Source organism: Electrophorus electricus, unplaced genomic scaffold (assembly GCF_041902795.1).
Source record: "Electrophorus electricus isolate QZ-2024a unplaced genomic scaffold, ASM4190279v1 Scaffold190, whole genome shotgun sequence".
Classification (NCBI taxonomy): Eukaryota; Metazoa; Chordata; class Actinopteri; order Gymnotiformes; family Gymnotidae; genus Electrophorus; species Electrophorus electricus.
Window position 1 is genome coordinate 1 of NW_027658471.1, and position 70,918 is coordinate 70,918.

General features: G+C 45.6%; 3 protein-coding genes across 8 annotated transcripts; all 3 read right to left on the reverse strand.

Moving 5' to 3' along the window:
- Positions 1 to 11,507: 11,507 nt before the first annotated feature.
- LOC145655157 (histone acetyltransferase KAT2A-like) lies at positions 11,508 to 19,318 on the reverse strand. Of its 2 annotated transcripts, XM_081708915.1 has the most exons (14): positions 18,968 to 19,317; positions 17,859 to 17,982; positions 17,406 to 17,551; positions 16,351 to 16,440; positions 16,052 to 16,233; positions 15,678 to 15,869; positions 15,466 to 15,572; positions 15,207 to 15,287; positions 14,919 to 15,055; positions 14,258 to 14,466; positions 13,912 to 14,038; positions 13,394 to 13,504; positions 12,763 to 12,906; positions 11,510 to 12,577 (listed from the first exon to the last, which is right to left on the reverse strand). In XM_081708915.1, exons 1-14 carry the CDS (start codon positions 19,148 to 19,150, stop codon positions 12,353 to 12,355), a joined length of 2,058 nt encoding a protein of 685 aa, XP_081565041.1. In that variant the 5' UTR covers positions 19,151 to 19,317; the 3' UTR covers positions 11,510 to 12,352. The 2 variants fall into 2 exon arrangements, with proteins under 2 accessions (XP_081565042.1, XP_081565041.1); XM_081708916.1 differs by lacking the exon at positions 16,351 to 16,440 and having other exon boundaries at positions 11,508 to 12,577; positions 18,968 to 19,318.
- A 181-nt stretch (positions 19,319 to 19,499) lies between these two features.
- LOC113591521 (RAB5C, member RAS oncogene family) lies at positions 19,500 to 30,950 on the reverse strand. Its single transcript, XM_027032035.3, has 6 exons — positions 30,834 to 30,950; positions 25,838 to 26,174; positions 23,437 to 23,588; positions 22,419 to 22,541; positions 22,239 to 22,332; positions 19,500 to 21,088 (listed from the first exon to the last, which is right to left on the reverse strand). Exons 2-6 carry the CDS (start codon positions 26,004 to 26,006, stop codon positions 20,961 to 20,963), a joined length of 666 nt encoding a protein of 221 aa, XP_026887836.1. The 5' UTR covers positions 26,007 to 26,174; positions 30,834 to 30,950; the 3' UTR covers positions 19,500 to 20,960.
- Positions 30,951 to 35,715: 4,765 nt separating this feature from the next.
- LOC113591519 (potassium voltage-gated channel, subfamily H (eag-related), member 4a) lies at positions 35,716 to 66,778 on the reverse strand. Of its 5 annotated transcripts, none has more exons than XM_027032033.3 (16): positions 65,161 to 66,778; positions 51,427 to 51,660; positions 50,784 to 50,915; positions 50,536 to 50,660; positions 49,861 to 50,122; positions 48,594 to 48,751; positions 45,894 to 46,101; positions 44,950 to 45,144; positions 42,474 to 42,673; positions 40,860 to 41,109; positions 40,509 to 40,708; positions 40,338 to 40,367; positions 38,559 to 38,920; positions 38,237 to 38,322; positions 37,930 to 38,006; positions 35,716 to 37,718 (listed from the first exon to the last, which is right to left on the reverse strand). In XM_027032033.3, the coding sequence occupies exons 1-16, from the start codon at positions 65,234 to 65,236 to the stop codon at positions 36,870 to 36,872; spliced, it is 3,444 nt and encodes a 1,147-aa protein (XP_026887834.2). In that variant the 5' UTR covers positions 65,237 to 66,778; the 3' UTR covers positions 35,716 to 36,869. The 5 variants fall into 5 exon arrangements, with proteins under 5 accessions (XP_026887834.2, XP_081565044.1, XP_081565046.1 ...); XM_081708918.1 differs by lacking the exon at positions 65,161 to 66,778 and adding an exon at positions 52,607 to 53,554 and having other exon boundaries at positions 50,536 to 50,657; XM_081708920.1 differs by lacking the exon at positions 65,161 to 66,778 and adding an exon at positions 52,607 to 53,554 and having other exon boundaries at positions 35,717 to 37,718; positions 48,594 to 48,664.
- Positions 66,779 to 70,918: the final 4,140 nt, after the last annotated feature.

Below are 70,918 nucleotides of genomic sequence, written 5' to 3' on the forward strand. Positions count from 1 at the left end.
CAGGGGGGATCCCCCCCCCCCCCCCCAGAGGCAACGATCACACACACACACACACACACACAGGGATCACACACACACACACACACACACAGAGCACGATCACACACCCACACACACACACACACACACACACAGAGAGCACGATCACACACACACACACAACACACACACAGAGAGCACGATCACACACACACACACACACACACAGAGAGCACGATCACACACACACACAACACACACAGAGAGCACGATCACACACAACACACACACACAGAGAGCACGATCACACACACACACACACACACACAGAGAGCACGATCACACACACACACACACACACAGAGAGCACGATCACACACACCACACACACACACACAGAGAGCACGATCACACACACACACACACACACAGAGAGCACGATCACACACACACACAACACACACAGAGAGCACGATCACACACACACACACACACACAGAGAGCACGATCACACACACACACACACACACACACACAGAGACACACACACACACAGCACGACACACACAACACACACACACACACAGAGAGCACGATCACACACACCACACAAGAGCACGATCACACACACACACACAGAGCACGATCACACACACACACACACACACAGAGAGCACGATCACACACACACACACACACACACAGAGAGCACGATCACACACACACACCACACAGAGAGCACGATCACACACACACACACACACACACACACAGAGAGCACGATCACACACACACACACAGAGCACGCACACACACACAGAGAGCACACACACACACACACACACAGAGAGCACGATCACACACACACACACACACACACAGAGAGCACGATCACACACACAGAGACACCACACACACCACACACACAGAGAGCACGATCACACACACACACACACACACACACAGAGAGCACGATCACACACACACACACACACACACAGAGAGCACGATCACACACACACACACACACACACAGAGAGCACGATCACACACACACACACACACACAGAGAGCACGATCACACACACACACACACACACACACACAGAGAGCACGATCACACACACACACACACACACACACACACACACAGAGAGCACGATCACACACACACACAGAGAGCACGATCACACACAGAGAGCACGATCACACACACACACACAGAGAGCACGATCACACACACACACACACACAGAGAGCACGATCACACACACCACACACACACAGAGAGCACGATCACACACACACACACACACAGAGAGCACGATCACACACACACACACACACACACAGAGAGCACGATCACACACACACACACACACACAGAGAGCACGATCACACACACACACACACACACACACAGAGAGCACGATCACACACACACAACACACACACACAGAGCACGATCACACACACACACACACACACACACAGAGAGCACGATCACACACACACACACACACACACACAGAGAGCACGATCACACACACACACACACACAGAGAGCACGATCACACACACACACACACACACACACAGAGAGCACGATCACACACACACACACACACACACAGAGAGCACGATCACACACACACACACACACACACAGAGAGCACGATCACACACACACACACACACAGAGAGCACGATCACACACACACACACAGAGAGCACGATCACACACACACACACACACACAGAGAGCACGATCACACACACACACACACACACACACACACACAGAGAGCACGATCACACACACACACACACACACACACAGAGCACGATCACACACACACACACACACACACAGAGAGCACGATCACACACACACACAGAGAGCACGATCACACACACACACACACACACACAGAGAGCACGATCACACACACACACACACACACACAGAGAGCACGATCACACACACACACACACACACACAGAGAGCACGATCACACACACACACACACAGAGAGCACGATCACACACACAGAGAGCACGATCACACACACACACACACACACAGAGAGCACGATCACACACACACACAGAGAGCACGATCACACACACACACACACACACACACACAGAGAGCACGATCACACACACACACAGAGAGCACGATCACACACACACAGAGAGCACGATCACACACACACACACACAGAGAGCACGATCACACACACACACACACAGAGAGCACGATCACACACACACAGAGAGCACGATCACACACACACACACACAGAGAGCACGATCACACACACACACACACACACACACACACACAGAGAGCACGATCACACACACACACACACACACACACGATCACACACACACACACACACACACACAGAGCACGATCACACACACACAGAGAGCACGATCACACACACACACACACACAGAGAGCACGATCACACACACACACACACACACAGAGAGCACGATCACACACACACACAGAGCACGATCACACACACACACACACACACAGAGCACGATCACACACACACACACACACACACACACACACACACACACACACAGAGAGCACGATCACACACACACATACACACACACACACAGAGAGCACGATCACACACACACACACACAGAGCACGATCACACACACACACACACACAGAGAGCACGATCACACACACACACACAGAGAGCACGATCACACACACACACACACACACACAGAGAGCACGATCACACACACACACACACACACACACAGAGAGCATGATCACACACACACACACACACAGAGAGCATGATCACACACACACACAGAGAGCACGATCACACACACACACAGAGAGCACGATCACACACACACACACACACAGAGAGCACGATCACACACACACACACACACACAGAGAGCACGATCACACACACACACACACAGAGATCACACACACACACACACACACACACACACACACAGAGAGCACGATCACACACACACACACACACACACACACACACAGAGCACGATCACACACACACAGAGAGCACGATCACACACACACACACACACAGAGAGCACGATCACACACACACACACACACAGAGAGCACGATCACACACACACACACACACACACACACAGAGAGCACGATCACACACACACACAGAGCACGATCACACACACACACACACACACAGAGCACGATCACACACACACACACACACACACACACAGAGAGCACGATCACACACACACACACACACACACACACACACACAGAGAGCACGATCACACACACACACACACAGAGCACGATCACACACACACACACACACAGAGAGCACGATCACACACACACACACAGAGAGCACGATCACACACACACACACACACACACAGAGAGCACGATCACACACAGAGAGCACGATCACACACACACACACAGAGCACGATCACACACACACACACACACACACAGAGAGCACGATCACACACACACACACACACACAGAGAGCACGATCACACACACACACACACACAGAGAGCACGATCACACACACACACACACACACACACAGAGAGCACGATCACACACACACACACACACACACACAGAGAGCACGATCACACACACACACACACACACACAGAGAGCACGATCACACACACACACACACAGAGAGCACGATCACACACACACACACACACACACACACACACACAGAGAGCACGATCACACACACACACACACACACACAGAGAGCACGATCACACACACACACACACACACACAGAGAGCACGATCACACACACAGAGAGCACGATCACACACACACACACACACAGAGAGCACGATCTCACACACACACACACACAGAGAGCACGATCACACACACACACACACACACACAGAGAGCACGATCACACACACACACACAGAGAGCACGATCACACACACACACACAGAGAGCACGATCACACACACACACACAGAGAGCACGATCACACACACACACACACAGAGAGCACGATCACACACACACACACAGAGAGCACGATCACACACACACACACAGAGAGCACGATCACACACACACACACACACACACACAGAGAGCACGATCACACACACACACACACACACACACAGAGAGCACGATCACACACACACACACACACACACACACAGAGAGCACGATCACACACACACACACACACACACACAGAGCACGATCACACACACACACACACACACACACAGAGCACGATCACACACACACACACACACACACACACAGAGCACGATCACACACACACACACACACACACACAGAGAGCACGATCACACACACACACAGAGAGCACGATCACACACACACACAGAGAGCACGATCACACACACACACACACACACACAGAGAGCACGATCACACACACACACACACACACAGAGAGCACGATCACACACACACACACACACACACACACAGAGAGCACGATCACACACACACACACACACACACACACACACACAGAGAGCACGATCACACACACACACACACACACACAGAGAGCACGATCACACACACACACACACACACACAGAGAGCACGATCACACACACACACACACACACACAGAGAGCACGATCACACACACACACACACACACAGAGAGCACGATCACACACACACACACACACACACACAGAGAGCACGATCACACACACACACACACAGAGCACGATCACACACACACACACAGAGAGCACGATCACACACACACACACAGAGAGCACGATCACACACACACACACACAGAGAGCACGATCACACACACACACACAGAGAGCACGATCACACACACACACACACACACACACACAGAGAGCACGATCACACACACACACACACACACACACAGAGAGCACGATCACACACACACACACACACACACAGAGCACGATCACACACACACACACACACACACACAGAGCACGATCACACACACACACACACACACACACAGAGCACGATCACACACACACACACACACACACACACAGAGCACGATCACACACACACACACACACACACACAGAGAGCACGATCACACACACACACAGAGAGCACGATCACACACACACACAGAGAGCACGATCACACACACACACACACACACACACAGAGAGCACGATCACACACACACACACACACACACACACACAGAGAGCACGATCACACACACACACACACAGAGAGCACGATCACACACACACACACACAGAGAGCACGATCACACACACAGAGAGCACGATCACACACACACACACACACACAGAGAGCACGATCACACACACACACACACAGAGAGCACGATCACACACACACACACACACACACAGAGAGCACGATCACACACACACACAGAGAGCACGATCACACACACACAGAGAGCACGATCACACACACACACACAGAGAGCACGATCACACACACACACACACACAGAGAGCACGATCACACACACACACACACAGAGAGCACGATCACACACACAGAGAGCACGATCACACACACAGAGAGCACGATCACACACACACACAGCACGATCACACACACACACACACACACACACACACACACACAGAGAGCACGATCACACACACACACACACACACACACACACAGAGCACGATCACACACACACAGAGAGCACGATCACACACACACAGAGAGCACGATCACACACACACACACACACAGAGAGCACGATCACACACACACACACACACACACACACAGAGAGCACGATCACACACACACACACAGAGAGCACGATCACACACACACACACACACACACACACACACACAGAGAGCACGATCACACACACACACACACACAGAGAGCACGATCACACACACAGAGAGCACGATCACACACACACACACACAGAGAGCACGATCACACACACACACACACACAGAGAGCACGATCACACACACACACACACACAGAGAGCACGATCACACACACACACACACAGAGAGCACGATCACACACACACACACAGAGAGCACGATCACACACACACACACAGAGAGCACGATCACACACACAGAGAGCACGATCACACACACACACACAGAGAGCACGATCACACACACACACACACACACAGAGAGCACGATCACACACACACACACACACACACACACACAGAGAGCACGATCACACACACACACACACACACACACACACACACACACAGAGCACGATCACACACACACAGAGAGCACGATCACACACACACACACACAGAGAGCACGATCACACACACACACACACACAGAGAGCACGATCACACACACACACACACAGAGAGCACGATCACACACACACACACACACACACACACAGAGAGCACGATCACACACACACACACACACACACACACAGAGAGCACGATCACACACACACACAGAGCACGATCACACACACACACACACACACAGAGCACGATCACACACACACACACACACACACACACAGAGAGCACGATCACACACACACACACACACACACACACAGAGAGCACGATCACACACACACACACACAGAGCACGATCACACACACACACACACACACACAGAGAGCACGATCACACACACACACACAGAGAGCACGATCACACACACACACACACACACACAGAGAGCACGATCACACACACACACACACACACACACACACAGAGAGCACGATCACACACACACACAGAGAGCACGATCACACACACACACAGAGAGCACGATCACACACACACACACACACACAGAGAGCACGATCACACACACACACACACACACAGAGAGCACGATCACACACACACACACACACACACACAGAGAGCACGATCACACACACACACACACACACACACACACAGAGAGCACGATCTCACACACACACACACACACACACACACACACAGAGAGCACGATCACACACACACACAGAGAGCACGATCACACACAGAGAGCACGATCACACACACACACACAGAGAGCACGATCACACACACACACACACACAGAGAGCACGATCACACACACACACACACACACAGAGAGCACGATCACACACACACACACACACACAGAGAGCACGATCACACACACACACACACACACAGAGAGCACGATCACACACACACACACACACAGAGAGCACGATCACACACACACACACACACACACAGAGAGCACGATCACACACACACACACACACACACAGAGAGCACGATCACACACACACACACACACACACACACAGAGAGCACGATCACACACACACACACACACACACACACAGAGCACGATCACACACACACACACACACACACACAGAGAGCACGATCACACACACACACACACACACACACAGAGAGCACGATCACACACACACACACACACACACACAGAGAGCACGATCACACACACACACACACACACACACACACAGAGCACGATCACACACACACACACACACACACACAGAGAGCACGATCACACACACACACACACACACACACAGAGAGCACGATCACACACACACACACACACAGAGAGCACGATCACACACACACACACACACACACACAGAGAGCACAATCACACACACACACACACACACACAGAGAGCACGATCACACACACACACACACACAGAGAGCACGATCACACACACACACACACAGAGAGCACGATCACACACACACACACACACACAGAGAGCACGATCACACACACACACACACACACACACACAGAGAGCACGATCACACACACACACACACACACACACAGAGCACGATCACACACACACACACACACACACAGAGAGCACGATCACACACACACACAGAGAGCACGATCACACACACACACACACACACACACACAGAGAGCACGATCACACACACACACACACACACACAGAGAGCACGATCACACACACACACACACAGAGAGCACGATCACACACACAGAGAGCACGATCACACACACACACACACACAGAGAGCACGATCACACACACACACACACAGAGAGCACGATCACACACACACACACACACACACACAGAGAGCACGATCACACACACACACACACAGAGAGCACGATCACACACACACACACACACACACACAGAGAGCACGATCACACACACACACAGAGAGCACGATCACACACACACAGAGAGCACGATCACACACACACACACAGAGAGCACGATCACACACACACACACACAGAGAGCACGATCACACACACAGAGAGCACGATCACACACACACACACAGAGAGCACGATCACACACACACACACACACACACACACACACAGAGAGCACGATCACACACACACACACACACACACACACACACACACACACACACAGAGCACGATCACACACACACAGAGAGCACGATCACACACACACACACACACAGAGAGCACGATCACACACACACACACACACACAGAGAGCACGATCACACACACACACACACACACACACACACAGAGAGCACGATCACACACACACACAGAGCACGATCACACACACACACACAGAGCACGATCACACACACACACACACACACACACACACAGAGAGCACGATCACACACACACACACACACACACACACACACACACACACACAGAGAGCACGATCACACACACACACACACAGAGCACGATCACACACACACACACACACAGAGAGCACGATCACACACACACACACAGAGAGCACGATCACACACACACACACACACACACAGAGAGCACGATCACACACACACACACACACACACAGAGAGCATGATCACACACACACACAGAGAGCACGATCACACACACACACAGAGAGCACGATCACACACACACACACACACAGAGAGCACGATCACACACACACACACACACACAGAGAGCACGATCACACACACACACACACACACACAGAGAGCACGATCACACACACACACACACACACAGAGAGCACGATCACACACACACACACACACACAGAGAGCACGATCACACACACACACACACACAGAGAGCACGATCACACACACACACACACACAGAGAGCACGATCACACACACACACACACACAGAGAGCACGATCACACACACACACACACACACACAGAGAGCACGATCACACACACACACACACACACACAGAGAGCACGATCACACACACACACACACAGAGAGCACGATCACACACACACACACACACACACACAGAGCACGATCACACACACACACACACACACACACACAGAGAGCACGATCACACACACACACACACACACACACACACACACACAGAGAGCACGATCACACACACACACACACACAGAGAGCACGATCACACACACACACACACAGAGAGCACGATCACACACACACACACACACACAGAGAGCACGATCACACACACACACACACACAGAGAGCACGATCACACACACACACACACACACACAGAGAGCACGATCACACACACACACACACACACAGAGAGCACGATCACACACACACACACACACACAGAGAGCACGATCACACACACACACACACACACAGAGAGCACGATCACACACACACACACACACACAGAGAGCACGATCACACACACACACACACACACAGAGAGCACGATCACACACACACACACACACACAGAGAGCACGATCTCACACACACACACACACACACAGAGAGCACGATCACACACACACACACACACACACACACACAGAGAGCACGATCACACACACACACACACACAGAGAGCACGATCACACACACACACACACACACACACACACACACAGAGAGCACGATCACACACACACACACACACAGAGAGCACGATCACACACACACACACACACACACACACACACACACAGAGAGCACGATCACACACACACACACACACACACAGAGAGCACGATCACACACACACACAGAGAGCACGATCACACACACACACACACACACACACACACACACACACACACACACACACACACAGAGCACGATCACACACACACACACAGAGCACGATCACACACACACACACACACACACACACAGAGAGCACGATCACACACACACACACACACACACAGAGAGCACGATCACACACACACACACACACACACACACAGAGAGCACGATCACACACACACACAGAGAGCACGATCACACACACACACACACAGAGAGCACGATCACACACACACACACACAGAGAGCACGATCACACACACACACACAGAGAGCACGATCACACACACACACACAGAGAGCACGATCACACACACACACACACACACACACAGAGAGCACGATCACACACACACACACACACACAGAGAGCACGATCACACACACACACAGAGAGCACGATCACACACACACACAGAGAGCACGATCACACACACACACAGAGAGCACGATCACACACACACACAGAGAGCACGATCACACACACACACAGAGAGCACGATCACACACACACACACAGAGAGCACGATCACACACACACACACACACAGAGAGCACGATCACACACACACACACACACACACACACAGAGAGCACGATCACACACACACACAGAGAGCACGATCACACACACACACAGAGAGCACGATCACACACACACACAGAGAGCACGATCACACACACACACACACACACACACACACACACAGAGAGCACGATCACACACACACACACACACAGAGAGCACGATCACACACACACACACACACAGAGAGCACGATCACACACACACACACACACAGAGAGCACGATCACACACACACACACACACACACACAGAGAGCACGATCACACACACACACACACACACACAGAGAGCACGATCACACACACACACACACACAGAGAGCACGATCACACACACACACAGAGAGCACGATCACACACACACACACACACACACAGAGAGCACGATCACACACACACACACACAGAGCACACACACACACACAGAGCACGATCACACACACACACACACACACACACAGAGAGCACGATCACACACACACACACACAGAGAGCACGATCACACACACACACACACACACACACAGAGAGCACGATCACACACACACAGAGAGCACGATCACACACACACAGAGAGCACGATCACACACACACAGAGAGCACGATCACACACACACAGAGAGCACGATCACACACACACAGAGAGCACGATCACACACACACAGAGAGCACGATCACACACACACAGAGCACGATCACACACACACACACACACAGAGAGCATGATCACACACACACACACACACACACAGAGAGCATGATCACACACACACACACACACACACACACACACACACAGAGAGCACGATCACACACACACACAAACACACACACACACACACACAGAGCACTATCACACACACACAGAGCACGATCACACACACACAGAGCACGATCACACACACACAGAGCACGATCACACACACACAGAGCACGATCACACACACACAGAGCACGATCACACACACACAGAGCACGATCACACACACACAGAGCACGATCACACACACACAGAGCACGATCACACACACACACACACACACACACACACACAGAGCACGATCACACACACACACACACACAGAGCACGATCACACACACACACACACACAGAGCACGATCACACACACACACACACACAGAGCACGATCACACACACACACACACACAGAGCACGATCACACACACACACACACACACAGAGCACGATCACACACACACACACACACAGAGCACGATCACACACACACACACACAGAGCACGATCACACACACACACACACAGAGCACGATCACACACACACACACACAGAGCACGATCACACACACACACACACAGAGCATGATCACGATAACAAACACGCGCTTAGAACACAGTAACACACGTGCACACGTACATACACGCACACACTCACTTAGAGCACAATAACATGCACACATGCTAAGAGCATGATAACACAGGCACACACAAACACTCACACGTACATACACAGACACTTCGAGCACAACACACATGCTTAGAGCATGATAATACTAACACACGCGCTAAGAGCACGATAACACGCACGCAGTCACACACGCTTAGAGCACGGTAACACACGCAGTCACACACGCTGAGAGCACGGTAACACACGCAGTCACACACGCTGAGAGCACGATAACAGACACACACACGCTAAGAGCACGATAACAGACACACTCACACGTAGATACAAGCACTCACACACATGTACACACACACTCTTACTAATGCCAGGAATGCTCTCCACAGGTATCTGTCGGACTCCTTCTTTGAAGCAGGTTAGCCCAGGGTACACCTTCCTGATCTGACTCTGCTTACGCTCAATGAGCTTCTTAATGATCTGCAACACACACACACACACACACACGCCACTGACTCTCCACTCATGTGATTAGCCTTTGCAGTAAGGCATGCTGACAGACACACACCCACCACGTATGACAGAAACGCTACAAGTACTGAAAGCTACAGTGTTATAACCAGATTAGTTTAGTACTTTTACTTTGATGCAGACAGGTGTCTTACCTCCTTCTGTCTCTTGATGATGTGTGACAGCTCTGTGTAGGGGATTCTGGGATTGAGCTCACACTCCATCAGTGTGGCCCCTTCGTAGTCCTTAATGTAGCCAAGATAGCGAGTCTTCGGCACTTTGATGTCTTTGGTGAAGCCCTGAACATCAGGGAAAGCAGGACGGTACCAAACTAACCCAGGGGCTCAGTTAAGGGTAAAGGCAAGTGTGAGCAGTGGTGCTCAGTGGTTCAGGTAATTGACTTGTAATCAGAAGGTCACCAGTTCAAGTCCCACCACTGCCAGGTTGCCACTGTTGCGCCCCTGAGCAAGACCCTTAACCCTCAATTACTCAAGTTGTGTACAGTCATGATTGTAAGTTGCTTTGGATAAAAGCATCTGATAAATGCTGTAAATGTAAAATGTCGTAAATGTGAACTACAGCAGGGCCCCTCCCAACCCCTCCCCTAAAGTGTGTATGTACATCCAACCCAAACACAAGCCACCTAATTACACAACTATGAAGACATCAATTATCTGAGGGACAGTGAACCATGTGTCTGGAACCTCAAACTCTACAGGAGAAGAACTCAAACATGTGCTGTAAGGAGAGAAGAGCGAGGGAGACAGAAAGACCGAAAAGGAGCACCTGTTTCTTGAAGTAGCCAATGGCATATTCATCAGCGTAGGTGAGGAAGTAGAGAATGTTGTGTTTGATGTGATACTCCTTCAGGTGGTTCATCAGATGTGTGCCATATCCCTGACACACACACACACACACACACAGGCGACGTTATTGATTCACAACACCTGAACCTGTCCGATAGTAAACGTACTGGTGGATCTTTTCTCCGACAGCGTTTGGTCATTAAAAATATTACACACATACACATTTAACTAATGGACAAATATTTCAAAGGCAGGATGCCTTATGCCACAAAAATGGCATAAGAAACCCAAGCGCAGGCGTTAGAGAGGAGGAGCTCAGCCTGGCAGGCCTGGTGGGTTTGGTAGGCCTTCCACGAGTCAGAAGAAGAACTGAAGTAATCAGGCCGACCGCATTTATGGAAATGGCAGTTTTCAGCCTACAACTGGTCTCACGGCTGGGTTCAGTCAGTCTCCTTAAGAGTGCTTTAAGTCCTTAGGAGTGGTTTAAGGTCTCTGTACCTTGACCTGTTCGTTCGACGTTACGGCACAGAAGACGATCTCGGTGAAGCCCTGAGTTGGGAACATACGGAAGCAGATTCCCCCAATCACACGGCCGTCTTTGATCAGAGCCAGTGTCTTGTGCTTCCTGGACAGACAAACGCACAAACACACACACGCACGCACGATCAAAAAATGTCCATTACTCTTTAAAACTGGGATTGGATAGGAGACCAATTTAGTCTTCATGTCCACCAAAAACACAGGACATCTATTTGTCTATTTGATGACATGATGTTATTACACAGCATGTGACACGAGCTGTGTCATGGGCAGTATACGAAGGTCAAGGGTCAGCGGCACTCACGGGTCGAACACCAGGCGTGTGATGTACTCCTTGGGCATGCGGGGTAGCTGGTGAGAGAAGACGTTCTGAAGACCCACGAGCCACATTAGGATTTTCTGGTTGGACTTCTGGGAGAGGGAGTTCCCGATGACGTGGAACTCGATGATGCCTCGTCTCTCCTCCAGACGCGCCGTCTCATCCCGCGCTGCGTTGGCCGACAGGAGACTCGTCTGGGGAGAGGAAAGTCAAAACCATCACTACCACCGTCATCACTTTCACACCTTCATCACTACCACCATCATCATCACTAATGTGTTCTGTCTGCTCTCCAGCTCCTCCTTAGGTTACAGAAGGAGAAAGTCAACCGTGTAACACACACTGCATAACACAGTGTCAGGAGTGGACTGTGTAACTAACACACACACACACACACACACACAAACACAGTGTCAGATGTGTGCATCACGTCAGGGGTTCAAAACTACAGCGCACGTCACTGTGGACATGGAACTTGAGGGACAGGCGGCGCTGTGCGGGGCTCTAGAGGGAGGGGCAGGGCTATGGGTGGGGCAGGGCTCTGGGCAGGTCTCTAGAAGAACTGTTCTGGGCGGGGCTCTAGAGGGAGGGGCAGGGCTCTGGGCGGGGCTCTAGAAGGAGGAGCAGGGCTCTGGGCGGTGGATACCTCTGGGCCCAGCATGGCTGCAGGGTCCGTGATGGTCATCATGACCTCGTTAACCAGCTCCATGGGGATGTCTCCCATCACCCTGATGCGTTTGGCATCCTCCAACGTCAGAGCCTCCGGAAGCTTCCGCTTCTCTCCTGAGACGCACAGCGAGAAACAAACAAGAAACAGGAGAAAGAGGAGAAAGACAGATCATCATTAAATGTGCTTCAGAATGTGTCTGTGTCCTCAATAAAAATATCTGCTGATGTCCTTCAGAGAATAACAAGGAAGTGTGTGTGTGTGTACCTGCGATGGGCTCAGAGGTGGCTGGGTCCACAGAAGGACCCTTCCGGAGAGGAGATCCTGACACTGTAACGGGGCTCAGCACTGCAGAGATGAGACACACACACAGACACACAAAGTCAGTGAGAACATACTCACCCAAGGGAGCACGCTCACATACATGTGCGCACAAACACACGTGCACGCTCACATACATGTGCGCACAAACACACGTGCACGCTCACATACATGTGCACACAAACACGTGCACGCTCACACAGACCTGACTGTGGTCCTAACTGTCCTCCTTCAGAAGCTGGCATGGTGAAGTCTGCATCCCATATAGGGGAGTTCTCTCCATAGATCTCCTCTTCCAGCATGGAAAGAAACCTAACACGCACGCAGTGGGGCAAGGCAAAAAAATATTTCAGATCTGTTCATAAGCATCAGTATTTTGAAATTGTCACTGTGTGATTGTGTGTGTGTGTGTCGTACTTGGGGAAGTGTGTGAGAATAAGTGTGCGTTTCTCTGGAGGGAGCTTGTCCTTCTCCACTCTGAACTTCTCCAGCAGTTGTCTCCGTGTCACAGTGAAGATGGACTTGAGGAGGCTGCGGCCGAACACCTGACACGTCTCATAGCGCGGCAAACTGTCGTTACTCTGAGGGACGTGACAGTAACACAGCCACCTGACACACACACACACACACACACACACAGCTGGTGTAGTCCACTTTGTAGATAGAGCCTTACACACACACACCTGGTGTAGTCCACTTTGTTTGCGGAGCCTTACACACACACATACACACCTGGTGTAGTCCGCTTTGTTTGCGGAGCCTTACACACACGCGCACACACACACACACACCTGGTGTAGTCCACTTTGTAGGCGGAGCCATCCTCTTTCTGGGCGCGCTGGCGGAACTGGGAGGGCGTCTCCAGCTTCCAGTAGTTCAGACACAGCAGGAACATCTTGCTTAGCTCATACATGGTCTGTCTCTCCTTGGGAGCCAAGTGGCTGAACTTATACTGCACAAAGTTTAGCACCCCCTGGCAGCAGCCAGCAGTCACGCAACAGGAAAAAAAAACGGCGTTTAATAAAGTCTCATCAGACAAACATCTGTCTTCACACAAAGTACACACACACACACACACACACACACACACCTGTTCTATATTGGGTTTCTCAAAGGGTGGGCTGCCTAGAGGCCCCTCCACTACAGGCCTCCCCATCTGCAGAATACACTTCCTCAGGAGCTACGAAAACAGACATACTGGTCATACTGGTCAGTACACTACCACACAATAAGAAAGCACCGTCACACTGGTCAAAGTGGTCATTAAACCATCATCAAATACACTATTGTCATTATTACTTAAATTTGAGTACTGGAGTCTATTTGACAGACAAACTATGAGGAAGTTTTCAGAGACTCATCTTGGTAACAGAAAGACAAATGCAGGAGTTTAGATGTGTAGCTGTTTGTTTCAGCCCCTTTAATCAGAGTCGTCCTGTTTTCTCAGCATACTGCACAAATATTTAACCTGTGGTGTTGTTGAGACTCCAAGTCCACTCAGTAATCAATACGTAGCCAAATGAATCATTAAAATTTAGATACAGTGGACACCAAGGAGTTGTCTGTCCCCAATGCAAATGAGTAGAGTACCTGTAGACTATATTTATGTCTGGACACTTACGTACTGTCACTATTCTGAGTAACTTGCAATCTGTTTGCTTTCTCCACAGTAAAGACCAGGAAAAAGATCCTACACACAATATAACCTGTAATGAATATTTCATTAACAACTTCAGTGTAACGTGTGGTGCTTTGTACCTTAACCTCAGATTATTGCAGACATTAGTGTCAAAATAATGTATTTCTGAATTATTTACCTTAAACAGCTAGTAGTATCATTTCTGGATTATGTTATTTCTGTATTATTTACCTTAAAACAGGTAGTAGTATTATTTCTGGATTATTTACCTTAAACAGGTAGTAGTATTATTTCTGGATTATTTACCTTAAACAGGTAGTAGTATTATTTCTGGATTATTTACCTTAAACAGGTAGTAGTATTATTTCTGGATTATTTACCTTAAACAGGTAGTAGTATTATTTCTGGATTATTTACCTTAAACAGGTAGTAGTATTATTTCTGGATTATTTACCTTAAACAGGTAGTAGTATTATTTCTGGATTATGTATTTCTGGATTATTTACCTTAAACAGGTAAAAGTAGACCTGCTTTGTGTCAGTGTCTTCCTCTTTATGTACAGACATGAACAGGTTCTCCACGTCAACCACCATCCCCAGCAACCTGTTAATCTCATCCTCTGACACATTCTCTAGGTGAGACACATGCTCAGCTACACACACACACACACACACACACACACACACACACACACACACACCATGTATTAAAGTGTCACCACAGCATATGAACAAGCATCAAAACACCTCATGACCTGCTCAGGACAGAAAGCAGCAGTAACCTGCGTCTTAGTGTACTATCTGCTCTGTTTTGTTCTGTTATTGTCATATTATCTACACAAAATCTCAGGAAACGGACATTACACACAGCTGTACGTTATATGTGAAACGTAAGAAAGAAATCGTAAAGAGCAGTTTGTCCTGCCGCTGTGCGTGAACGGGATGGTGACACAAGCGTACCCAGCGCGTGGCCACAGCTGCGGCACGCCTCGCTCAGACTGGCCGTCTGCTGCTGCAGCTCCATCCGCGTGGCGGTGGGTGGGTGAGGGTTTTTCCATCCGTTACACTTACACGCATCGTTAGCCTGGGAAGGGCGGCATCGCTACAGTTCACACACACTACAAACCACAGCCAGAACACTGATGGTGACATCACATGTCATTTATACGGTTATGAACATCAAACACCCTCCTCAGGACAGTCGCGCCCCCTCCGCCACTTCAGCGCATACAGACAGTCTGGTAACATAATTATGTAAGCATCAGTTAACACTAGAAACATGACAAACGGGCACTGAAACAAATTCCCACAGAAAAATGGATCTTTTAAGGTTTTCCAAGCCTAGTTATCTATGCTAGCTAGAGCCATAGTGATATAGGGTTTGTGTTATGGCTATATGGACATAGGGTTAGGGTTATAGGGATATTGGGTTATAGTTATAAAGTCATAATGTTAGGCTTTTGGGTTACCAATGACTTTATTAACTAGCGTCGTATTAGTCGTTTGGTAACCGAGCTACATGCTTAAATCCCGGGACACGGCGGCGTATTTCTGCGGTGTTAAAGGCAGCTAGGTCCATAAAAGACAAACTCACCACGGAGCGTTATCTCGGGGTTAACTCAACACTCATCGCGGAGCGTTATATCGGGTTAACTCAACACTCATCGCGGAGCGTTATATCGGGTTAACTCAACACTCACCACGGAGCGTTATCTCGGATTAACTCAACACTCATCGCGGAGCGTTATATCGGGTTAACTCAACACTCATCGCGGAGCGTTATATCGGGTTAACTCAACACTCACCACGGAGCGTTATCTCGGATTAACTCAACACTCATCGCGGAGCGTTATATCGGGTTAACTCAACACTCACCACGGAGCGTTATCTCGGATTAACTCAACACTCATCGCGGAGCGTTATATCGGGTTAACTCAACACTCATCACGGAGCGTTATCTCGGGTTATTCCAGCCTGGGCGCGCGGTCAACACTGTCCACAATACAACGGGCTCGCTACGTTAGCGCGCGGGCTAGTCAGCTCGAGGAGGGCTCGCGCGGATATCATACCTTACAAGCCGAAAACACTCCGAGTTTCTCCAGCTTCTTCGCGCGAGGGAAAGCACGGACTTGCGCCTTTTTCTGGCTCGCCCACTGCTGCTGGCTCAGGCCGGGCCGGGCCGGGTCGCTGCTCCCGGAGCCCGACCCTGCCGCTCCCGGCGGGCCCTGCTGAAGTCGCGGCTGTTCCGCCATATTTGCGCCGTCGGTCCCGGGGTCGCGAGTAGCGCGCGTTCCTTCCGCAAACTACGCGCTTTTGGACAAATAAAGTTTTTGTTTTGTTTTGTTTTGATGATTTTCAGGCCGCGCTAGTTCCTGCCTCCACGAGTCAGGTCGCTACACACTGCGCGTGCGCAGTGCCGGCCATCTATGGGTCATGTAGTTTACTTGTCAAGCTGTAGTTTTAGACGCAGTATGTAGATCCTCCACGGGGAGGCACTATATCCTTTCATGTATGGCTTCTGAGATTTCTGTTTATTTCAAAAGTCTATGATTTTAAATAACTATTAATTTAAATATTTAAATGAATATTTAAACACACAGCAAAAGTATCCTCCCTTGTTTATTGGTAAAATCAGAAGTACAAGAGTTTTTGACCATTTTCTTCTGTGTGTCCACCCACTGTAGACCACAGCACGTTTGTCCAAACCCTGCGAAGGTGGGGATGGAAAGCCGTTATGACTTGTTGTACTAATTCACAAGAGACAGAGAAAATACGTGTTTAAAAAATGGAAAACAGAAAAACTGAACCAATCTTGGAGAGGGAGAAAAAAAAACAAAACAAAAACGACAGGATGAGAAAACCAGTGCACTCAACAAGCTTCATTACAAACCAAACATCATACAGACAAAAGCAGAATTACTCATGTTTTGGTAAGGTACTGTATTAGTTAAGGGTTAATGATTCGGTATACTTTCACAGAAAAATGGGACCCCCAGAGTACAAACATAGCAACAGTTATTTTCATACATAAACTGTGATTTTGGTCAGAGGAAAATCTCATGTTGCATTATCCATGTGTTTTTTAATGCAAGGTTTGTCATATGAATAGTTCAAAAGAAAAAACAAACAAACAACAACAAAAAAAACAACAACAAACAAGCCATCCTCATTAAATTAATGCCAAGAGACACAGGTGTTACTATGTCTGTTACTGTGTCTCACGCGCAGACGAGAGGGGGGCTAGCATATCAAATCATGACCATTATTCATTAGTTCAGGAGTAGTGGTAGTCGTCATAATAATTACAATAATAATAACCAAGAACAAGACACAGTCTAGACAACTGCTGCTTATGAAGGGAAAATAGAAGTCTCTCATCCCTCCTCATCTTTCTAGTCTCTTCCTCTCTTTTTCTATTCTCTTCTTCCCCTTATCAAACAGTGACGCAAAAAGAAAGGGACAAGCAAGAAATCAGAACAGCAGGAAAGAGATGAAGAAAGAGTCAACACTCCTGATGGGCAGAGACTTCCGTGCAGAGGGAGACCGGAGGTTGGCGAGAGAGAGTGAGTGCGAGGAAACACAGTGGAAGGAATGTGTCTAGCAGCAGTGTTGATCTTGTTATGAACACAGACTAGAAGAGAACGGGTGCTTACAGCTCCTTTTACGAGATACACCACCCACCATCCTCCCTTCTTCCCTAATTATTGGCTTTTGTTTTTTGTTTATGGTGAGTGAACTGAAAGTGATTCTTAAAGAGCTATTTTGGAGGAGCTGCAGTTTGACTATCAGCTAAAGGGACAATTGGTCAAAATATTTACAAGTGGCTAGGAATACCCCAACCCTTAATCCTAACCCCTAAAACCTAAACCCTAGGAATACCCATGGGCCCTTTGGTCAGCTCAAAACTAGAATCAGGTGGGCTGCAGAATACATCACAGTCTAACAGATCAGACCTTCCAGTTGGGCTGTGAACAGACATAATTGTCAGACGATGAATTGGTACTGTGTTGGTAATGTGCCTGTTGATTCTCGGCCATGTTTGCCAGCTGATTGGTTGAAGGATTAGTTCCCGCCTCCACAGCACTGGCCGGATCTACCCTGAGGTGCCGGCTCCTGAAGGTCGACTCCACCCCTGGCCCGCCCACCAGGTGCTGTCACACCCTGGGTGTCATTCTTGGGAAGCTTCTTGGCTACAAAGACAACTTTGTTTCAGTGTTACAAGGCAGAGAATACCAGTATGAATGTCACATTAAGCTTGAGAGTGGTACATTGTACATTATATCGCCAAAAGTATGTGGACACCCCTGTTAATTACAGAACTCAGGTCTTAAAACCTCAACTTTTGTTAACAGGTGTATAAAATTCGAGCACACGACCACATGATCTCCATCAACAAACACCGTAGGAGGAGTCGTACTGAGGAGCTCCATGACTTTAAACATGCCACTGTCGCTGGATGAAAAAAGTGTGGCATCAAGGAGCAACCACACCTCAGCCATAAAAAGCAGGGTGTAAAAATCACCCTTCCTATTTCACTCTCCACCTCTGGAAGCATCATCAGCCCAAGAACTGTGTCAGGAGCTTCACGACTTCGGCGTCCAGGGCTGAGCCACTGCACACAAGCCACAGCAGGGTGACACACACACACACACACACACACACTCTTGGTCAGGAGTGTGTGTTCTGGCTGGTGAATAGGCTTGTGTCTATACACAAATGTATCATCAAGGGAATTACCTTGACTTTTATTCACACTTTATGAAAAAAAAACTAAGAAGAAAACTCATTTTAGTAAATAAAAACCATTTTACAAGCTTCCTCACTGTATTTGTAGTGGCACAGGGGTTTTGATTAGTTTTTCAAAATCCAGGCTTTTCAGCTGCTTGAATGGCCATCTCTCACAAAGTATGCTTTCATTATAGTACATCTGTAATATCTTGACGTATCGTGTTATCGTACATCGGCACATGCCCACCGGTGTGGAGTGTGGGCAGTGTGACGGAGATTACCTCACTCTCAGTCAGGAGGAAAAGTGTGTTCTGGTTGCTCTGTCTGGTGGTAGGCGCACACATTTACCACCTGGACACCATGGGTTCAAAGCCAGGAATGGGCACGAGCTCCATCTTTGTTACCAGCATACAAAGACATTTCAGAATATCCGTCTTCACCACCGTGTCCCTGTGCACACAAACCTGTGCTTTTGGGACGGGATGTCAGACCGTCATATACAGGGGTGACAGTCAGGTGTCTATCTACTTTTGGCCATGTAATGTATTGTGTCACACTAGCCAGGCCGATCCAGTCGGCCGCAGCGCCGAGCAGGTGATGGCCGCAGCTCACCGATGGCCATGAAGATCTCATTGACGTTCATGGCCGTCTTGGCAGACGTCTCCATGAACAGGAGACTGTTGTCATCCACGTATGCCTGGGCCTCCTGTCAAGACACATTTAGGCCTGACTGAGCATGTGCACTGCCTGAGACATACACCTGTCTCTTCAGAAGCTGCACACTGCACGCACCTGGAGGTCGACGGCTCTTTTGCTAGCCAGGTCGGCCTTGTTCCCCGCCAGGGCGATGACGATGTTGGGGCTGGCCTGTCTCTGCAGCTCCTTCACCCAGTTCTTTGCTCGAGTGAAAGTGTCCTGGAATAAAACACTAATGAACACAACAGCCCGAATTCGCTTAAAACATTAACCAACTACACAAAGACAACGTAAAATATCGGTCAGGGAGGACACACACAGATACAGACAAAGCACTGTTATTTCTGAGTCTGCTATGACATTTTCAGAGCCCTTCATTAGATATACACATTCCCACTGGTCTGTGGTCGTGTCCATCAGTCGTCCTGCAGGCCTGTACGGAGGTCAGGGTCTGAGTACAGGGCGCTGTCGGATAATTTAAAGGGACGGACCGCTCTCAACTCAACAGGGCCACTGATTTATAAGTGTGCAGTCATAGGCTGTAGGGTTGGGGTTAGACAGGTGTAGGGTTAGATGGCAGGATCCCGTGGCTCTAACGAAGTTCTCCATGCCCATGGTGAATGTTTTCCCACACTACACACACTCTGGGATCTACGGTACAAACCCAGCACTGATGGAGTGAGTGTGACACACACAGAACATCCACGGTGCAGAGGCATGACAGACGTGACTCCGGAGAGAAGAATGACATTCACAGCACAATTGAACATCCAAATGTTCCCATTTTTCCCGTAAAAAGCACTGATCCGGAGCCAGGATTTCTTGCGATCAGTTAGAATGAGTTACGATGTAGTGTGACTGTCATGCTTTCCTGTGTCAACACACAGCAGAGATAAAACACAACCTTTCACTTCTAACACAGGCTACAGACAAGGGTGAGGAGCTGCTCAGAAGTGCAGAGTCACTGCAGTCCACACACACACACCTCCACAAAGCTGCAGTCTGTGTGCCATCTCATGTACAGTGTGCAGTCAGCACGCAGTGTGCATTTTTGCGGTACGGAGTGTGTGCTCTGCATGTGTGATATGGCTGTGCTCATGGGGCATGGTCTTACTGTGTTGGTGATGTCGTACACCACTATGGCAGCCTGGGCTCCTCTGTAGTACATGGGAGCCAGACTGTGGTAGCGCTCCTGACCGGCTGTGTCCCAAATCTCAAACTTTACCGTGGTATCATCCAAACAGACTGTCTGTGTGAGGAAAGCAGCTGGAGAGAGAGAGAGAGAGAGAGAGAGAGAGAGAGAGAGAGATGTCAATATGTGCTCAATTTCCATATGAAACAAGTTTGGCCTCACAGGGCAACAACAAAGACAAAAAGTTACAGGCAGGAAGCCAAAAATAACAATACATACCATCCGCCCAATTTGCCAATTAAAGCTCCACAATCCCACCAGTGTAAACCTCTACCATCTGCCCAATCTGCCAAATAAAGCTCCTAATGCTGCACTGAAGTCTATTCATCAGGGAACTATTATACATTTGAGTATGTGTGTGTGTAAGCAGGGGTATGACTCTGTTCTGAATATCTTGCATGACTCGAGGTAGTGCTGGTGTGAACGACGTCAACACCTGAGCTGTTCCTGTATTACACTGGTATTCAGATCCCACTTCACTATTAAATATTCTGCATGCAAAAGAACATGTCGCCTGCAAGCATGCTTTTATTATGAAATATTAGAGGCACAAATGATACCATATGCTGCAATTATGGGATAAAATATCAATAACACAAAGTATCTTATTACAACACATTAGCAACACAGTAAACAACACAACTGATGCTTTTTTTCAATATTTAGTTTCTGTGCAGCAGGTGGACACTGACAACCACCAGGTCTAAAGCACTCACACACACCCGGTCTAACACATGCGTTAGATACACACACACGCACGCACACACACACACACACACACACTCACACACACACACACTCACACACACACACACACACTCACACACACACACACTCACACACACACACACTCACACACACACACACTCACACACACACACACTCACACACACACACACTCACACACACACACACACACACATACACTCACACACACATACACTCACACACACATACACTCACACACACATACACTCACACACACATACACTCACACACACATACACTCACACACACATACACTCACACACACATACACTCACACACACACACTCACACACACATACACTCACACACATACACTCACACACACATACACACACACACACATACACACACACACACTCACACACACATACACTCACACACACATACATACACTCACACACACTCACACACACATACACTCACACACACATACATACACTCACACACACTCACACACACACACACACACTCACGCGCCCGCGCATGCACGCACAGACGCACGCACACATGTGTACACGCACGTACAGACGCACGCATGCACCAGGTCTAAAACACGTGCCATGTTATTCTTGCCCATAGATGCCTTATTTTACTGTTTTATAGTCCGGCCTCAACTCCACCAGCCGAGAAGAGAGGAGAACAGCTGACTAGAAGAGTAGGAGAACAGAACTCACTGACACAGCAGATCTGCTCACATGACCCCAGCAGGTCACATGACCCATTTTTCCAGGGCCCTGAACTCAGCCCCAGTCCTAACCATTGGCCAATTAATGCAAAGAAGAGGGAAAACATCGGTGTAAGTGAAAAAGTGCTGAGCCTTGCTGCACTTCCCATACTCGCCAGCTGACGAACATTTGACATGAACATCCTGTCTGAGGCAGTCCTCACTCCTCACACTGTCAGCTGACCAATGAAAAAGAAGCTCTGGCTTCAGACAAATTCCTACCGGTAACCAGCCTCTTTAATCTGCCCTGGTCTGGAACATCTCTTACAACAAATTTAATTTAACATTAAAGAAAGGCAAGATATTTGAAATAAGTCACAGAAGTTCCCAAAAAGAAATCTGATAGTGTCCCTTTCCACACACACGCATGCAGGCAGGAAGTCCAAGGCCAGGCTGCGTCCTGTCCTCTCAGTGGAGGCTGCGCAATGTCTTCCTTTCCAGCTCACCCTCTGCTGACGTCACAACAGGGAACAGCAGGGTGTCCAAGCACTTACTCAAAAAGACAAACACGAGAAAGGGAAGGCAAGATACGCATGAAGCCCTGGGCATTCAGTCGCGTTCTCACAGTGCACACCTTTCCCACGCAGGGCAAAATGTATGATTTATTCAAACAAACAAAAACAAACAAACAATAGGGAAAACAGACCATGAAAAAAAAACAGGAAAATTCACCCAGACAAAAGGTTTTATGCCTTTAAAAAAAAAAAAAGTCTACCCCTACCGGACCCTAACCCACCCTCACCCCACCCTAATCCAACCTCACCCGACCCATAACCCCACTTCACCCAACCCCCTAACCCCACCTCACCCCTTCAGGTAAGGTGCGCTCACCTCCGATGGTGCTCTCCTGGTACTCGTGGAACTGGCCCTTGACGAAGCGCAGTACCAGACTGGACTTGCCCACGGCCGACTCGCCCAGTAGCACCAGTTTGAACTGGCAGATTTTGCTGCCGGCGGCGGCAGTGCCATTTGTCCGCGCCGGTCCTCCTCGCCCGGCCATGCCAACAGGACAACCACGAGAGGAGAGGGTTGGCTGGTGTGTGAGCTGTACTGGGGTGGGTCACGGGCCTGGCAGCACTGGGTCAGCACTGGGTCAGCACGGCAAGATGGGCAGAGAGTATCAGGGACAGGTTCAGGAGTAGAGCAGAAGATGGAGGGATCACTGGCACTGTTTAACGACAGAAAAAGAAAAAACTTTAACATTTTCTTAGAATGCAAGAATATTTAGTTCAAAGGCTACAACATCTAACACTAAACAAAGAGTCTTGTGTCATTTGTCTGTCTGTCTACTCGCCCCCCCCCCACACAGTTACTGGCACCCTGGCAGGGTGAGAGGACAGAGTGGAGGGGTTCACATCCGAACAAGGAATTTATCCTTCATGCCAGACAGTCCATACCGAGCTGTAACAAACTAGACCAAAACAAATTATTGAGGTAGGCAACCAGAAATGAATTCAGCCTTTCTTCTTTTTAAATCAAATCTCACGCTTTTAAATTACACTCCAGACCATGGAGACAGTAGGTCAGAATGACCTCACTGGTGATTAGCAGGCTGAGTCATTATTTCAGTGTTAATGACTAATAATAGCCAGAAACAAGCTGGTGATGAGAGTTGTTTCAGTTCCAGTAGCACCAGTAATGGGATCTGACAGAAATGAAGACTAGTAAACAGAAATGGGGGCTAATCATCAGAGGCTGTATGCACTGAGCGGACATGCGGAGCAGGAAAAGGTCAGACTACACTGCATGCTTCACAAAGCTCCAATGGCTAGTGTACAAAACAAACCTGATGTGCACATGAAGGAGGAAAAATCATTAAGAAACAAACAGAGGGCAAGGGGGGAGGTCAGAGGTTACCACAGGCACCCACTGGTTGACTAATCCCCAACTGTTAGTCCTTCACAGTTCCCACCAAGGCCAAGAACTGACTACAGGTCAGTAGGGTGCGTATGAGCAGCACAGTGGAGCTAGTATGAATTTGTGGTTAACAGATTAACTGGGCTCACAGCTAAGAAGGAGGAAGAAGTCCACAAATGGAGAACTAAACGTGTGTTAGGGGTGGAGAGCATTTCAGGAGAGAGACAAAGGAGGCAAAACACTAAATTTGAGGGATTACAAGAAGGGTGCTAAAAAGAGACCTATAAAAACAGGACAGGCGGTTAGGGCAGAGGGGCTAGACATTAGCTAGAGTACACAGGGTTAGGACAGAGGGGCTAGACATTAGCTAGAGTACACAGGGTTAGGGCAGAGGGGCTAGACATTAGCTAGAGTACACAGGGTTAGGGCAGAGGGGCTAGACATTACACAGGTTAAAAATTAAAAATAAATATACCTTTTGCAAAGTTTTTACATAGAATTATGAAAAAGACACGAAGATTTACCTCTCTCTCTTCTAAAAACCCTGTATCCATATAACACACACACCAAGTACACTAGGATGTCTCCTTACACAAACAGACCCCCATCTTGTCTTCACACCTGTAACACTACTTTTCCCTTCCACCTGTCCCTGTCTGCACTAAACTGCACAGATGTTCCATTTGCAGCATAGAAAATGCTGCTATTCAGAAAAGTACCCTGATGTAGAGCCAACACAAGTCCTCATCCTCAGAACCATTAAACCTCACCGAATGGGACCAGGACAGTGAACTAGACTGCTGTATGGACTACTACACAAGTGACCCCAGCCAGCACGGACATAAAGTGGTTCTTTAGGAAGTCTGTACTGAACATGTACACAAATGCACTGTGTGGTGACCAGCTATTGAAAAGTTTTTAAAAATTATTCTATATCTGACACAAAGAAAACAAAATGCACAATTTGCTTTAATTTCATAGAAACCATTATTTCACAATACAAAACAGCTCTAAAAAACATCTCCTCACAATTTTCCATGAAGTGTTAAAGACAGAAGTACACAGACAGTTGGGGTTCAGCACGATGTTATATGTTGTGGTTAACATGATTGCTGCAAGGAAGTTAATCAACTTTCTTCAACAAAGCAAACCTCTACAGGCGTTATATAGGCATAACGGTAAATTAGGAAACAGTATTCAAAAAGCAGGAAAAAAACACGACTCTATTCAATATTTAACAATTGTACAGTAAACTTAAAGATGCAGAACTCAATGTTAATTTGTCCAAACATGAAGCATGTAGTGGTACAAGCAGGTTATAAAATGTCATTAACATGCTCACTGCGACTTAACCCAAGAGTGAGAAGATATATGATAATCCTAGTGAGACCACCCTCCAGTGATAGACAGGAACAGTACATCATTAATCACATACAGGAAATCCTTGCCTGAAACATGACCTGGTTTCCTGCATGAAAAACTTCCATTGTTTTTTTTGTGTGTGTGTGCATGTTCATAAGAAAGTTTGATAGAGAAGACCGTTAACTTATCTAACGTTTACAGTGCATCGACCAGATAATTACTAATGATTACTCTCTCACTCACTCACACACACAGTGCTAGGAGAAATGAAACCACAGTTCTTCTATATTCTTTAGTCACTTTAAAGCTGGATGCTGTCTGAAACTTTATTATAAAAACATCTCCAGTGCGTGACAGAGGCAGTCACTCAGTGCATGTGTGTTCTGGCCGCCACACATGATCAGAGCACATATTTACCCACTGAAGCCCTGAGTGTGATGTGGGTGTGGTCACTGATGTGTGCCTTTGCAACAGCATCAATAATAGTAAAGAGTTACTGCAACAGAACACTACCATGCAACATTACTACATCATACTATGAGAAGAGAAAACACTAGTGCCTGTTAAATTCAAATACAGTCACAGCAGGAGTTTATTCCACTAAAACTACACGGCTTGTCCTAAAGTGACTAAGAGAACAGAGAATGATGCTCACTTTCTACAAGCACATTAAACCGTTTCTGCTGTGCATGACAATGAGACGTGGCTCATAAAGGTTAATCAGTAGTTAGTCATGGTTTTGAACTTGTGATCTTACAATAGCAACATATCGTGAACTGCTCTACACAAAATGGTATTCTACTTGCACAATAAACTGAGTATCAGAAACATGACAGGATAGTAGAGCTGCTAGCAAATACAATATTATAATACAAACTTGAAGAGCTCGGTTTATACATAGCACCTCCGAAAAAAAGAAAACTACAAGCCCCATCAAGAAGCGTTTGTGTTTAAAGGTGTTACTGAGGAAGTGAAAAGTTTAAAGGAGGCAAATGATCATACTCCAGTCATAGGCCAGGGTTAACCCTAACCCCAACCACAGATGGCCACACAAGCTGTGTAATGGGGGGTTCAACAGACATTTTCAAAGCACAACTTTGCTTGTTTGTTAAACTATGGTAAAGTAAGACTGGATTTCTGAATCTAAAACTGTATGTTTCTGTATCATCTTTCACTGAGTGCTAGTAGAAGAGGACAAAGCCCCCCCCCCCTTCTGTAACAGGGTACTTGTGATATGTAACATCACATTTAAAATCCACTTGGTATCAAAAGGTTAAGAATCAGCAGTCTAAAATCAACTCTTTCCTAAGGAACCAACAGGGAACAAAGAGGGAAGTTAATACACTGACTCAGTCCTAACGCCTTTACGAACCATCACAGTGAATGCATATCAACTGTTTAAATTCGGATACGATGCTTAAACCAGACCAGCGCAAACCATACCACTCTCACTGGTCTATGGCTGCAACAACTTGGTGAAGTCATTAGTGACTCAGCTGGTCTGGTTAAACACAGGTGTCATGATGTGACTTTACATTCCTACTCAAACACACAGGTGCATCCTACGTCACACTGCACTCTGAGCCCACAACTGGGATGAAAACACTAATGTGTACATTCAAATATAATTATTTTCAAAATAACAGATCAAAACGATTCTCTTAAGTCTCTCTGATACTACCACGGGGTATTTTGCTGTGACGTGTAAACACTTCCTACATGGACCTTTTCGTGGTGTGTGCCACCCCGGTTAGTAAGCTATTTAGCTACCCCTCCCGTTTGTACTCAGGAAGCCTGAGATCTTAGCATAACATTCTTGGAAAGTGTACCTATGTTTCCCAGTAATAGAATAACGTTTTAGTAAACAAACATTATAATCTAGCTATAGCTGGTCTGCACTACACAGAACTGTCAGCTTGGCTTCACTGTGCTCATTACAGTAAGTAATGAGCTAACCGGCTAGAGATTTACACACTAAACGCTCCGTGTGTTTACAGCACGGGACGAGGACATGTGAGCGTGACACCTCAGTAAACAGTCGCGCATCAGTTTAACTCGCTAACGAACCTACGACAAATGACGGAGCCCTCCCTCCCGGCTAACCAGGGTTAGGGGTGACTAACCAACGCTAGTTTTCTTTATACCCTCTGCTTGGCTGGGTTAGGGTTAGGAGTGACTAACCAACCCTAGCTTTCTTTACACCCTGTGCTTGGCTGTTTTTGTCCGCATACTAAGTGAGGCTAGCTACCCAAATCAAGCAACATTGCCAGCTAGCTAACCTAGCAAGGCTAGCTACTTTAAAGCCCATAAATATGACTGATGTTTAACAGGCCAATTATTCTGCCATCCACAACAGATGACAGTTACAAGTAAAGAGTCGAATAACAGCCTGTTGAGAAGGAAAGTTCCTATATGACTGAGGTTCCGGACATTTCTGGCTGCTAAGATAAGTTGGCTAACTAGCTTATCTTAGCTAGCTAACGGCATCTGACATTAGATGACACGACTAACTTCGCGCAAGAGCCTAATTAGTTTAGTGAGCGACTTAGTCGTTGCCATCGATTATAATATGTTTACACATCAATAACAGCAAGAGAGCCATACTTACGGGAGCTTTATCGCTTTCGCAAAATTTAGCTTGAACAAAAACTCCCCTTCTCGCACCCCAACCGTCTCCAGTCCACGGTCCCGGCCTTCACTTCCGCTTTAGGGAACTGACTTCCGCGATCCTCCTACAATCCCAACATTTTAAAAATACATTCTTGTTTTCAATTTACAAAAACATTACCAGGGGAACAGCATAATCAGGACACAAGCGACAAAAAGAAAAACAAGAATCCACATATAAGAAGGCACATTGCTTAAACGCATTTATATGATTTTTCAATGATTTATTTCAGGATATTTATTCCTTTGGCTTCTTTCGTACAATGTACATGTTGAATAGAGGAGATAAATTACAACTTATTCAAAATGTATTTTATGATAGTTGTCAGAATACAATATTTACACCCCCCCCAAAAAAAAACCAACAACAAAAAAAAAACACGTCTTTGTCGCAATCTGTGTCATAAAATAATGTTTCCTATTCTTAAAGTGGTGTTAAATTGTATTTCAACAACGTTCTGTACATCATTCCAAAATTCCTAGAACAGACAATTATTTATATGAGTTCAACAAATTCATAATTATTACCACAAAAATCATATGTGCTCCAGTTGTGAATATTTTGAAACAGTGCTGTTGCAGGGATAGTATTTATGAATGATTTTGTATGAGATTTCTTTAACCTTGTTATTTAGTACATACTTATTATGTACTTACTGGGTGGGTCCGAAACAGGTACCATTCAATAACAACTCTAGAAGCCCAGTTATGTAGCACTGCAGGTGTAACAATTCATTGTTCTGTTTTAAAGCATCCATAGTTCCCACATCCTCTGCAAATCCCTGCTCACACTGGGATTGCTTGTTAGTAGCATTCCCACAGTCCTCTGTTCTCCACTCACATCTTATATTTGTTCCAGTTGTCCACATTTCATCAGACTGTCCTGGTCCCCCAACATCTGACATGGACCTTGTTGACCCAGGGTACATCTGAGCCAGTGTGAATCTTATTTTCATCTCTCATTGTTAATGAGGCAGGCAGTGTTATGGACCTCACCTAAGGCTCCACACTGAACACGCCCTGGTCGGGATTCAAACCCCCGATATCCTGTACCAAAGTGAGGGGGTGTAACTGTGGAGAAACTGGTCACCAAACCGCCTTGAATCCCCATTAACAATATTAAGAATTTTAATATGGATTTTTGAAAAACTGGTACAGTAAAATCTGTCCAAACTTACATTGGGGATAGCAAGGTGTACCACTGTTGTGTGGCACTGGAATTGTTTTGGCATTATGGGAAATCTTTGAGAAACAGATTCAGCCTATTTATGCAAATTAATATTTCATAGATAGTATGAATTTAATTTGGATTTATGAACAAATGGTACAGTGAAATCTGTCCAAACTGGAATTGTTTTAGCATTATGGAAAAATGCACAGGAATAGTTAACCATTTAAACACCATTATAGATACAAGGACTTCAATATAGATTTATTAAAACTGGTGCAGTAGAATCTTTGACAAATCCTCTGACAGTGGAGTGTTTCAGCGCTGGAGCCCGCTGGCCTGCACGTGTCACTGCACCAGTGAATCCTGCTTTAGCTGCAGTGACCCTATTAATAAACGTCTGACAAACGCTATATAGGAGAACCATTTTGCAGAACGCTCATCAGGCTATTTAATTACATTACTAATTGTGTTTTTATTCGTGTACTGTTGTGCTTATAAATGTAGTAAAAGTGCGGTTCTACATCAAAGCTCTTCAAAGAATACGAAGGTCTGTTTCTATCCGGTTAGGGAGCGTTAGGTTGCGCTTAGCTGTCAAATGCCGTAATATCGCGCATATAGGAGCATTCCGATTTAAAGCGCCATGACCTGATCGTGAATCGCTAAAGCGAGACTGACGTTTACATTTACGGAGTTTAGCAGACTTACAAAAGTGCTTTGTCATTTCCTCATAGAATACATCCTTGGTACAGTACAGTAGGTTAGAGTCCAAAATACCAATGAATTGATAATACTGTAGAAATACAGGGATCTAGACTAGAAGTACAAAACGCGTACAAGCTCAGACAACGATTCTGATAACAAACAATATCAAACTAAATGTGCTAGCGTTTCAGTTACCCAACAGGTGCGGAATCAATCATCATTTAAATGTTCCACAAACATGAATCTTCAGTATGCGCTTGACCGCTTCACCGCTTGAGTCAATAAATAGACGTTTAAGAAGAAGAGCAGCATTATTTAAATATTATATGTGACAATTTTGCTCAGCCTGTCACACTCCAAGCACAAAACATTGTATACATAGACCAATAAGATTGAATGTAAGAGAGCTAGCCGTTGTGGAGGCCCCGCTCGTCTGACCGTTGTGGAGTTGTGGAGGCCCTGCTTGTCTGACCGTTGTGGAGGCCCCGATCGTCTGACTGTTGTGGAGTTGTGGAGGCTTCGCTCGTCTGACCGTTGTGGAGTTGTGGAGGCTTCGCTCGTCTGACCGTTGTGGAGGCCCCGATCGTCTGACCGTTTTGGAGTTGTGGAGGCCCCGCTCGTCTGACCGTTGTGGAGCTGTGGAGGCCCCGCTCGTCTGACCGTTGTGGAGTTGTGGAGGCTTCACTCGTCTGACCGTTGTGGAGGCTCCGCTCGTCTGACCGTTGTGGAGGCTCCGCTCGTCTGACCGTTGTGGAGGTAGGTCCCACTTGGCCTGGTGGTGTTCCAGCCGGCACTAATACTCTCCTCCTATGAGACCTTTACTTTTGATGGACTAGTGCAAGATCCAGGAAATTACTGTCAAACTTATCTGTCCACTGTTTAGAAGTCAAGGACCCACTGATCATGTCGAACACTGGCATTGAAGGCCTGTTTTCTAATGAACTCAGCCTCCACACAGCCACCAGTGACTTACATCAGTCACCCTTACAGCTGAGCAGTAGCTAAAACTCTCACCAACTGTGCTACATTTTACATTACATTTATGGCATTTAGCTGATGCCTTGGATAAAAGCAACTTACAATTATTTGAGGGTTAAGGGCCTTACGCAGGAGCCCAACAGTGGCAATTTGGCAGTGGTGGGACCTGAACCAGCCACCTTCCAATTACAAATCAGGTACCTTAACCACTGAGCCACCTCTGGCTATTGTTCCACACACTCACCACACACTCGCTCTCTGTGCTATGAGATGAGTAGACACCAATTTATTAGTACTAGTCCATGATCTAAAGGAATCGCTATGACTGAACAAGTAAACCCCTCTTATATCTAATTCATTTAAAAGACCGACAACCCGGCATCATATGAGGTCGTGCAATTACCTCAATTTACCACAAGATGGTGCTGTAGACATGGAAATGTCATATGTGTCGTCCCTCTTTTTTCCACTCGATATCATCCTCTCTCAAACGTAACTTGTTAATAAACCAAAGCCTGAATTTGTTCTGTGAGGTAGGTTTCTCACAAAGACATTCTTCATCTGTAAAGTTTTCCACATAACATCGGTGAGGCTATAAAAACAATCAAGCACTTTTTTAACGCTGAATAAAGAGGTTGTTCTCCACCCACACATTCATAAGCAATTAAATCTGATATTTTCACTTTCTAGATAACACAGTCCCTGCTAATTGCTGATCGTCAGTGTGGGTCCATGGAGTTGAGTATCATTAAAATGAGAGAGGCTGGGTCTTATGCACTGGCCAACTTTTGTCTAATGACTGCTTTATGTGGGTAATAAGTGCTTGTCCCTCAGCTGAAGAGTCCACTTACAGATCTTCTGTGCACACCACACTCATCTACCCACTCGTTTCAGAGTCAGGCATTAATGTGAGTAAAATTAACATATTACACAGAATCAAAATCAGGAAAGTACACTTGCACTAATCATGTCAAGTCAAACCTGAGAAAATTGCATTTAAAATGAATCTCAGATTGCAAAGGAACATATTTAACAATGCAGTAAAGATGTTAAATAACTTGTTTTTTCTCTCCCTTTTAAATTTGTCCCTGAGCTGCTGTTGTGAATTCAAAAGCCTTATAAAGATGATCTGTGACTGTGTGCTGCGTCTTCAGAAAGCACAGCACTGCCCATGAGGAATGCAGCTTTGTTAGTGGATACCTGCTGCACCGCCTACGCGCCCACAATGACTCTCCGTGTGCACCACACTCTATTTTTACTGCAGGCCTTCTTTTGCTTCATGGCTCATGGCCTCATTATAAACTACACGAGTGCACAAATGCACAGTTCTCATCTGGTCACATCTATTCTCATCCTGTTGCTCACACTTTTCTCCAACACTGATTAAACTATGTGTTAGTCATGTGATCTCCACACAGCACTAAAGGTAGATACCATGGAATTGAAGAGTGAGGTCAAAATCTTGTAGAATATTTCAGGTGCCTCTAAGATTTTGGGGTTTGAGTGATGAGTTGTGAACAAGTGTGTGCCATGTTTCTTTTCTGTATGCTGTTTCCGTGTATGGTGCTGACCAGAGTCACTGGGAAAGTCGGGGGTGGAACAGAGGAGACTGGACTGGGCTCCTCTACTCAGGCATGAGCACAATGGAAGCTCTGATGTCTCTCCATGATTAGAAGGTTCACGCCAACAGTACAGACAGACCCAGATCTGCACAGCCTGTTAGAGACTATGGTCAGCCAGGCTGCGTGCGTGGGAAGAACCCTGCACTTAATGGTGGGGTTTGCTTGAAACATGTCATTTTCATTTCATTAACTGGCAGATATGAGATAGTTCATTAACTCTGGGAGATATGAGAAATCATTCATTAACTCTGGGAGATATGAGTGATAGTTTATTAACTCTGGGAGATATGAGTGATAGTTTATTAACTCTGGGAGATATGAGAAATAATTAATTAACTGGCAAATATGAGAGTTCATTAACTGGAAGATATGAGAAATAGTTCATTAACTCTGTGGAGCAATTTTCAAATGTTCATGCTATCTCTTTTTTATTAATTATTAATGTATCCAAACAGTAAGCTTTTTATTGTACAAAAATAAATCAAACCAACAAAAATAAGTTTAAATATGCCATGAAATTAAACGCAGAGGACACAAAAGTCTAACAAACACATGGAATTATTTGACCGTTCACAAATTCTATATAATGGGGTAATATGCTTTTCAAAGTCAAAGTCCATTAAGAGCGCATAACAAACCTGTTGGTAGCTTTCCAGGGCAGCCATGACAGGACAGCAATCATTACAAGATAGCTGGAACTACAGAGCCAAAGACATTCACGTTGGAAGGTATGGAGTAAATCAGTATTGGTAATGCTGCATTTAAGCCTTGGTACCTCATTCTGTTTTGTGCAGACCTGACAGAAAGGCTGAACTTCCTGTCCGACTCTGTGCTGTGTCTGCATTCCCATCTACAGCACTGAAGCCAAAGAGACATTAACGTACGTACGTACGACACAGACGACGTGCTGCAGGGCGTTTGCCTTATGGAGGAAGGCCTCTGACCTACATCGTGTAGTCCCTGCCGTACACTAATGAGAAGACTAATTTTGATGAAGAGGAGTTGATTTGAGCTCAGGGCTCTCAGAGGGCTTCCTCACATCTGCATTCTTCATCTTGGCCAAGAACAATCAGTACTTTTAGTATCCATGGAGAGCTGCAGTCTGTGACATCCTGCCGTATGGCCTCTATACACCTGTAGTTTAGTCGCCATGGAGACCTGCAGTCTGTGACATCCTGCCGTATGGCCTCTATACACCTGTAGTTTAGTTTCCATGGAGAACTGCAGTCTGTGACATCCTGCCGTATGGCCTCTACACACCTGTGGTTTTTAACACACTTTGTACAGATGCAGCTGCCCTCCACCTTTATGTAGGCCAGTATACACACACACACCCGACTGCTCTTCTTCTTTGGTGAACATACCTCGTACGGAGAGGGTTAAGTCCCTAGGACAAAGTGAATGAAATGGAACCTCTTTTGATTTAGGTGCTACTCCTGATCAGCGGGGAGGGAGAGACCCCCTGTCGTAGTTGTGTGACCGGGCTAGGATTGGGACGGTCTGGTCAGAGCCCTGCTGGCGCTGAGCTCGCAGCGTCCGTCGTCTCCCCAGTGGGGATCCAGATGGGGTCCTGCAGGTGAACCTGGCTTGACCCCACCAGGTCATTCTGCCTGGGTCCTGTGGGGACGTGTGCTGAACTGTGACTATAAATCCCAGCATGCAGCACTGAACTCGCAGCAGTGAGGGGTTGTGACTGATCAGTTGCCGTAAGAGATGTGTGGACAGACGTGGTCGTCATCGAATGCTGTCGAGTGAGATCAGGGGTCCCATGGGTGTTCAGAGACTGGCGGGACAGACTAAGGTTGCCATGGGAACAGATGCTACATGCTTTGCCGGAAGTGTTTATGGAACCAATGGTCCTGACCTGAGTCGCCACTCCACTGGGACCAGAGAGGCACGGGAAGCCGGAACCCAAGCTGTGGAGAGTGAGCCCTCCTTGGGGGGCTCGGTGATCCGGGTAGGCACTCGGCTGGCTGTCCAGCCCCAGAGCTGCAACCCTTCCCTGGTCTGGGCAGCACGTGGAGTGGGGACAGGCACTGTGGGGACCCACAGGCTGGGGGAGATGCTCCCAGACCCCCTCCTGCCCCAGCACAGAGCCCCGCTCATGGGCAGAAACACACCCTGCTCGCAGTCCTGCCGAGTCTCTAGCACAGAGCGCCACCTGCTGGCAGGGCAGCTGTGGGGACCACTCTGAGGACGACATGGGCAGGGTTGTGCTGCCATGGCAACTGAAAGCCGAGCATGGAGGGAGGAGGGTGGGGAAGTGAGGCCCGGTGATGTGGGTGTGCAGGAAGTGCATCATCTCATGTAGCTCCTTGGCCAGGCTGGACATTTCCTCATTTAAACGGTTCATCTGGAACATGGACACAAAAACAATAACAATGTTAATCTGAAGATGGAATTATACAAACAATGACAACATAAATCAGAGGATTTAATTATAATTATAACTGATGAAAAAGTGCAAAGGGTAATTGATCTGTTAAGTGAGATGCGTGTGTGTGTGTGTGTGTATGTGTGTGTGTGTGTGTGTGTGTGTGTGTGTGAGAGTGTTTATTAAACACCTCTGTATTGAGCTGAGACACACTTTGTCTGACTTCTTCAGTCTCAAGTAGAAGGTTGGCATTCACCTGAAAGGGATCTAAAATACACAAAGCATTTAACAGCAGTGCTACATTTAACAGCGAGTTTGAAAATACTGCAGTACAAATACTGAAGTCTTAAGTGGCAAAATAGTATAAGTTCATGATCGTTGTAATATTTTCAAAATCATCTTTGTTGCCATTTAGATCTTTAAATTCTGCATGTCTAAAATGTTTAACATGAAGTTGAAATGCTGGCCAATCTGTGTTAAGCAGGTGTGGCCCTCACCTTTGAACTGTGGACTGAGGGCGACCCCACTGGATTCCACATTGAAATGAAACACTGGTTCATTATCCTCAATCCCATCAACAACCCTGCAGTAAAGCAGCACTTTTAGAGATGTGACCATGCTGGCATTATCCTGACATCCAGACATTAAACAATCCCACCTGTCTGAATCTTTAGGGCCCTGTTTACGAGATGCGCTCATTAACACAAGCTGATATTTCAGCAAATGATATTAATGCATTTGATCCCACAGTCAGGTAAATCCACTAAAGTGATGTACCATTTAACATACTAAAGTCAAAAATGCTTTGGCCTTCGGTACCTGGGGCTCAGATCCAGTGGACTGATGCAGCTGAGGGAGGAGGGAATTAGCAGTTTAGCTGGCCGGTGGGCGGAACCTGTGTCAACTACTGTGCCATATGACTCCTGATTGGCTGGCGTCTGAGGGGAGGGGGAGGGGCTCTGTGCCTGGTAGCCTTGGGTTGGAGTGCGGCAGAGGCGGAGCATACTGAAATGGCATAACTCCTCCCCCAGCATGGCGCTGAGAGTGGACTGTGGAGAACACCCTCCTGTGCTGGAGAGTAATGGTTGCCTGACCACTGCCTGTCCTGAACTGTCCTCTTCCTCAGCCTCCAAAATGAAGGGCAAGTTTGGGTCTAGGGGACGGCTGGAGTGAGAACAATCCTGAAAAGATGAAGAGAGAGAGAACATGACGAGGATAAGGAGAAAGAGAAGGAGAGATTAGGATCAATGAAATCATTCCAGTGCTATTACCATAACGCAATGATGTCCAGCAGTATTAACTCTACATGTGTCCTCTCAAATGATGTCCAGCAGTATTAACTCTACATGTGTCCTCTCAAATGTCCAGCAGTATTAACTCTACATGTGTCCTCTCAAATGATGTCCAGCAGTATTAACTCTACATGTGTCCTCTCAAATGATGTCCAGCAGTATTAACTCTACATGTGTCCTCTCAAATGATGTCCAGCAGTATTAACTCTACATGTGTCCTCTCAAATGATGTCCAGCAGTATTAACTCTACATGTGTCCTCTCAAATGTCCAGCAGTATTAACTCTACATGTGTCCTCTCAAATGATGTCCAGCAGTATTAACTCTACATGTGTCCTCTCAAATGTCCAGCAGTATTAACTCTACATGTGTCCTCTCAAATGATGTCCAGCAGTATTAACTCTACATGTGTCCTCTCAAATGTCCAGCAGTATTAACTCTACATGTGTCCTCTCAAATGATGTCCAGCAGTATTAACTCTACATGTGTCCTCTCAAATGATGTCCAGCAGTATTAACTCTACATGTGTCCTCTCAAATGATGTCCAGCAGTATTAACTCTACATGTGTCCTCTCAAATGATGTCCAGCAGTATTAACTCTACATGTGTCCTCTCAAATGTCCAGCAGTATTAACTCTACATGTGTCCTCTCAAATGATGTCCAGCAGTATTAACTCTACATGTGTCCTCTCAAATGTCCAGCAGTATTAACTCTACATGTGTCCTCTCAAATGATGTCCAGCAGTATTAACTCTACATGTGTCCTCTCAAATGATGTCCAGCAGTATTAACTCTACATGTGTCCTCTCAAATGTCCAGCAGTATTAACTCTACATGTGTCCTCTCAAATGATGTCCAGCAGTATTAACTCTACATGTGTCCTCTCAAATGATGTCCAGCAGTATTAACTCTACATGTGTCCTCTCAAATGATGTCCAGCAGTATTAACTCTACATGTGTCCTCTCAAATGATGTCCAGCAGTATTAACTATACATGTGTCCTCTGAAATGATGTCCAATAGTATTAACTCTACATGTGTCCTCTCAAATGATGTCCAATTACTTCCACCTTGTGTAACACTGCTTGTTTACAGACGTTTTGCTGCATATAAATTAAATCTGTGTCGGGGGGGAGGGGTGCGCACATGTGTCTGTGCATGTGTTTGTGTATTCATTATTTTTTTGTGTATGTGTGCACGTGTGTCTGTACACATTTGTGTGTGTGCATATGTGTGTGTGTGCATGCGTGCGTATACATGTCTGTGCATGTGTGTGTGCGCGTGTGTGTCTGGGCCTGTGCATGTTACCTGTGAGGCTCTTGGAGTGCGAGTCTGGCCCTGAGAGATACAGACAGGAAATGTAATCTAGTGCTCAGTACCGTAACAGTTACTGTGGAAACCGATCACTACATGAGACAAAATTAGGGAATGTGATGATGAAAACCCAGAGTGTGAGCTGTGTTCCTGCAGGGATGTGACCTCTCTGAGATTGTAGGTGAGGTTGTGGTGGATGTCCTCGGAGAAGCGTGCGCTGTATTCAGGGTAGAGCGCTAACACCTCCCTCAGGGCCCTGACGCTCACGTACTGCAGGTCACAGTAGGTCAGAGCCTTCACATCAGCACTGGCCTTGATCACATGATCCTCTCCAGGCAGGTCTGCACCAATCAAATCTCCCTTACCTGGAAACACCCGCCTCACATTAAATAACTGATTTGATCTTTGATCTTTGCAGCATAGTTCTTTGCAATAGACCTAACCGTAACCCCTAACCCCTAACCCTCTAACCCTAACTCCAACATCCCCAGTACATCATGGACAGGTGTGACATACCCAGTATAGCGAGCACCATGCCATCTTTGAGCACCTCCAAGGACCCGGAGCAAACAAAGTGATTGGCGTGTAGGGCGTCGCCCTGCCGGATGAGGTACTCGCCAGGGGCGCAGAAAGAAGTCTTGATATGCAGAGAGAGGGAGCGCAGGCACCCCCTACTGGCAGATGAAAAGAGCGACAACTGCAGGATGTCCTTGTTGAGATGCATGGCGATGTCTGCACGCAGCTCGTCTGGGAAGTCGTGCAGGAGCTTTAAAAGATGTAGCAACACACAGGCTGAGGCATTTTATTTATTTACAGCATTTAGCTGACGCTTTTCTCCAAAGGGACTTACAATTATGACTGAGTACAGCTTTGAGCAATTGAGGGTTAAGGGTCTTGCTCAGGGGCCCAACAGTATCAACTTGTAATTTAAGTGTCATCTTAAATGTGCCACATTCAGCCCAAATTTAAAAGCAAAAAGAAAAGGAAGGAAAGAACGGAAAGGCCAAACACAAACTGCCATTCTGAGCAGCTTTTTTAAAAGGAGAAGGTAGTAGAGGCTGAAACCAGTGTGACTGTGATCAGTTACTTTATCATGTGATCAGTTATACTTTCATGTGATCACTTTATCATGTGATCAATTATACTTTATCATGTGATCACTTTATCATGTGATCAATTATACTTTATCATGTGATCAGTTATACTTTATCATGTGATCAGTTATACTTTCATGTGATCACTTTATCATGTGATCAATTATACTTTATCATGTGATCAGTTACACTATCATGTAATCAATTATACTTTCATGTGATCACTTTATCATGTGATCAATTATACTTTATCATGTGATCAGTTACACCATCATGTGATCAATTATACTTTATCATTTGATCTCTGACCAGGCTGCAGGCTCTGAGGTGACAGCCTAGCAACAGTTGTTCCTGTGAAACTGCTTTAAGTGTTTCTGCTGTTTTTCTTAATCACTGAATAAATTAGTATGTCGACAAAGTGTAAATGATCTACTTCTTTATTGTTATTTTATTTCAACCTTCTACATCTCTGTGCATCCAATCAGTTCTGCCTTCTTCCCTTCAGAGCATCTCACCACGCTCCACTCACCAAAGACACCGACTAGTAATTATCTCTGTGAAACCAGGTGTGACTGAGTGTGAGATATTTCTGATACTGAACATGCCACTAAGACACATATTCTGTGAGTGTGTGCACCACTGCCAGATACCTACATACTTACACATGATTAAAAATATAAATATACACATGTTATCAGTGAACATGTACACATAATTAACAACAGTGAGATTGTACTTAAACAGTTCAGGGACCAACTAAGTTGCCCTCTGTGTCAGTGTCTGAGGTGGATGTTTCAGGTAAAGCTCCGCCTCTTTTGAGTGTCTGAGGTGGACAGCTCAGGTGAAGCACTGCCTCCTTTGCTAATTAGCCCAAGCAATCCAGTATAATTAATGAGCCAAAACAACAAGGTGGCAGAAAATCACGGCTGGATGGTTATTTTGTGGAACCTGATGTAGTTCACGTCGAGGTGCTCTCTGTGACCTGAGTGAAGTGAGTGAAAGGCAGCGAACACTCTGCCAGGACAGTCTGCCACACCTCGTTGGCGTTGATGCCATTGTTGACGGACCAGGTGGTCTGGAAGTACTCGAGCATGCGCTGTTTGAGCTGGCGTGGGAGACGGTGCACACGCGTGAACTCCTTCAGCTCCTTCATGCGTGTGTGGTAGAGCGAGCGGCGCGCGTACATGCGCTGGATGATGGCCGTCACGTTACCAAACACCACGGCGTGCATGAGGGCTGGGGGGGAGAACAGAGTGGACAGCAGAGGACAGCCCAGCAGCACAAGTTGATTAACAAAGCGGTTTGGAGTCAGTCTGAGCACAGCATGATCCAGACATGAGAGAGAAACCCCAGACAAGCAGGCACGTCACTACACACAGCCTCACTCTGTGCTTAACACTACACACAGCCTCACTCTGTGCTTAACACTACACACAGCCTCACCCTGTGCTTAACACTACACACAGCCTCACTCTGTGCTTAACACTACACACAGCCTCACTCTGTGCTTAACACTACACACAGCCTCACCCTGTGCTTAACACTACACACAGCCTCACTCTGTGCTTAACACTACACACAGCCTCACTCTGTGCTTAACACTACACACAGCGTCACTCTGTGCTTAACACTACACACAGCCTCACTCTGTGCTTAACACTACACACAGCCTCACTCTGTGCTTAACACTACACACAGCCTCACTCTGTGCTTAACACTACACACAGCCTCACTCTGTGCTTAACACTACACACATCACTACACACAGCCTCACTCTGTGCTTAACACTACACACAGCCTCACTCTGTGCTTAACACTACACACAGCCTCACTCTGTGCTTAACACTACACACAGCCTCACTGTGCTTAACACTACACACAGCCTCACTGTGCTTAACACTACACACAGCCTCACTCTGTGCTTAACACTACACACAGCCTCACTCTGTGCTTAACACTACACACATCACTACACACAGCCTCACTCTGTGCTTAACACTACACACAGCCTCACTCTGTGCTTAACACTACACACAGCCTCACTCTGTGCTTAACACTACACACAGCCTCACTGTGCTTAACACTACACACAGCCTCACTGTGCTTAACACTACACACAGCCTCACTCTGTGCTTAACACTACACACAGCCTCACTCTGTGCTTAACACTACACACGTCACTACACACAGCCTCACTCTGTGCTTAACACTCTGTGCTTAACACTACACACGTCACTACACACAGCCTCACTCTGTGCTTAACACTACACACAGCCTCACTCTGTGCTTAACACTACACACAGCCTCACTCTGTGCTTAACACTACACACATCACTACACACAGCCTCACTGTGCTTAACACTACACACAGCCTCACTCTGTGCTTAACACTACACACAGCCTCACTGTGCTTAACACTACACACAGCCTCACTCTGTGCTTAACACTACACACAGCCTCACTCTGTGCTTAACACTACACACAGCCTCACCCTGTGCTTAACACTACACACAGCCTCACTCTGTGCTTAACACTACACACAGCCTCACTCTGTGCTTAACACTACACACGTCACTACACACAGCCTCACTCTGTGCTTAACACTACACACAGCCTCACTCTGTGCTTAACACTACACACGTCACTACACACAGCCTCACTCTGTGCTTAACACTACACACAGCCTCACCCTGTGCTTAACACTACACACAGCCTCACTCTGTGCTTAACACTACACACAGCCTCACTCTGTGCTTAACACTACACACAGCCTCACTCTGTGCTTAACACTACACACATCACTACACACAGCCTCACTCTGTGCTTAACACTACACACAGCCTCACTCTGTGCTTAACACTACACACATCACTACACACAGCCTCACTGTGCTTAACACTACACACAGCCTCACTCTGTGCTTAACACTACACACAGCCTCACTCTGTGCTTAACACTACACACAGCCTCACTCTGTGCTTAACACTACACACAGCCTCACTCTGTGCTTAACACTACACACGTCACTACACACAGCCTCACTCTGTGCTTAACACTACACACAGCGTCACTCTGTGCTTAACACTACACACGTCACTACACACAGCCTCACTCTGTGCTTAACACTACACACAGCCTCACTCTGTGCTTAACACTACACACGTCACTACACACAGCCTCACTCTGTGCTTAACACTACACACAGCCTCACTCTGTGCTTAACACTACACACGTCACTACACACAGCCTCACTCTGTGCTTAACACTACACACAGCCTCACTCTGTGCTTAACACTACACACAGCCTCACTCTGTGCTTAACACTACACACAGCCTCACTCTGTGCTTAACACTACACACATCACTACACACAGCCTCTCTGTGCTTAACACTACACACAGCCTCACTCTGTCTTTAACATTACACGTCACTACACACAGCCTGTTGTGTGTGTCTGATGTGTGTGTGACGTGTGTGTGTGTGTGTGTGTGTGTGTGTGTGTGTGTGCGTACCCCCAATCAGCATGGTGCAAACAGAGAAGACCTTCTCAGCATCTGTGTTGGCGCAGACGTTGCCAAAGCCGACACTAGTCAGACTGCTGAGGGTGAAGTAGAGGGAGGCTATGTAGGCGCTGTGCACGGATGGACCGCCAGACGTGCCGTTAATGTACGGTGTCTCCAAACGCTTTGCCAGCTCCTGCAGCCAGCCTGAGAGAGAGAGAGAGAGAGAGAGGGGGGGGGACAGTCTTCATAGTAACACTTCACATTAGAGACACAAACACTAGAAACCTGTACAGACTACAATTACTTTGGATTAACAATGAGTTCAACTAGAAATTTCAATCCAGCAGTCAAAAAACTCACGTCAAGTTTACATTCAAATACCATCTCAAATATTTCATCCTATCATAGCAGCAGTTGTTCTGTGTGTGATGAGGTGTTGGAGCTACTCTCAAACAACCAGCTCAAGTGATGCACTCTGATGCATTCTGTAAAAATCTCCTGAACATGCAGCGGAAAAAAACAGATCCAGACCGGCCAATAGAAGACATCATGTCAGCAGTGTAATGACGACACCACAGACACACAGCTGTACTTCCTCAGTCAGTGTGAAACATTCAGCCAAATATGGCAAATGTACTTCACAACATTTGAGTCGATCCAGCCCAACACTGACAAACCACCCATAATACTGGGAGAAAAGGCCTCTATACACCTGTAGTTTAGTTGCCATGGAGACCTGCAGTCTGTGACATCCTGCTGTATGGCCTCTATACACCTGTAGTTTAGTTTCCATGGAGAACTGCAGTCTGTGACATCCTGCCGTATGGCCTCTATACCTGTAGTTTTTAACACACTTTGGACAGATGCAGGTGCCCTCCACCTTTATGTAGGCCAGTATACACACACACACACACACACACACACACACACACACACACACACACACCCAGTACCGATGTCCCAGGTGCGCAGGTCATGGCTGATGAGCTCCTGCCGGCCGATGACATACCAGATGCAGGCGAGCCAGTGTGCGAGCAGAGCAAAGGCGCACATGAGCAGGGTGAGAACCACGGCACTGTATTGAGAGTAGCGATCCAACTTCTGCAGGAGACGCAGCAGACGAAGCAGACGCACCGTCTTCAGCAGGTGCACCAGAGATGTCTACGGGACCAGATGGCACGGGATGCGTGAGCCAGAACCGCATGTGCACAATGAGGAGAGAGAAACGGGAGGAAACAACACACACCACCAGTGAGACTGACACTTCAGGAGGGTGTAAACAACACTGTGTACTGCTGCCACAGGAGGGTGTAAACAACACTGTGTACTGGTGCCACGGGAGGGTGTAAACAACACTGTGTACTGGTGCCACGGGAGGGTGTAAACAACACTGTGTACTGGTGCCACAGGAGGGTGTAAACAACACTGTGTACTGGTGCTACAGGAGGGTGTAAACAACACCGTGTACTGGTGCTACAGGAGGGTGTAAACAACACCGTGTACTGGTGCTACAGAAGGGTGTAAACAACACTGTACTGGTGCTACAGGAGAGTGTAAACAACACCGTGTACTGGTGCCACAGGAGGGTGTAAACAACACTGTGTACTGCTGCCACAGGAGGGTGTAAACAACACTGTGTACTGGTGCCACAGGAGGGTGTAAACAACACTGTGTACTGGTGCCACAGGAGGGTGTAAACAACACTGTGTACTGGTGCTACAGGAGGGTGTAAACAACACCGTGTACTGGTGCCACAGGAGGGTGTAAACAACACTGTGTACTGGTGCTACAGGAGGGTGTAAACAACACCGTGTACTGGTGCTACAGGAGGGTGTAAACAACACCGTGTACTGGTGCTACAGAAGGGTGTAAACAACACTGTACTGGTGCTACAGGAGAGTGTAAACAACACTGTGTACTGGTACTACAGAAGGGTGTAAACAACACTGTACTGGTGCTACAGGAGAGTGTAAACAACACTGTGTACTGGTGCTACAGAAGGGTGTAAACAACACTGTGTACTGGTACTACAGAAGGGTGTAAACAACACTGTACTGGTACTACAGAAGGGTGTATACAACACTGTGTACTGGTACTACAGAAGGGTGTAAACAACACTGTACTGGTGCTACAGGAGAGTGTAAACAACACTGTGTACTGGTGCTACAGAAGGGTGTAAACAACACTGTGTACTGGTGCTACAGAAGGGTGTAAACAACACTGTACTGGTACTACAGTGCCAGATTCTGCACTGAGAATCAGATCTCATGAATGAATGTAAACCCCCATTCCTCTGTCCACTCTGATGACTATCATCAGATATCTTTATCTGTACTTCTGTTAAGGTTAGGGGAGTGATAGGTTAAGGTTGGGGAAGTGATATGCTGGGTTAGAGGAGTGATAGGTTAGGGTTAGGGGAGTGATAGGTTAAGGTTGGGGAAGTGATATGCTGGGTTAGAGGAGTGATAGGTTAGGGTTAGGGGAGTGATAGGTTAAGGTTGTGGAAGTGATATGCTGGGTTAGAGGAGTGATAGGTTAAGGTTAGGGGAGTGATAGGTTAGAGTTGGGGAAGTGATATGCTGGGTTAGAGGAGTGATAGGTTAAGGTTGGGGAAGTGATATGCTGGGTTAGGGGAGTGATAGGTTAAGGTTAGGGAAGTGATATGCCTGGTTAGGGGAGTGATAGGTTAATGTTAGGGGAGTGATATGCTGGGTTAGAGGAGTGATAGGTTAGGGTTAGGGGAGTGATATGCTGGGTTAGAGGAGTGATAGGTTAGGGTTAGGGGAGTGATAGGGTAAGGTTGGGGAAGTGATATGCTGGGTTAGGGGAGTGATAGGTTAAGGTTAGGGGAGTGATAGGTTAAGGTTAGGGGAGTGATATGCTGGCTTAGAGGAGCGATAGGTTAGGGTTAGGGGAGTGATAGGTTAGGGTTAGGGAAGTGATATGCTGGGTTAGAGGAGTGATAGGTTAGGGTTAGGGGAGTGATATACTGGGTTAGAGGAGTGATAGGTTAGGGTTAGGGGAGTGAAAGGTTACTACTGTCATGTACACAGGCCAGATCTGATCAAAACAAGGAGACCAATGCAAATGAAGAAGGACTTAAAACTAAAAGTCTGTAAAAACAAAATCAAAGAATATAAACCAAAAAAAGATCAAAGCCAATATATATAGAAGAAAGAGCAAAACTGAACCTACACACAATGAAACGAACCAAAATAACCGACAACCTGGGAAACAAAACACAGGCCTTAAATACAGAGACTGATACAGACTAATAAGACACAGGGGAACACAGAGACAGGTAGAGATACAAGCAAGGGGGCAGGACAGAACCAGGAATGAAACAAAACAGTGTTGCCATGGGAACCATGACACCAGGGAGGGGAGATCGTGACAACTGCAGAAAATGCATAGATCTATCCAAACTCACCACTGACACACAGATCCACACTCAAACATGCACACACGCACTCAAACTCACCACTGACGCACAGATCCACACTCAAACACGCACACACGCACTCAAACTCACCACTGACACACAGATGTACACACAAACCCAAACTCACCACTGACACACAGATGTACACACAAACCCAAACTCACCACTGACACACTGATCTACACACAAACACACATGCACTCAAACTCACCACTGACACATTGAATGCATAGAGGAGGTCAAAGGGCAGAGCAGCGATGAGGTCCAGGATGAACCAGGTAGCTGAGTAGTGGAGACAGATTGAGTGAGCGTCATACACCACCTGCCCAGCGGGGCCCACGTACGTGGTGCGGAAATTTAATACAATATCTGCAGAGACAGTATATTACATAGTTATTACATATTACATAGTTACATGACATTACATAGTTTTTTTAAAATATATAACAGTTATTACATGTCTATAAAAGATTACATAGTAATGCATGTCTATGACATATGTGTAATAACTATGTAATATCACATATTACATAGTTACTACATGTCTGACATTACATGCATCACATATCACATTATTACTTGTCTACGATATAGTACAGTTATTAAAACATATATATCAAATATTACATAGTTATTACATGTCTGACAAATTTAATTGTTATTACAGGAGCCAGAAATTCACTATCTTGCAGCTTAAAGCGATATAATGAAATATAATGAGTAATGAAAACATGTTAATTTGACTCTGAGAGATGGTCACTTTATGCAGATTGACTACAGTAATAAATATAGTAAACAAATGCAATGACTGACAACACAGTACACACAATTCAACAACATTCAACACAGTACACACAATTCAGTACACAACATTCAATACACAGTACACACAATTCAGTACACAACATTCAATACACAGTACACACAATTCAACACAACATTCAACACACAGTACACACATTTCAGTACACAAGATTCAACACAGTACACACAATTCAGTACACAACATTCAACACACAAAATTCAACACACTGTACACACAATTCAGTACACAACATTCAACACAGTACACACAATTCAACACACATTCAACACACTGTACACACAATTCAGTACACAACATTCAACACACAGTACACACAATTCAGTACACTTAGTCTTTGACATTCATTCTAAAATATAAACACAACAGATGTCATGTGACTTCAGTGCATTGCCAGTGTTCATTGTTGAATGTTATGAGCAGAGAAGAGGAGAGGGGAGAGGAGAGGAGGGGATGGGAGGAGAGGGGAGGTTCAGATCAGGAAGACACTTATGAACAGAAGAGATGTTAAGACCTAGAGAAAAAAAGAGAGGGAGTAAAAGAGAGGAAGAGTTTGGGTGGACAGTAGCTGCTGTCTGGGTACGTGGGGAGGATGTTACTATAGCATGTTGTCATGGAGATATTTGTCGGATGACCCCACCCCCTCCACACGCACCGAGGATGAAGAGCATCTCAACAACGATGTCACTGACAATGCTGCTTCTGGAAGTGGAACCACACGCAGGGTCGCCATGGTTACTGTCATCCATGGTGGAGAAGCATACGTCATATGGAACCGTCACAGCCACGTAGAATGTTGCGAGGAGGATCAACCAGTCCCACAATGCTTTGCACAGGCTGTAGTGAAGCAGGATGAATCGGGACTTCTTCACCGAGGCGACTTTGTACTCTGGCAGTGTAGGCTTGGGAAACGTGCTCTGTCACCACATAACAAGGCACTTAGTACAACTCCGGATCCAGTAAACACTGACAGATATAAACAGTCAGTCAACTTTCTTAAAGTTTTTTCATCATCAAATATTTGTTTGAGGTGGGTACTGAAACTGTGACGGCTTAGTACTCTTAGGTGATCAGTTTGTGATTGATTGATTATTCAGTCTGGCTAATCCATGCATGCAACTCAACCCTTTAGCAAACACTCTGTCAATTGACCTGTGCGACATGACCTCTGTGATCTCACAGAGCCTCGTGTGCAGCTAGAGATCTGCCCAGTCTGATCATCACTAAATGTGAGAACAGTCTAATAATAACCTTGCAGTCTGATAGCACAACACACGGCTATGAACATGACACCAGTCTTATAGCAGAGCACGTTGCCATGGTAACTCACATTTGGCAGCTTCCCTTTGCTCCTGTTGGTGAACTGACTGGTTAGATGGTGTACAAGTCTCCACCCACGCTCACGAGCATGACTCAGGTGTGAGTGGCTGGACTTCCTGTTTTGGGTACCATCTTCTAACATGTGGGCAATTTAAAAAACCCTTTAGTTAGTTGATATGCTGTGATTTATTGAAGAGTTTATAGTGGGTGAAAAGTTGTTGTGGGGTATAAGTCAGGGTGGGGTTTGCTGGCTCTCACCCTGCAGCTGTGTGCAGTGGTGCGTCTTCCCATAAGAGTCTGTGATGTCTTTGAAGGAGAACAGGAAGAGCACCACCTCTCCTGTCTCATTCCTGATGGGCACCATGTCCAACAGGCACCAGAAGGGAGAGCCTGCCGTTCCAAAAGAAAAATCAGGAAAAAATAATTGTTCTTTGTAGTCCATAAAACTCTCATGAACTCTCATTGGTTAGGACCACATTTAGCAAGCAGATCATCATCTAAGTCAGCAGATCATCACAAATCCAGTCAACGCTTCCAGTTTTAGAAGTAGTTTTATAAGTTTCCCTTTGTATAAGCAAAATCTAAAGCTAAAAGAACATCGTCACCAGATCCTTGCAATCAAAACTACTTCAGTTCTAAATCAGATTAACATTCTTTTGTGGTGACCGCTGTCACCCAGATTAGGTCTGGCCCCCTTCTGAGTCTTGGTTCCTCTCAAAGTTTCTTCCTCGTGCTCTAGGGAGTTTTTTCTCATCACTGTCACCCTTGGCTTGCTCACTGGGGGCTTGGACTTGGACATTTGTAAAGCTGCTTTGTGACAACATCTGTTGTAAAAAGCGCTGTATAAATAAATTTAGATATTGATTGATTGGTTGGTTCTACAGTGTCTGGTGTGGGGTACCGTTCTTCTTGTAATAGCGAACTTCAGCCCGGTACTCTCTCTGTCCTTCCAGGGTCTTCTCCACTTGTTGAGTCACTCTCTCACTCGTTTCCTGTCCATGGAGGAAGTGACATGTACACGTCTTCTTCATGACCTCAGTCCGTACAAAGCCAGTCAACTCACAGAACCCATCTGAACAGTACACGATGGGGTAACCACGGCAACCATGGACATTCCCCAGCAGGAAGTTGCTGTCTGTGTATGGAGTCACAAAATAAAGACAGAGAGGGATTTATTTTAAAAATCTGTTCAGGCCTGAGGGAACAGAGAAGGTGAACTTTCCATGAAGAGACCACCCATGAGTCACATGTAGGAGATTCAAGTACCAGCTAACGGGAAACGCCCACAGCCTCAGACTATATTCACCTTAAATGTCTTTGTTTAATAATCAGATAAAATTACATTTGTGCATGCACAACGAGAAATAGGAAAAAATGAATACACTAACACAAAGCACACCCACGGCCCAGAGTCCAGCACGCAAGCCACGCCCACGTCCCAGAGTCCAGCACACAAGCCACGCCCACGGCCCAGAGTCCAGCACGCAAGCCACGCCCACGTCCCAGAGTCCAGCACACAAGCCATGCCCGCGGCCCAGAGTCCAGCACACAAATGACGGCTATGGCCCAGAGTCCAGCACACAAGCCATGCCTACAGCCCAGCGTCCAAACCCAGCTTCCATCAACACAAACACTTTCAGACATTTGACTCATTCATCTTTTATGATGACTTCTTTGCCCTCTGATTTTTCTCTACATGAAGAATCATTTCGATGATTCTCTCTTAGTAATCATTCTGTTTTGGAGAACTTTATTCATTTATTTCAAATTAAGTCAAATTTCCTGAATTTGACTTTGCCTGAACTGACTTAGAATTAAACTTAAATGTCCTAATGAAAATCTACACTGTCGCTACAGTGATGCTGTTTCTACAGTGATGCTGTTTCCTCCACAGTGATGTGTGTGTGTGTGTACTTATATATATATATATATATATATATATATATATATATATATATATATATATATATATTATACACATACACACACACATACACACACACAGATAATCACATATATTATTTATCTACCAATAACACATGTATATTAACACAAGAATGTAATACATGTAGATAACATACATGTGTCCGTGTGTCTAGTCTGTTGCTGCACAATAAACCTTGAGTCTCCAGGATCCAGAGGCAAAGGCATGTGCTCCTGGACACAATGTCCTCCTCCCATCTGTCCAAGACACCTGCTGTAGACTCCAGGACACAATGTTTCCTTTTAAAGGATGAGTCATTGGAGCAGTGCAGGACTAGACTGTTACACTCTGACGTTTAAAACAACTCTGTGAAGTGTGTGTTGTTTTTACTCAGTGGGAGAGCATGAGAACGATGCCTGGAGGCACCCACACTGCCTGTCTAACCGCCTGACGATCATTAGATATCAGTGGATTAAGACGATGTTCCTGGTGAACAGTTGCTATGGTAATAAAAAAAGGAAACATATGGGAGTGTTGTTACTTCTGTCTGAGAGGTTACCAGGATACAGCAAAGACGGTTCTAAACAGGAATCACAAAAACAAAACAAAAAATAAAGTTATCAACCCACATTTTTTTCTTATAACAGAGAACTTTCATAATAACTTCAATCATTGACTTTAAATTAGAATTATGAAAGATGCTATTTATATGTTTCATTTGGAGAATATCATACATGCCATGATGCAACTTTCTGAGAAGGATGTTTAAGATAAAATAATCAAATGGTTAGGACTAGGGTTGGGTTAGTGTTAGGGTTGGATTAGGGCTAGAGTTGGGGCTAGGGTGAGGGTTAGGGTTCTTAGATTAAAGATAAGGGCTTGGGTTAGGGGTTAGGGTTCTTAGATTAAAGATAAGGGCTTGGGTTAGGGGCTAGGGTGAGGGTTAGGGTTCTTAGATTAAAGATAAGGGCTTGGGTTAGGGGCTAGGGTGAGGGTTAGGGTTCTTAGATTAAAGATAAGGGCTTGGGTTAGGGGTTAGGGTGAGGGTTAGGGTTCTTAGATTAAAGATAAGGGCTTGGGTTAGGGGTTAGGGTGAGGGTTAGGGTTCTTAGATTAAAGATAAGGGCTTGGGTTAGGGGTTAGGGTGAGGGTTAGGGTTCTTAGATTAAAGATAAGGGCTTGGGTTAGGGGATAGGGTGAGGGTTAGGGTTCTTAGATTAAAGATAAGGTCTTGGGTTAGGGGTTAGGGTTCTTAGATTAAAGATAAGGGCTTGGGTTAGGGGCTAGGGTGAGGGTTAGGGTTCTTAGATGAAAGATAAGGGCTTGGGTTAGGGGTTAGGGTGAGGGTTAGGGTTCTTAGATTAAAGATAAGGGCTTGGGTTAGGGGCTAGGGTGAGGGTTAGGGTTCTTAGATTAAAGATAAGGGCTTGGGTTAGGGGTTAGGGTGAGGGTTAGGGTTCTTAGATTAAAGATAAGGGCTTGGGTTAGGGGTTAGGGTGAGGGTTAGCTTCACACAGCTAGTCTATGCATGCTGTGAAGGAAATATTGTTGTGTTTCTTTCTCTATCATTGTAAAGCGTGAGAAAGCTTAGCATAAGATTAGAAGAACAGGACGTTCCCTAGAGAACGTCCTTGAAGAAATACACTCCTTCCAAGGAGTTATCTGGTCTCAGCAGAAGCAAACCCTCCCTCGTTCTCTCGAACGCTATGGCTATTATATAAGGGGAGGGAAATCACCCAAAGGGGAGCGAAGCAATTAGGCACGCTCATTTTTTGAAACTAATAACTCAATAAAATCTTCTTATCCACATCTGACTCCTTGTTTGCTGAATTTCCACCACAGAATTTGGCGTTGTCGGCAGGATCAGCGAGAGGCACCATGCGGGGCAGCAGTGACTAAACTTCGAGGACGCTCCTCAGAGAGAGAACTGAGCTGGAGAAAGAGGGAAACCCACAAGAATACGGGAAAGTACCTAACCAGGGAGTGACGTCCCGCTTGACTCCGGTGGTGTGCTCCGCCTGATCTAACGAACAGAAAGTAAGTGGTGAAGTTCAGTAATTTAATCCTAGAAGAAAGTGACATAGTGATCCGCCTGAGTCTACCCTGGGGTGGGTCTGTAAAGTAGCATAGTATATGAGATACTAGGGCTTAAAAATAGGGTCTAGAGGACTCCGGAGTCTGGGACTCCGCCAGCCTAAGAGAATAGGCACACTGAGTAGACGTACTAGTGTAAGAAATAGGCCCGGGCCGACAGAACACCCCGCAGGGAAAGGAGTGGACTCAGTATACTAGCACGATTTGCTGGAGCGGAACTAATCCATATCGGGGGTAGATGGTGTGGATAATAAGATAAAAATAGGAAAATTGTAGAGAGTAGGTAAGTTTCCTTTGTTCGTTTGTTGCCTGAATCCAAAAGTAAAAAAAAAAAAAAAAAAAAATGGGTGCGGGCAATAGTAAGGAGTATGAGTTCGGTAAGGACAAGCTCTCCAGTAGCCTATTCTTTCAAATGAGTAAAGATTATGGGGAACATGTAAACAAACATGTCCCGTTTTGGATTAAACATTATGGGTTTAATACCTCAGGGACGCTGAGTGTTGCATACCTGTTAAAATTAATTAAGAGAGTCGAGGTCAAACCTAGAGAAGCTGATAAGAAAGCACGGAAATATTTTGACAAAAACAGTGAGGATATGCTAGAAAAGGCAAAAATGTGGTTAGAAGAAGCTGAGAAAAGGCAGAAGAAACAGGAAGGGCAAAAGAAATGTAATAATGAAGTGTCTCAGTGTGTTTCCTTAGCTGATCCTGACCTCGATGCCGCCCCGCCGAGAGCCCCCAGCTGATTCAACAACCACAAGCATCAGGAAACCCACCTCCTTATCCCGAACCAGGGACTTCATCGCTAACATCAAAGCCGTCTCCATATGACGAACCAAGACGGCAACTGGAGACAATAACCTCACCAGTGGCTCATCACACTCGAAGTCACGCCACTATAAAGCCATCCGCAGGGCCTGACAGAGGCTATGCCCCACAGTTCCCGATGGTGGAAGTGTCAGGACCTGAGGGAGTGATTATGGTCCACCGTCACTGGACTACAGACGACATCATGAAAGCGGCCGACGGCCTGAGCAAGCCAGGTGACATCGGCGGACGACGCTTCGGACAAGAACTGATGGCATTCGTGCAGTCCTGCAGACCAACACAGGCTGAACTGAGACGGTTGTTGATGCGGAAGAGGCAGAGGAAGAGGAAAAGGAGGGAAAATTGATTGGATGAAAGAACAGGAATGCTACAACTGTGGAAAGCTTAGACATTTTGCCAGAAACTGTCCGGAGGAGGATAACTCATATGACGGGGGCACAGATCAGAATCCCACAATCCATGACGGGCGGTGGAGAGGCAGGACAGCAGCGGACCACTGAGTGAAGACGGCAAAAGGGAAGTGACGAATTTAAATTACCAACTATTACAGCAGATTAGTAAAGGGCCAAGAGGCCTCCCTGAGGTAACTGTGAAAGTAGAGGGAAAAAATGTTAGGTTTTTGGTTGACAGTGGTGCCACCCACTCAGTGTTAAAAGAAGGATTAATAGAATGTAGAATGAGAACAGGATATGGGATAACAGTAATTGGAGTGGGAGGTCATCCCATTGATGAAAGGATGTCCGAGCCTCTCCAATGTAGTTTAGGAAACAGCCAATTCAAACACAGCTTTTTGGTGTCAGAAACCTGTCCAATTAATTTGTTAGCTAGAGATTTAATGTGTAAACTTGGGTGCACAATTAGCAGCAACCCAGAGGGGTTATTTGTTATGTGGGAAACACCTACACAGGGAGTCCAGCTAGAGGCAGGAGTCCCTTTGTACGTGTATGAATTGCAGTGCACTGCTGGGGAAGTACTAACACATTTTATGACTGAAGTTACTAACACGCTACCTGGTGAGCTGACGGTTAAACAAAGTGATTCTATTCACTGTACAATGAAGGTCCATGAGGGATCTGATGTTGATTTTGAACAAAAATTTGACTTAGGGGGCAGTGACAGTCTGATTATCACAGCTATAGCGTGGGACTGCGAGTGGGCTGCGGGAGTGGTGCAGCTCTCAGCTAAACAGAAATCTTTATATTCAATCTCACATGCAACACCTCATGTGTCGCTGGCTAGCGCACATGTTGACCCAGACTGGCAGAGAGTAGGGTTGTGGACAAAACGCGTGTTGAGCGCAACTGATTGGATAAAAGAACCCCAGTGTAAAATTATGTACAGCCCAAGCATAGAAGTGTGGAAAATGCCAACCCCGTATAGGCTAAGTTGTAAAAGGGGGGTTGAGCTTGTAAGTCCTAATATAGTAATTATGGCAGCCTCTGTTACCCTCTCAGAGGAAGAGGAGGAGGAATTGAAAACAGTTCCTGCAGGGTTATGGGCACAGGGAAAAAATTATGTGGGCTTAATAAAAGGATGTGAGCCTGTCCACATCACCCCAAAATCTGATTACAGACCACGCCAGCACCAATACCCTCTAAAACCAGCGGCAGTGGAGGGCATCAGGCCTGTGTTCCAATCATTAAAACAAGCAGGAGTTATCGTACCATGCCCAGTCTCACCAGTACGTACTCCAATTTTCCCAGTTAAAAAGCCAGGGAGAGATGAATGGAGATTTGTGCAGGATTTGCAGGCTGTCAACACGGCAGTACACCCTAGAGCCCCAGAAGTTCCAAACCCGCACACCATTCTCTCTCAGATCCCACCAGACAGTAAGTGGTTCAGTGTAGTTGATTTGGCCAATGCTTTCTTTAGTGTACCTGTGCACAAGGATAGTCAATTTTGGTTTGCTTTCACTTTTGAAGGAAAGCCATACATATTTACAAGACTGTGTCAGGGGTATTGTGAATCACCAACCATTTACAATGCCGCCTTACACTGAAGCCTAGAAGCTTTAGAGCTCCTCGAAGGAACAGCCTTGCTGCAATACGTTGATGATCTTTTAATTTGTGGGAGAACACGAGAAGCGTGTAAACAAGCCACGGTGGCACTGCTACATCATTTAGCAGAGGAAGGCCACAAGGCATCCAAATCCAAATTACAGTTTTGTAAGCAGCAAGTGCATTTTTTAGGACATGACCACTGAACAAACGCGCATGCTGACTAAAGACCGAGTGAATGCCATCTTGACTATACCAAGACCCACGACGAAAAAACAACTGCTGTCCTTCTTAGGCATGTGTTCCTATTGTAGGACATTCATACCATCTTATGCAGAGCATGAGGGGCCACTCAGAGATATAATACGGACCAAGGGATCGAATTCCTCTCAGTTAGAATGGGCGCCAGAAGCTGAAGCGGCCTTTACAGCACTGAAGCAGTTATTACAGGTCATACCTGCTTTAGGCATTCCAGATCCCAATAAATCATTTGAACAAACCATGTCTCCCCACTTCTTATATGAAAGGACCAATTGAGATTGCTCATGGGAGAAGTCACATGAGCAAAGGGGGGATAGTGGAGAGCATAACAAAATATTGGTATGCACCAGGAATAAACACACACACCAGTAAATTTTGTTCCCGATGCTTGGTATGTGCACAAAACACACCACACGGAGACAATCATACCAAACACGCACCCGCCGGACACCCGCCGCCTAGTGAGCCATTTCAACATTGGCAAATAGATTTTGTAGAACTAACACCAGCCAAAAGGAAGAGGTACATGTGTGTGTGTGCATGTTTAGTAAGTGGGTGGAGGCCTTCCCAACGGGAAAACAAGATAGTGAGGCAGTAGCAAAAGCGCTATTGAGAGAAATTATTCCCCGGTGGGGGTTACCACAACGAGTGTCCAGTGACAATGGGACACCCTTCGTACACGAAGGACTAAAAGCTTTGACTAAATACCTAGGGGTAGATATGAGAAAACACTGCAGTTACCACCCTGCTAGTGCAGGGGCAGTAGAACGGACAAACGGCACCATTAAAGGAGGTCTAGCTAAAGTAACGCAGGAAACAGGCATGAATTGGGTAAAATGCCTTCCCCTCGTCCTGTGGCAATGTCGAACCAGACCACAGGCACGAACAGGGTTATCAGCTTTTGAAATAGTGTTTGGACGGCCTCCCAACACGGGGGTGGGTCCGCCGGACTGGGATACTAACCTGATCAATGAATCACTTTTGCAGTACTGTGTGTCTCTGCACAAATCTCTCTCCCATGTGTCTAAGCAGGTGAAGGCAGTTCTTCCCGAGGTGACGGATACTCCACTCCACACCCACCAACCAGGTGATTGGGTGCTGATAAAGGACTTCAGAAGGAAGCGGTGGAACCAGCCCAGGTGGAGAGGACCATTCCAAGTGCTGCTGACGACTAACACCGCCGTCAAAACCGACGGACGAGCAACGTGGATACACCACACTCATTGCAAGAAGGCGCCAGAACGACCTGAGGACTCATGATGAATTCTCTGTTTGTCACTATCCTACTCACTACTCTCGCCCCGATCGCGGGACGACAACTCCTGCCAGAGGAAAGATGCAAAGGCAATATCGCTTGTGCAATGGCATTGGTGACGGCAACCACTGCAGCCTTGAATAAGATTAACGGTTTAGCGTGGCAAGTCCTAACTCTGGCCAATAGGACTGAGATGATTTTTACACTCCTAAACCAAGAATTGCACCAGATTCGCCAAGTAGTCCTGCAGAATAGAATGGCCTTAGATTTGCTCCTAGCCGAGGAAGGTGGGGTGTGTAAGAAGATAAATGTATCATGTTGTTTTCACATCCCAGATTATTATGATAATATAACAGACCTGATTACACATATGAAACAGGACATCCAGGAGCCGTCCCCAGCAGACAATTCATGGTTCTCATGGTTCACCTCGGCCCTGGGCCCGTGGGGACACTGGGCAATGACGGTGCTTTTTCCTGTGCTCATTGTCGTATTGATTGTTGTGTTTCCTGCCATGTATTATGAATTGTTGTGTCACCTGGGTGACTAATCTTACTCGTGTACAGTATCAACTGTTGCAAGAACTGCCAAAGGGGGTGGATGAGGATTCTGAGGAATTTAATGACCTCCAGGCACTATTCATTGAAAATTAAAGTCTAGATGATGTTGATGATTGACAAAGAATCAAAGGGGGGAAGTGTGAAGGAAATATTGTTGTGTTTCTTTCTCTATCATTGTAAAGCGTGAGAAAGCTTAGCATAAGATTAGAAGAACAGGACGTTCCCTAGAGAACGTCCTTGAAGAAATACACTCCTTCCAAGGAGTTATCTGGTCTCAGCAGAAGCAAACCCTCCCTCGTTCTCTCGAACGCTACGGCTATTATATAAGGGGAGGGAAATCACCCAAAGGGGAGCGAAGCAAATAGGCACGCTCATTTTTTGAAACTAATAACTCAATAAAATCTTCTTATCCACATCTGACTCCTTGTTTGCTGAATTTCCACCACAATGCACATAGTTGTTTCAACTTGCAGAACTCACAAATCTTTTTAAATGGCAGAAACAAGAGTTATCAAAGTCAGTGATCTATAGCATCTATATATCCTAACGCTCCCCTCCGCTATGCACCCATCCATGTGATGTCCACATGTACAACGCTGCTATGCCTCCTTTGTTAGCCACCTTCCTGGTTTCACGTGTTCCACATTACATTACTGTTTACTTTGTGTATAAATGTCCTGTTGTCATTCTGTAGTCATGCGTTGGTGCAAGACCTTTCGAGACCTTGCTATTGTTCTACACCCCGTGTTGCTGGGTTTACCCATCACTTTCTCTTGAAATGGGATTGAAATGGGGAATGTACAACAATTAAACATTTTTTCACTTATTTATTCCATGGGAATGTTACAATTCAACCTTCTGCAATTTCCCAGCCACATAAAACCATTTATGTAATCTGACGAATTTGGTGAAGAGTCTATTTTAGCTCAGTTATCATGTATAACTGCTAAAGGACCACACACAGTACAGACAAAAACACCATCATTAACAATGAACACTGCTCTCCTGTGTCACCTCCGGAGTAACCAGGCAACCCCTCCTCCCAGTCTCTGTCCAGCTCTACACAATAAACAGGGGTTTCTCCAAAGCTGGAATGGGGTGATGAGGAGGTGCTTTGACACCTGGTTCTGTTTTCCCATTAGCTGACAGGTATGGCAGGTTCTGATAGAAGCAGAAATGTCTGACCTGCTTTGTCATGTAAATGTTTTATTACCAGCTCATGTACTGCTGAAGGGACCACAACTTCAACCAGACTCACCCAAAATGGTACCATACTGAGGCAACAATTTCTACAAAAAATCCCACCCTGTATAAAATAACCTTGACCCAGAATTTCAACCACTTCACAAACATTAGCAAATAACTTCAAGGATGAGTCCACTTTCTGTTCCCTAATCGGATCAGTAAGAGAACGATTTAAGGGCAAATCCGCTCACGGAGCTACTTCTCCCGTAACACAGGACACAACCTTGACCTCAGCAGGTGGGCTCACCATGCACATCACAGTGCAAGCAGTGAACACCGCTGGAAACTGCAGCACACATTGATCAGACGTTCTCAAGGGAAGGAGTGGGCAGTACCAATAAATGTGGAGGAACATCGCTCAAAACACATTACTGACACGCCATCCACAGGACATGCAGAGCAGAGCCCCAACAACACATCTCCTTGAACACCTTCTGCAGGGACACCAAGAGAGTATACACAGATCTGAACCACCTCGGCAAAACAGATTCCAGAATAGATGGTTTAGAAGCCCTAGTGTCATGCAGGGTTTTACTGGCGCCCTCTAATCCTATGACCTTGCATGGTTGCATTCCTCCTGGCTGCATTCGTTACTCACATGCGGAACATTTTGCATTTTATGAATCAAAACATCATCTGCTGCTGTAGCCACCCGGATGCAGTGCTCACATTATGTTCCCTGATCAGGAAGAGAAATGTTGAACTGCTCAAGTAACACTAACAGAAACAGATTGTCATATGTTTCAGGCTGTGACAGCATACATGATGTCGGACCACTAGTAACACACTGATGTATAAGGGTGTGCTCAATGTCTGGCCACTGGTAAATCACTCATTTGAACAAAGTAAAAATATACTTAAATTGAAGATCAAGCCATTGGAACGCCAAATGCTGTTGTGCCTTTTCAGATTCCCACTCCAACTTTTGTTTTTCCAATTTCTAAAGAAGGAGCTCCTATTGTTGTTCAAAAGAATATCTTCCCCCTCCATACAAGACTACAGGATTTGACCCAGTAGCAGAATGTGTGATGGCAAGATTTTACTACTATCAACAACTTAATAATCGCCTTCATACTTTCTTTCAGCCATTTATCTATGGCACTTCACCAAATTAAAAAATTATCCTCTACCTCCAACAACCCCGGCACTAACCCTCCAAAAACTGCTCCTTGCAAAAGGAATCAAGCAAGACTGCAGAGGGAGCCTAACAGAAACCTCCAACCTCCAAAACTCTAAACCCTTCAAACACCCCAACCTCCAACCCCTCCAACCTCCAAAGTCCCAACCTCCAAACACTGCAATCCCTCCAACCTCCAACCCCTCCAACCTCCAAACACTGCAATCCCTCCAACCTCCAAAGTGCCAACCTCCAAAGACCTAACCTCTAAACCCTCCAAACACCCTAACCTCCAACCCCTCCAACCTCCAAAGACCTGACCTCCAAACCCTACAACCTCCAAAGCCAGTACTAAAATGAACTCACCAAGCCAACTGCACACAGAACTAAAATATTTTTAAAAAGCCAAACAAGATTAGAGGAACCTCTTCTCACATAAAACAATGAACCACATAGACCCTGATCTACATACAGTTACTGGTGGTGGGTATTTATGCACTAAAGCCCATAAGCACCAGGAAAAATCCCTTAGCTCAGTAGCTCAGATGAGACTGCACCAACCACTCCACCCATGGTCACCATTCAAAAACAACAAACTAAAATAAAAAAAAAGGTCAGTGTGACTAAATAGGCATGCTGCTGTATTGAACAGAACAAAACAACCACAAGAACCTAACGCTAAAGGGGAACATTTCAGTCAAATCCTACCCACACCACCACACCTTAAACACAGGGCCTGGGACTGTGTGAAAGTAGTTCACTGTATCTGAAGAGCCTGCTGATGGGAGGTCAGACTCCAACTCAGCAGTCAACATCATTCTGTCACACAGCTGTAGAGCTCCGTGTTCACGGGAACTACTTTTCCTGAGTTTAGTCCAATAAAGAATTTAAACACAACATGCGATTACATACAAAACAGGTAAATGTGCCCTGTAGAGTCTCCTAGTGATTAATTTGTCTCAAACTTTGAGGTTTTGCTCGGAATGTTAGATTTAATACAATTGTCCATTTTGGTAAGAATCAGACAAACTATGATAGTATAAATAAAGTATAGTACATCTCATTGATGGCACATGCAAAGTTTAATTTGATCTGATGTTGGGATGCTGAGATAGTTTTCTGGCATGTATAGCACTCCATACATTCCATACTGAGGTATATTCAGCCAAACTCAACCGACTATCTTGGCTCATATGTTTAAAAGCGCTGTGAAGTTTTGTCAAAACTGAATCCAGCATTTATTAATTTTAACTGTTTTATGTAAAATGTGAGCCATATTGGTGTAAAAGTGCAAAATGTTTTTGATTGAGGTTTAGACTGTTGTGAATATGTTGAGATATTGAGATTGTGGATTAATATTCCAGTGGACCTTTTGTGTTTGGTTTGAGCTCTATGCCTTACTGTGGGAGAAAATACAAATACAAAAATGTACAAGGTTGTGCTATAGCGCCACAAAGCCAATGAGGGTGCACTTACTGGCCTGAGTCATTTAACACCTGTTGCACAAAACTTGGTCTTGGTCATGGTCACGTAACACCATGTGGCCTTTCTGGGAAAATGACAGCTATGTTACTGCATGGTTTACAAAGCAGCTCAGGAACACAGGGTGTACAGAGCAGCTCAGGGAATAAAAGAGAACTCAGGGAAAGACATTTGAGGGGCTATAGAGGGATAGAGAGATAGAGGGAGGGATAGAGGGATTCCCAGGTGCAATATAAAGCCATACATAAGATGCAGTGATGAGATTAATGATTCTGTTCTCAACCCAGTCTGACTTAACAAGCCATGTTAAAGAGATGCAGGAACACTGTGACTGGAAACTGGGGTTATCCCACTGATCTCTAACCAAAGTTAAAACAGGATTGTGTTGTTTAAAAATAAGTGTGAATTTCATTTCTTAGCATTGACCTCTGAAAACACGTTTTTCATTATTTTGAAATCACAGTCTTAAAAACACAGCCTTAAAACACAGCCATAAAAACAAAGCCGTAAAACACTGCCTTAAAACACAGTCTTACGAACTTTAACTCTAACCCTGACCCTAACCCTAACCCCTCTTAACCCTAACCCTAACCCTGAGCCTAACCCCCAACTCTAACCCCTATTTCTAACCCTAACCCCATTGCTTATTGAAACTACCATTTTAAAGGATGACACAGACACAGAGTATGGTGTCCTACAGAAACACAGAGTCCTGAAGTAGTGACCGTTGTTATGTTCTGGTCTGGCTTGAGCTAAGCAGTTCAGCTCTGCGACCCAAACCCTTGCCTTGCTCAGTCTAAAAAGAGTAGCAGCAGAAATTAGGCCAATAAAGAGAAAAAGAGAATAAGACACTTTCAGAATTAGCTTCTGTCCCTGCATGAGCCAGTTCTGGATCTCTGGTACCAATTTTCCACCAACAGGTCTGGTGCTGGTTCCTGTGAACCTTTTAAGATCAGACCGGCGTTTCCCTGGTTTAAGATTATACCCACGTTTCCACTGGTTTAAGATCAGAGCCACGTTTGAGGTAACACATGAGGTAATAAAAAGAGTGTTTACAGGACAAAGGCGTTTAAACATCGAATTAGAAATATTAATAACAAAAAACAAAGGATCACAGAGATTCTGTATCCGTATAAAATTAACTTTGTACCGAGCTGTACACTTTGTTGAGGCCTCTGCAAGTTTTTGCAAATGATTCTGGGTAGGTAATGATTCTTTGTCTGTAATGGTACCAAGATCCAACTGGTATAGGTGTTGACTATCAATGTGAAAATTTGGACATAAATGTGTGTGTGTGTGTGTGTGTGTGTGTGTGTGTGTGTGTGTGTGTGTGTATATATATATAATATATATATATATATATATATATATATATATATATATATATATATATTTTTTTTTTTTTTTTTTTTTTTTTTTAAATGTCAATACAGCCACACCAGCATTCAAAACAATTACATGTTGATGACATGTACTATATATCTAAGAATAATACTAATTATTATAGAGTCCCAAACACTCTTAACTGCTTTGCAAGAAAAGGTACTGACATCAGTACCTCAGAGAAAACAGCCTTAACTAGGTTACAAATTAGTTGTTAATGGACTATTTTATTGTCTGAGGACATGATCAAGGTACTCCTGGACTGGTTCTGAATCTTTAAATATGTCACAGATGCAGTGTCATGGCACTTGAGACTAACCCCAACCCCAGAGACAAACCCTAATTCTAGAGATTAATCCCAACCCTAAACCCAAACATAGAGACCAACCCCAATCCTAGAGATTAACCATAGACTCTGAATGTATTCCTGCCCATCAGGGTTCAGTCTGAATCGAGGTCAAAGGTCTGGTAGATAAAGGGCAGTACTCACGCGTGCCGTCAAAGTGCTTAGCGATGGTGTCCAAAAAGGTGTTCTGGGGGGCCAGCAGCCCCTTCATCACAGGCATGACTGCTGTGTGCCAATATCACTCCATTCCAGCCAGAGAGAAAGAGGGATGAAGGGAGTAGAGAGGGATAAAGGGAGGGAGAAGACTAATGACGAAAGAGCAGAAACCCATCGGTCCTCTGCAGCAGGCAGCATGGGGCTTGCCCGCAGCTACAGAGCAGAGCAGCACAGCCGGGAGGGCAGCCACTGCCTGACAGGCGCATCTCTCCTTCCTAATTACTCCTGGAGGACGTTCATGTGCTGCGCTGAGTGAGCGCTGATGACGTGAGCCGTGGGCCCTTGCTCTGTGTCCGTCCGCCTCCTTTTGCTTAATGTGTTTGTTGAGAGCACATATTCAGTCCAAGTTTTGTGTTTGTCATTAGCTCACAGCGGAGTGGAGACTGTCCCGTCCTACAACAGCCCCAGGGAATCCGTCCTGGGCCTTCATTCGCCAGCCACATGCATGTCCGCGCTTTTGCCTGCTGCTTGGACTTACTTAGTTCCTCTGCTTGGCTAGGCAGCGGCGCCTGCTGGAGGTCTCCGGTCCTGGATCACACCTGTCCTGGCCTGTTCATGTAGTAGGTGGACAACATGCCTCTCCATTCAGCTCATTCTCCACTGATACCTCTCACAGTGATCGCTCACTCTCTCTCTCTCCCTCTTTCGCACACTCGCGCTCTCTCTCACATGCACAGATGCTAACATATTCTCTTAGTCTGTCTCTCTGATACTCCTTTTGTGCGTTCTTCATCACGCGCTTCACCCTCATAAAGCTCCCTTGGCATGAACGTTTCTTGATTTGGGATTAGATCTCATTAACAAAGCATGGTATCGCATTTCTAAAAGTGCTATAAATGTCTCTGCAAAGCCCTAATGCTCTCTATGACACAGTCTTCATCACAGAATAGGACTTTTATAATGAACAAGGATATCAAACCACACCCTTTCTCTCACACACGTTCTGTTCATGACACTACTAAACTAGGTTGTTATTGTCTAATGTGAGGTGTTCGTGCACGATGTGGCCATCCATTATCATGGAATAAAAGCATCTACTTTTACAGCATTTATTTAATGCTTTTATACAAAGCCACTTAAAATTCTGACTGAACACAGAATAATTGAGGGTTAAAAGGGCCTTGTTCAGGGAAACAGTGAAAACTTGGGCCAAAAGCAGAAAATAGGTTTAGTTAACAAAATAAATAAATAAATAAATCAAATCCTGTGAGACATGAATATAAATGAATACCACTAAGGAAACTTCTCTTTCTCCCCTCTATGTCCAGACACTCCACAGAATGCAGTCCAACATCAGAGTTGGAATTATTGCAGGGCCTGTGTACAATATGATACATCCCTGCCATCTGCTGGCCATAGAGAATATTACATGAATCTAACTACTGCAGTCAAAACCAGACATCAAAAACCTGCTTAAATTGTATTTTTCAGTATACTGATGCAATAATACAGGCTCACATGTACGTAATATTGTCTCCATCAATAATTCACACCAAGAACCACCATCTTTGTATATTGTATACGGTCATGAGCGCCCGTCTCTACAGCTGCAGCAGGCGGAGCGTGACGGGCGTCGGGACAGTCCCGAGTGTAGGGCCGTGGGAGGAAGGCTGGGCCTCTGGGTCCTTGTTCCTTTTGCCTATCGTGAGAAGCCCTGCAGCTTGATTCCGAGAACTCTGTAAAAGATTTTGCAACCGGTCCTGGTAACGCCTTTCGGTTAGCTTTTGTTCACCGAGTATAAGGATTCCTGCGGCAGTGTCGTCCATCTTCCCCACCACGTCCTTCCTGTAAACTGCACGGCACAGCAGAAGGTAGAACCTGCAAGATCGGGGTTTCCGCGTGCAGCAGACAGCCATGCCCTCGGCATCACGTACCATGTGCGCTAGCAGCACAAGGAAGAGCAGCACCTGCATCCTCTACCAAAGTGGCGGGAAAAGAGAGAGCACATATTTGATTTTGAGTTCAGCAGTGCCAGACTAGAGTGTGACATGTCAGCACAAACACAGCACAGGAAAACTTCTGAACTAGAATCCAAATTCCAGATTTGCCACCACTTCCTCAAATGCGCTGTACATCGGTATTTGACACAGCTCTATTGGAAGTGATATTGGCACCTTTGACTCACCCCCTCCCCCACTACAACTAAATAATTTTGTTTTTCCTTTTAAGTTTATGCTGAACTTCTCCATTTTTGGAAATGACAACAGTTTAAGAAAAGACTAAAAGGCTGCAAAAATATGGAAAATGGAGTGGAAATAAATGAAGCCATCATTAATTGCATCATTAATTAATTCATTAATTAATCATTAATTAATTCCATGCTATAGCACAAGGTGGTAGCAACACCAGTCATGGGGAGCGTGAACACTGTCATACTCAATCACGTAGGTCTCTCTGAACAAGAACATCTGCTAAATTCTGTGAATTTATAGCCTAAGAGTAGCAAAAAGTAAACAATGGTCTGTATTAAAATACATTTGAACACAAACTAGTTAGGCTAAATCCAACCATAGGCATTAAGGCAAGAAAATATCTGAGAGAGAAAAGATTAGTGGTAGAGTTAATAAAAGTAGTAGCAGTGGTAGTGACAGAACTACTAGCAGTATATATTAACAGGTCTTAGCTTGTCTGCATGACTCACTTCTCGGGTGGACATGACGTGGCCACCCATCACTCGAGATTCACTTAGCCTCACGCGTATATGAGAACTGTTTTATATACTGGAGCACTCATTGATAAGGTCGTACACAACCACCCCAACAAGATAATCACCTAACATGACTGTTTTATTCCATGTCCTGTTTAGCTCACGTTGCTTATTTAAGACCTGGAGTGTGACACCATGTCAGATTAGGGGTCATTAACTCATCACTTGCTCTATGTCTGTATGTGAGGAGTTCATAACCAGTCAACGTAAACAGTGTCGTTTGTTAGCACATGCCATAATTATTAAATAACCAGGCAAAGACATAATTAGTGGCCAGTGTAGACACAGACAAGACAGCTAAAAGACATACAAAGGGCTGATAGAAGTAATGGGTAACGAGGACACCGTGCTTTTGTTGGTAGAAGGGCAGAGTTAATGACAGCTGCCTCTCTGGTCAGCAGAAACACTGACTTCAAATTCTAATCATGTCTGCTCACACAATGGTAAAAGTTGGGTAGCTAAATGTTTGCTGACTAATCAATGGATTAAGTAAGAGCAATGACACAAAGTCTGCTTTATTAGATACACCTATCTTACCTATATACTCAGACCTGAATACCATGAGTTTAGTTGCTGCTGCATTTATTTCTCTGGTGCCTGTAGTTTAAAATTGCATAGCTAGTGAGCCATTTTATCACTGATGTCAGACACTTAACTTTCATAATAACATACCAGTTCCCAACTTACTGAAGTAAAGCACCCAGGGTTCATCTTTAGAGATTTCACTCAGTGTTCACATAAGGTGGGCTTGAACCCAGGTGATGACACCAATAGCCTACTGGATGAGCAACCACACCAACACAGGTGAGCCTATGTGCAGAACAGTTAGAGCCTGGATCAAGTAAAACAAAAGGAAAAAACTAAACCCCACACCGAGCATAGAAAAAGGGAGAACAAAGGACGTCACAGAAAGAAATGGCAACCCCCGATGCACTGGGGAAAACCAAACTAAATCTTCCCAAACAAGTCCAGAAAATGGGAAGAAACTTGAACAGCTAAAGAAAAACTCAGGAGAGAGACAACTGAAGAAGGGAGGGAATGTGTAAAAAACACAAACACCCTCACAGCACAGAAAAGAGGCATAGCACAAGGTCTCACTACAAAAAAACTACCAGCTAGGAGTTTGACTCAGAACTTCAGCAAAGACACAGCACAGCGCTGTTGGGTGTTAAGTCTGATTAGTGTTGTGCCTGACTAGAGGCCAACCTCTGGTGGCCGGAGGGGGCATCGGCCTGGCACCAACCCTTACAAATCATCTTTAGAGCTTGCACTCAGTGTTGATCTTTAGAGATTTATCTGTTTTCATCTTTGGACATTTAAGTTTATTCATCTTTAGAGATTTAACTATGATCAACTTTAGAGATTTAAGTGTAATCAACTATAGAGGATTAACTCAGTAATCATCTTTAGATATTTAACACAGTGCTCATTTTTAGAGATGTAACTGTGTTCATCTATAGAGATTAACCTCAATGTACATCTTTAGAGATTTCACTCAGTGATCATCTTTAGGGAGTTCAATCAGTGTTCATCTTTAGATATTTAACTCAGAGTTCATCTTTAGAGATTTAACTGTGTTCATCTTTAGCTATTTAACTTTGTTCATCTCTAGAGATTTCACTCAGTTTTTATTTTGAGAGATTTAATTGTGATTGCCTTTAGAGATTTTACTGTGTTCATCTATAGAGATTGAACTCAATGTACATCTTTAGAGATTTAACTCAGTAATCATATTTAGGGATTTCATTCAGTGATCATCTTTCGGGATTTCACTCAGTGTTCATATTTAGATTTAACTCATTTTTCATCTTTATAGATTTCCCTCAGTGTTCATTTTGTAGAAATTTAACTCAGTGATCATATATAGAGATTTATCTCAGTGATCATCTTTAGGGATTTCACCCAGTGTTTATCTTTAAATATTTAACTCGGTGTTCCTCTTTAGAGATTTATCTGTGTTCATCTTTTGATTTCACTCAGTGTTCATCTTGAGAGATTTAACTGTGCTTCTCTTTAGAGATATGTTTGTTCATCTTTAGACATTTAACTGTGTTCATCTATAGAGATTTAACTCAGTGTTCATCTTTAGACATTTAACTCAGTGTTCATCTTGAGAGATTTAACTGTGTTCTTTAGAAATTTAAGTCATTTTCATCTTTAGAGATTTGTTTATTCATCTTTAGAGATCTAACTGTTTTCCTCTTTAGAGATTTAACTCAGTTTTCATCTTTAGATTTAACTCAGTGTTCATCTTGTAGAGATATTGTATGGGGTTTCTCATGGGCTTAGTAGAATATGAACCTGTTAAACAGCTGTTGGACGTAGGTGAGTTTTCTGATGAGATCGTTGATTTAAATTAAAATGACATCTTACATTTGTTTATAACAGAGACCTCTTCAGCCATGTCCTGCCACTCTGTGCTGTGTGATATAGTGTCTCCGTCAGTACTAAGACACCACCCCATTGTAGTATGGTATACATTGGAAAGTCTAATGGACATCTTGTGTACACTACATCTACTACTGAGATTTCAGTGTAGTGTGTACACTACACACTATTTCTGTGATAGGGAGTGAGTCCAAACACACCTAGGGACTCTGCAATTAGATGCGAGATGGCTGTGCAGGGGAATGTTTAGTTTTATAAAAACACATACATGCAGATTTAAAAAATAAAAATGTGTGTCTGGATTAGCAGTGGCTAATGAAGAGTATTGTTACCTAAACACAGTAACATGTTTGTTCAATTTCTCTGCTATGCTATTCTCAAAAAAATGACCGAGTCACAAGATCCAGTTAAGTAGCTGACATCATTTGTTCTCAACATGGAAGGAGACAAATTTTATTTTAAATCTTTTATGTTACATTTCCAGCAATTAGTTGATGCTTTTCATCAAAAGTGACTTACAATTCTGACTAAACACAGAGTAACTGAGGGTTAAGGGTCTTGCTCAGGGGCCCAACAGTGGCAACCTGGCAG

What these genes read in the sequence shown, in the direction of transcription:
- LOC113591519 (XM_035530941.2), bottom strand. Translation starts at nt 52,706, where the DNA reads ATGGGAGGAGGACATTGTGTCCAGGAGCACATGCCTTTGCCTCTGGAT. An exon ending in TCACCTACAATCTCAGAGAG is followed by an intron (nt 40,368 to 40,508) that starts GTCACATCCCTG and finishes TGTATCTCTCAG; the next exon opens with GGCCAGACTCGCACTCCAAG. An exon ending in CCTCAGTCCACAGTTCAAAG is followed by an intron (nt 38,007 to 38,236) that starts GTGAGGGCCACA and finishes TGTGTATTTTAG; the next exon opens with ATCCCTTTCAGGTGAATGCC.
- LOC113591521 (XM_027032035.3), bottom strand. Translation starts at nt 26,006, where the DNA reads ATGGCCGGGCGAGGAGGACCGGCGCGGACAAATGGCACTGCCGCCGCC. An exon ending in TGTACGACATCACCAACACA is followed by an intron (nt 22,542 to 23,436) that starts GTAAGACCATGC and finishes GTTTTATTCCAG; the next exon opens with GACACTTTCACTCGAGCAAA. An exon ending in AAAGAGCCGTCGACCTCCAG is followed by an intron (nt 22,333 to 22,418) that starts GTGCGTGCAGTG and finishes GTGTCTTGACAG; the next exon opens with GAGGCCCAGGCATACGTGGA.
- LOC145655157 (XM_081708915.1), bottom strand. Translation starts at nt 19,150, where the DNA reads ATGGCGGAACAGCCGCGACTTCAGCAGGGCCCGCCGGGAGCGGCAGGG. An exon ending in ACACGCCTGGTGTTCGACCC is followed by an intron (nt 14,039 to 14,257) that starts GTGAGTGCCGCT and finishes TTGTCTGTCCAG; the next exon opens with GAAGCACAAGACACTGGCTC. An exon ending in CGTCGAACGAACAGGTCAAG is followed by an intron (nt 13,505 to 13,911) that starts GTACAGAGACCT and finishes TGTGTGTGTCAG; the next exon opens with GGATATGGCACACATCTGAT.